The sequence below is a fragment of the Ursus arctos genome, unplaced genomic scaffold (assembly GCF_023065955.2).
Source record: "Ursus arctos isolate Adak ecotype North America unplaced genomic scaffold, UrsArc2.0 scaffold_22, whole genome shotgun sequence".
NCBI classification, from domain to species: domain Eukaryota; kingdom Metazoa; phylum Chordata; class Mammalia; order Carnivora; family Ursidae; genus Ursus; species Ursus arctos.
In genome coordinates, this window is record NW_026622897.1 from 20,333,133 (window position 1) to 20,391,129 (window position 57,997).

General features: G+C 50.1%; 2 long non-coding RNA genes across 5 annotated transcripts; one reads left to right on the top strand and one right to left on the bottom strand.

Moving 5' to 3' along the window:
• Positions 1-2,872: 2,872 nt before the first annotated feature.
• LOC130544564 (uncharacterized) lies at positions 2,873-5,658 on the top strand. 4 transcript variants are annotated; one of them, XR_008960944.1, is made up of 3 exons: positions 2,873-3,028; positions 4,534-4,647; positions 5,412-5,658. It is a non-coding gene; the product is annotated as an uncharacterized LOC130544564 (long non-coding RNA). The 4 variants fall into 4 exon arrangements; XR_008960947.1 differs by lacking the exon at positions 2,873-3,028 and adding an exon at positions 3,035-3,275; XR_008960945.1 differs by lacking the exon at positions 2,873-3,028 and adding an exon at positions 3,282-4,068.
• Positions 5,659-6,647: 989 nt separating this feature from the next.
• LOC130544565 (uncharacterized) lies at positions 6,648-15,822 on the bottom strand. The gene is made up of 3 exons (XR_008960948.1): positions 15,331-15,822; positions 13,230-13,383; positions 6,648-12,129 (listed from the first exon to the last, which is right to left on the bottom strand). It is a non-coding gene; the product is annotated as an uncharacterized LOC130544565 (long non-coding RNA).
• Between the last annotated feature and the right edge of the window lie 42,175 nt (positions 15,823-57,997).

The window sequence follows — 57,997 nt, forward strand, 5'->3', positions numbered from 1 at the left end:
TCCAGAACTGGCTCTTTCCCTCTTCCCTCTGTTAGGCTCTCCGCCTCTGGGGCTTCAAGCCAACTGTGAGGCTCCACTCATTACCGGCTAACGGCTCCGTGATTTCAACAGGGCCCTGGGGCAGAAAGGGCGCCCCTGTTTGAACTTGCTCGATGTCTTTAGGGCTATTCCCAGAGTTTTGAAATGATGGTTTTAAAACTATTTTTCACCTTTTAGGAGTGTTTCACTGGGTGGGGTGGGTGTGTAGTTCTTCCTCTGGGAAGGGATCCCTCCACCTGCTATAACCTAGCATCCCGAAGAGAAAAGATTACTTAAAAAAGAAATGGTAAGTTTAAAAAAAAAGAAAGAAAGAAAACCAAGTATGGGTTACTTGTAGCATAGCTCTTAAAGATTAGAGGAGAAATACTTTCCTCTGCCCCTTTTGGCCAAACATGACAAAACAATGCAGATGTGTTTTATTTCTAAGAAATGAGACAACCCTGCACCAAACTCTATTGTGTGCTGTTGTGTTCTGGCCTGCACTTCCCAAAAGTCTAAGCATGTGTTCATTTCTCTGTGTTTATGGACTAGGAGAGAATCTGGAATAGGGTGGTATGTTTTTTCACACCGTTCTTCAGTACTTCCCTTAATTATGGCCAACTTCTTTAGATGGGGACATATTCCCTAATTCACTTGAATCTCAAATGCCGAGACTACGTAGGTCAGGCTTTCTTATTCCATTTACAACTGGGAAATTGAGATACAAGGAGCGATGTCCTCTTATCCAACTTGGCTCCCTCGGTCAAGCCAGTAGAGTGAGCTACGCCGAGATCGCTGGGGGGAAGGCAGGGCCCTGACTCCTGAGGCACTTTGTCCCCTCTGTACCCTGGGGCAGTGAGCCTTCGCTGGGCTGCCATTGGCTGCTACTGCAGCCTGCGCTTATAAAGCCGGGATTCTCAGAGGCTCTGGACACCGGCGCCTCTGCCCTGCTTCCACCGATCCTTGGAGCTGCGAGCAAACGCGGAGATGGGTCGATGCCTCCTGCTGCTGCTGCTCGTCCTGTCCTCACAGCTGGACTTCCTACAAGGTGGGCCGCTGGGGAGCGAGGGAGGGCCGTGCGGACCGCCAGGATCCGGGTGAGTGGGGGTGCCAGCCCCGGTGAGACTTCCCCGTCGGCCTCTAGATCTCGCTGTCTGTCCTGACTTACACCCAACAGGTAGCGTTACCACGGGGCTACTATTCAACCGGGGAGGCCTTATTTGTGGGGACACATGTCAATGCCTTTCTGCTTGTCACTTAGTTTTTCATAACTTCACCTCCTTAAACACGCTTCGGGCTGATAGGTGTTGGTCCTCCCTTGGTGGCACCTCAGATTTCAACTCTTGGGTTATCTCGTGGCACCAGGATGGCTTCTCACCCCAGATCTGGCTCCGATGTCTGGACCCATGAGGTCACGTTGCACCCAGAGGGAATGAGAAGGTTTTCCACTCACCTGCTGGGACTTGCGGGAAAGCAGGACTTGTGTCTGACTGCTCTTTGAATGGCCTGAGGAGCAAGGAAGGGCGACTGGCTTGGGATTGACCAGGTGGTTGGGAGAGGGCCAGGGGGTGTTCCTGCCGCAGCAAGGGCCTGTGTGTTTTGAACCTCCCCCCCATGCCTCTGGCCGGAGCCCCAGGGCCCAGATGTGGGGCAGAAGGGAGCAGACTGGAGAGCTGTCCCCGGCGCACATGAAGAAATGGAGTCAGACACTCTATCAGTAGGAACGAAGGTGGGTCCCGTCCCATTGTGGGCACTTAGATGGGATCACGAATTATTCTTCAGCGGCTTCACCGAGTTCCCACGCGCTTGCTGACGGGCAGCCGGGCCACGGTTTGCCGAGAGCCGCGTGGGTTCCTCATCACCTTCCATGCAAACTTCTAGAATGCAGTTCCTCTACCTGCGTGTGCACGTGTGTGCATGAGTGTGTGTGCGTGTGCGTGTGTGTGCAGTTACCTAGTAAGGAACCATTTATAGTTGATCCACATGCATAGACACGCACACACTATACAAGTGTGCTCACACGGGGTACAGTTAGTCTTGTCGTGACACTGTCACCATGAACCACGTGCTTCCACGTCCGTGTGAACTCTAACACTGAACTGATAACAGCATTCGGAAGGGTCACATGCTCGACCCTCTACAGAATGTGCGTCAACAGCTTTGATTGCATCCCCGGCTTGAGTGCAAAGTGGGCAGATCGCTGGCGTCACCGGCACCCCTGCTTCCACGGCCTCCCTCCGCCCGCGCCCTCAGCCTAGTGACAGTCGAGGTGTGACAGCCGAGGTGTGTTGGTGGTGTGCGTGCACTGGAAGACTCACAAGACGAACGATGCCAAATGAATCGAGAAAACACTCGTTTGATCTAAATGAGAATCCATCCTCCTGACCCGTGTTCCCCAGAAGCCGGATCTGAGGGCATTAGTCTGGACGGTGGTCCCAGGAGAGGCCGGCAGGGGCTTGAAGGAAGGGGGACGCGGCAGGGAGCGAGCTGGTAAAGGAGGCTCCTCGAGCCGATGCGCTCTGGGCACGGGGAGCCCCGTCCTGGCAGGACGTTCTGGAGGCCAGGGTAGAGCAGGCCCCACGCTGTCCCACCCCAAGGAGAGAGAGCTGGGGAATTCACCTGCCGATTCCCCCCTGCTCCAGGGAGAGGGACGCCTGCGGGGCCTTTGGCTCTGTAGGACCCCAGCTAGCCCCTCAGGCCCCAGGCAGGGTCGCAGGTGTCTGCATAAGCAGCCCGCAGCCTGTGCAGGGGACTCTGAGGCAGGGAAGCAGGGCGAGGCCACTGCAGTGACTCCACTGACTGTGGCTTCCTCCCCACTTCCTGTCTCACCATCTGTCGCTGCACCTCTTGTATGCTGTCCTTCTTCAAAGTCAAAGCAGCCAGAACCTGCTTGCAAAGCAGAAACCACTTCCTGCCAGGCCCTCTTTTTAACCCTCCGATGGTTTCCTCTCTCGAGTAAAATTCTAGTTCTTATTGTGGCTGAAACTGTCCTGCCTGGTAAAAGTATAAGGTCAGCTACAGTTTCTTTGTGCTTTTTTTGGGGGGCGGGGGGTTCTTTGCAAAAAGGTGCTTTTATTGAAGCATGGGGACAGGATCCCGGAGCAGAAAGAGCCGCCCTGGGCTTGTGAGGAGTGACCGAGTCTCTACTTCTTAGGTAGTGGGCCAAAGGGATAGCTTCCGTCTCCAGGGACTTTGAGCGTGTTGCAAGCAAGGTCTCCGGGCCCGTGGAGGGCTGCTTTCACTCTTGTCTGTCAAACGTGAGTCATGAGACCCTTCAGATGGGGATCAGCGGGCCATGCGTTTGCAAGGTGATTGCTAACCTGTAAAGGGGGGCGTTAGCGGTTGGCAGAGGGAAGTCAGGCTGAGGAGAGCAAAGCCAACGCGGTCGCACGGTAGAAGTCCTTGAGGGAGCCGCAGGAGCCTTACCCTCTGTGAGCCTCTGAACACCTTTGACGCTTCAATCTTCAAGGCTGTGGCGGGCAGAAGGGCTCATCTCCTGTGACTTCCCCCTGCTGAAGCAGGGCACCGACACGTCCCTGCCCCTGGTCCCCGCTGGCCCGCTGAGGGTTTACTAGGAGTCCCGCAAGGCCCAGACGCTGTGCGTGCAGGTGCTAAGGGCCGGGAGTGTCCTCGAGTGGGGAGGGTCATCTGTGGGCTTGACCCGGTGGCAGTGAAGGAGTTCTGGCCCCAGGGCAGAGACGTTGGCAAAACCAACAAAACAGGATGAAAACAGCAAGAAGAAAAGAAGCCCAAGGAAGAGTCCTCTGACGGGTGACCAAAGTCCTGGGGCCCACGCGTCTGGACCAGTCACGGGGCAGAGGCTCAGCAGCCCCGGGGGGCAGGGCCCCGAGCGGCCGGCGCCGGCCTGAGGAGGGACCCTCGGGTCTGACCCCAGAACCTCTTCCAGCTCCCTTCCGACTTCTGCCGGCCTTCCCGTCGCCTCGCCCTCTGCTGTCCTTTTCCTTCCTGGAACTGGCCACGCGGATTTTCTCTCAGAGTCTCCGCTCTGGTCCCTGTGTCTTCCTGGAACCGGTCCCCAGCTCCTCCCAGGTGTTTAAAGAGTCAGCTTTTCTTCTTCCTTTAATTTGCTCCTGTGTGAGCTTCAGTGACCCCTGAGGGCCCTTCTCTGACGGCCTGTGTGAAGGAACAGCCCCACGGGCCCCACCCTCCGGTCACCGTGCTCAGGCCGGGCTCTGCTCTGTCCCAGCACCTGCCATCCTCTTCCTCACTTGTCCTTTGCCAGCCACTCCCCCGATGTATTGGCTGCCCTAAGGAAAGAAGGGACATGCGTGTCTCCTTCCCTCCCTCTGATCTCCTCCTACCCCCTCCACCCCTGGGAGTCGAGAGTCCTCCCAGGTATGAGCCAAGCACCTAGAAATCCCGTTTTCAGCCACCTTATCGGGCCTGGGAACCGGCCACTGTCCAGGCTGCCCGTGGCCCAGAGGGTGTGCTCTCTCCTGACCTGGGGGAAGGCAGAGCCCGGACAGCCTCATCATGCCGGTCTTCACTTTCCAGCTCTACAATGTTTCCAGTGTCAACGATTCAACGCCAGCGGGGTTTGCGAGACTGGGAAAAGTGTCTGCCAGGCTAAACGCTACCAGCAGTGCTTCCTGAGGAAAGTCTATAAAGGTAGGGGGGCCTAAGAAGTCTCCTGGGCGACCTTTGCGTGAAGTTGGATGCTAGGAGGGCATTCAGGGTTGGGTTAGGACCCCCACGGGACCACATGGAGCCAGGGCCCCCAGGACAAGGCAAGGTGACTCTATGACCCAGGGCACTGGGATCTTAGGAACCCTGGGAGTATCATCAGTATTCACAGGGGTTGATTTTCTATTTTCAACTAAATTTGTGAATCTGTGTCATCTGGTTCTGCTACTCGACTGCCATAGACCCCTAACTGGGCCGGTATCTGTAAGAGAAGAGACAGGATCTTCTGATAGCTCCTGGGGTGACAGGAAGGGCAGCTAACATCCCACTGAGTGAGACCTCAGTGTGGTAGAGTTTTGGGGAGCAGGGTGGGTAGAGGTAGGGGAAGAGCCGTGGGGAGGGTGATTAGGGCAATTTCTATTCACCCCTTCCTGCCCTTTCCTGTGTGCAGCGGACTGAATCCTAGGACACAGAGCCCCCAGGGCTATCCTACGAGAGCCCACTATGGGTTCCTATCTCAAGTATCTCAATCCTGGGAGGCGCATACTCCTCCCTACCGGAGAGCAGGAGTCCTTGATGGAAAGTTCCATTTTCTCCTCGTTCCTTGATAAATTTGTTGATGCCATGACCCACTGATCCTTTCAGCAATATTAATTGAGCACTGCAAGCCAGGACGTGCTGGACCCCACAGCTGTGGGTCTGCAACCCAGGCTCTGGGGTCTCACTTGCCCCCTCCCTGCCTCTCCTAGATGACATCCTTTCGTATGGATACCAAGGTTGCACCAGTGTGTGTTTCCCTATGACGATCTTTAATAAGGATGTTGCTTTGGAGGAGAAATGTTGCAGTGACTCAACTTTCTGCAACAAGTTCTAAAGATGGAGCCCAGCTTTGCCCTGACCTGATGGAGGACGCGGATTCAACACATGTTTCAAGTCTCACGATCCTTACCACTATTGTGCACGGAGTACAGCTCCCTATAAAGAAGTCATAAACTAGTTCTGTGCCAAGCCTCGTTGTTCTTTTCTTTCCTTCATTGTGAGATGCTAGCGGGAGAGTCTCTAAAGTCCAATTGGGGTGAAGAGTGGTGGGCATGGGTAGGTCCAAGCATGCCTTCTTCCTTTCAAGGCCCTAATCACGAGTCATGCTTATTTCCCTTTTAAAAAGACAGGGTCAGTGGGAGACTATGGGGTCTGTGATTCTGCGTGTTCTGGAAGCAGCCAGCTGAAGGAAGAAGGAGAGTCCTCAGAAGCTGAAAAGCATAGGGAATGAGTTGGCCGTAAACGATAAACGATGTACGAGTTGGAGGAGGCAAACTGTAACAAAAAACTCTGAAATGTTGGGGTCTTAAAGCAATTTTTAAAAAGTGATTGCTAATCCACTTCACAGCTCATCAAGGTGGTAGTGATTATTTAGAGATCCCAGCTCCTTTCAACTTTTTATGCCGCTCTCTTCAACAGAGTCTCCAGGCTCTCTACAGAAGGGGAAGTAAGCCTGGAGAGGCACACGGGGGCTTTTATAGCCGGAAATCAAAGTGTTGTACATAGTTTCTGCCCGCATTCCACTATTACTTGGCCCCAAACAATTTGTAAAAAATGTAATTTTGCAATCTGCCATGCAATCTGGTGTGCCCAAGAGAAAATTCAGATGTTCTGATGAACACAGTGGATGGAGCCTTGTTCCTTCCCCCCAGCCCCACCCTGCCCCCACTGTTCAGGCTCCTTGACCTGCACCCACACTTGACCTGTTCCAAAGGAAAGAATGACCCAGCTAATGAGGACTACCGAGCACCACACACTGATTAAAAGTGAAACATGGGACCTGACTAGAGATCCCACTCCCACCCTTTCGGCCTCTCCCACACGGAGGTTGGAGCCCAGCGTGTCTCAAGGGCCTGTCCCCGGGGTCTCAGAGGTCTCTTGCTGTGCCCCCCCCCCCCCGAACCACCATATGCCTGTCAATGGTGTCATGTCCTCATTCTCCCCAAGCAGCCAACTGTCAGGAGAGCACTGGTCCCCCTGAGTGTCCGTCACATGCTGTCCTGAGGGCGACCAGCTGCACTGGTAATAGTCCGTCCGCACCCATGAGCCCTGCCCTGTCCAGCATCCCTTTGTGGCAACAGCGTCCCCCCACTTCTGCCTGCGGCTCCTCTCCTCACAGGACTCTGTAGGGAGGAAGAGCGTTGGATCCCCCGAGCTTCTAGACTGGGAAAAGGCAGATGAGGAGGAAGACATGCAGACAGCGTGTTCACACACACATCGCTCACACCCACACGCGGGGTTCACCCGTGCTGAGCAACCACAACGGGCTCATCTACAACATTTAGACAAGGAGGAAACATTTTGTGCAGAAGTGACAACAGGAAAGGGGTTTATACGTTCAGAGGTGGCAAAATATGGGAAGGTAACTCTATGGAGACAGGAATGGCAAGGCTACTTAGTACAGAAGGTTATGAAGATTCCTCCGGGCTGGCGTCTAGAGCTGCGCCCGGTGACCCAGCGTCCACCTGCCCTCCCTGGCGGAGAGAGGCCGCCCACGAGCTTTTCTTGTATCTGCATCTTAGAAATGACTTTCACCTCAAAATGGTCCTGTGTCAAATGACATATTTTGGGGTGGCGGACTCTGAACCTTTTCAACTCAAAACCATCCATGAGGGCTGGACAGCATCAGAAATGTCACTGCTATCTCCCTGGCTCCCTTCCTCATAGACACCCCGGTGTGTCCCCCAAACCACCTTCTCCCAGGGCTCCCCTGTGCACCTGCAAATTATTCATGAGTTTTGATGCAGGCGATGCAGCTAAAAACGTTAGCGGTGCACCCCAGGTTCAGTCGGGCTCAGCGGGGAACACCGGACAACAGATGTGGGTTCGGTTCCCTGGGCGCCCTTGAACGGACACCGCCCACGCTCTGACGCTAAGCGCACACGTGCTCACGTGTCCTGGTCCTTCCCCGGGAGGCAGTTTTCTCAGCCACTGGAAGATTCATTTACTCCTGAAGTTGTCCTCCTCAGAAAAACATGCGTTATAACTTTGGTTATCCCCTGGTCATGGTCTCAGGATGGCCGGAGCTGCCTCTGTATTCACGGGTCACACGTAGGCTCACAACTCGCCGTGGGCTGGGTGGGAGAGTCGGGGTAGACACCCCTTCTCGAGGGCCAAACCATGTGACGCTTACAAGACTCTCTCCTCTGGTCTGAGCTGATGGTAAAAGTGGTGGACACCTGACTGGGCCGATGAACGCTCTTTCCTGGAAATTTCTTCTTTCATGTGAGAGACTGATTTTCTCATACGGGGAATGACTTTACCAAAGCAAAGGCCCATTGATTCCAAACTTAGCCATTAGCAGCCCTCCGCAAATGAACAGATAGAAGGAGAAACAGTTTAGAGTGGGAACTGTGCCTGTATGTACAAGGTTTCTACTTCCTAAAAACAAAACAAAACAAAACAAAACAAGAAAGACAAGGGAGGAAAACCCAGAAAATGGCATGTGCCACCTGTCATGTGTGCAGCTGCCTGACTCACACCTGGGACAGTGGAGAGCTTGTCCACAGGCCTGTGCTGGGGCCTCACTTAGAGCCTTCAGGACGTATCCACGTCTACGTGTCCGTCGCGGGTCAGCAACCCAGGTGTCTAGCTTCAGCTGTGGCCATTCTGCTCTGCTCCATCCTGAGGGCAGCAGGGGACCTGATCCCTGGTCCCTGTCCGTCCTCACACATGAACTCAGTGGCCTGAGGATTCTGGGGGGGCAGGCTGAGGAATCTTAGCTCTTACACAAGTCACAGCATCAGGAGCAAGGGGGCAGCCTTGCTGGGGGAGGCACAGTTCAGCCTGGCCCTGTGTCCCCCTGTGCTAGGATCAAGGCAGGCATCTGGCCCCATAGGGATTCAGAGGCTTCTTCTCCTTCCCAGGGCTGGCAGGGGGACAGCGGTGCAGAGTGCAGCTTGTGACCCAGAAGGCACAACTCAGACTAGCAAGGAATTTCTGAGTGCTTGGCTCATACCTGGGAGGACTCTCGACTCCCAGGGGTGGAGGGGGTAGGAGGAGATCAGAGGGAGGGAAGGAGACACGCATGTCCCTTCTTTCCTTAGGGCAGCCAATACATCGGGGGAGTGGCTGGCAAAGGACAAGTGAGGAAGAGGATGGCAGGTCCTGGGACAGAGGCAGAGCCCGGCCTGAGCACGGTGACCGGCGGGTGGGGCCCGTGGGGCTGTTCCTTCACACAAGCCGTCAGAGAAGGGCCCTCAGGGGTCACTGAAGCTCACACAGGAGCAAATTAAAGGAAGAAGAAAAGCTGACTCTTTAAACACCTGGGAGGAGCTGGGGACCGGTTCCAGGAAGACACAGGGACCAGAGCGGAGACTCTGAGAGAAAATCCGCGTGGCCAGTTCCAGGAAGGAAAAGGACAGCAGAGGGCGAGGCGACGGGAAGGCCGGCAGAAGTCGGAAGGGAGCTGGAAGAGGTTCTGGGGTCAGACCCGAGGGTCCCTCCTCAGGCCGGCGCCGGCCGCTCGGGGCCCTGCCCCCCGGGGCTGCTGAGCCTCTGCCCCGTGACTGGTCCAGACGCGTGGGCCCCAGGACTTTGGTCACCCATCAGAGGACTCTTCCTTGGGCTTCTTTTCTTCTTGCTGTTTTCATCCTGTTTTGTTGGTTTTGCCAACGTCTCTGCCCTGGGGCCAGAACTCCTTCACTGCCACCGGGTCAAGCCCACAGATGACCCTCCCCACTCGAGGACACTCCCGGCCCTTAGCACCTGCACGCACAGCGTCTGGGCCTTGCGGGACTCCTAGTAAACCCTCAGCGGGCCAGCGGGGACCAGGGGCAGGGACGTGTCGGCGCCCTGCTTCAGCAGGGGGAAGTCACAGGAGATGAGCCCTTCTGCCCGCCACAGCCTTGAAGATTGAAGCGTCAAAGGTGTTCAGAGGCTCACAGAGGGTAAGGCTCCTGCGGCTCCCTCAAGGACTTCTTCTACCCTGCGACCGCGATGGCTTTGCTCTCCTCAGCCTGACTTCCCTCTGCCAACCGCTAACGCCCCCCTTTACAGGTTAGCAATCACCTTGCAAACGCATGGCCTGCTGATCCCCATCTGAAGGGTCTCATGACTCACGTTTGACAGACAAGAGTGAAAGCAGCCCTCCACGGGCCCGGAGACCTTGCTTGCAACACGCTCAAAGTCCCTGGAGACGGAAGCTATCCCTTTGGCCCACTACCTAAGAAGTAGAGACTCGGTCACTCCTCACAAGCCCAGGGCGGCTCTTTCTGCTCCGGGATCCTGTCCCCATGCTTCAATAAAAGCACCTTTTTGCAAAGAACCCCCCGCCCCCCAAAAAAAGCACAAAGAAACTGTAGCTGACCTTATACTTTTACCAGGCAGGACAGTTTCAGCCACAATAAGAACTAGAATTTTACTCGAGAGAGGAAACCATCGGAGGGTTAAAAAGAGGGCCTGGCAGGAAGTGGTTTCTGCTTTGCAAGCAGGTTCTGGCTGCTTTGACTTTGAAGAAGGACAGCATACAAGAAGTGCAGCGACAGATGGTGAGACAGGAAGTGTGGAGGAAGCCACAGTCAGTGGAGTCACTGCAGTGGCCTCGCCCTGCTTCCCTGCCTCAGAGTCCCCTGCACAGGCTGCGGGCTGCTTATGCAGACACCTGCGACCCTGCCTGGGGCCTGAGGGGCTAGCTGGGGTCCTACAGAGCCAAAGGCCCCGCAGGCGTCCCTCTCCTCAGAGCAGGGGGGGAATCGGCAGGTGAATTCCCCAGCTCTCTCTCCTTGGGGTGGGACAGCGTGGGGCCTGCTCTACCCTGGCCTCCAGAACGTCCTGCCAGGACAGGGCTCCCTGTGCCCAGAGCGCATTGGCTCGAGGCGCCTCCTTTACCAGCTCGCTCCCTGCCGCGTCCCCCTTCCTCACGCCCCTGCCGGCCTCTCCTGGGACCACCGTCCAGACTAATGCCCTCAGATCCGGCTTCTGGGGAACACGGGTCGGGAGGATGGATTCTCATTTAGATCAAACGAGTGTTTTCTCGATTCATTTGGCATCGTTCGTCTTGTGAGTCTTCCAGTGCACGCACACCACCAACACACCTCGGCTGTCACACCTCGACTGTCACTAGGCTGAGGGCGCGGGCGGAGGGAGGCCGTGGAAACAGGGGTGCCGGTGACGCCAGCGATCTGCCCACTTTGCACTCAAGCCGGGGATACAATCAAAGCTGTGGACGCACATTCTGTAGAGGGTCGAGCATGTGACCCTTCCGAATGCTGTTATCGGTTCAGTGTTAGAGTTCACACGGACGTGCAAGCACGTGGTTCGTGGTGACAGTGTCACGACAAGACTAACTGTACCCCGTGTGAGCACACTTGTATAGTGTGTGCGTGTCTATGCGTGTGGATCAACTATAAACGGTTCCTTACTAGGTAACTACACACGCACGCACACGCACACACACGCATGCACACACGTGCACACGCAGGTAGAGGAACTGCATTCTAGAAGTTTGCATGGAAGGTGATGAGGAACCCACGCGGCTCTCGGCAAACCGTGGCCCGGCTGCCCGTCAGCAAGCGCGTGGGAACTCGGTGAAGCCGCTGAAGAATAATTCGTGATCCCATCTAAGTGCCCACAATGGGACGGGACCCACCTTCGTTCCTACTGATAGAGTGTCTGACTCCATTTCTTCATGTGCGCCGGGACAGCTCTCCAGTCTGCTCCCTTCTGCCCCACATCTGGGCCCTGGGGCTCTGGCCAGAGGCATGCGGGGGAGGTTCAAAACACACAGGCCCTTGCTGCGGCAGGAACACCCCCTGGCCCTCTCCCAACCACCTGGTCAATCCCAAGCCAGTCGCCCTTCCTTGCTCCTCAGGCCATTCAAAGAGCAGTCAGACACAAGTCCTGCTTTCCCGCAAGTCCCAGCAGGTGAGTGGAAAACCTTCTCATTCCCTCTGGGTACAACGTGACTTCATGGGTCCAGACATCGGAGCCAGATCTGGGGTGAGAAGCCATCCTGATGCCATGGGATAACCCAAGAGTTGAAATCTGAGGTGCCACCAAGGGAGGACCAACACCTATCAGCCCGAAGCGTGTTTAAGGAGGAGGTGAAGTTATGAAAAACCAAGTGACAAGCAGAAAGGCATTGACATGTGTCCCCACAAATAAGGCCTCCCCGGTTGAATAGTAGCCCCGTGGTAACGCTACCTGTTGGGTGTAAGTCAGGACAGACAGCGAGATCTAGAGTCCGACGGGGAAGTCTCACCGGGGCTGGCACCCCCACTCACCCGGATCCTGGCGGTCCGCACGGCCCTCCCCTCGCTCCCCAGCGGCCCACCTTGTAGGAAGTCCAGCTGTGAGGACAGGACGAGCAGCAGCAGCAGGAGGCATCGACCCATCTCCGCGTTTGCTCGCAGCTCCAAGGATCGGCGGAAGCAGGGCAGAGGCGCCGGTGTCCAGAGCCTCTGAGAATCCCGGCTTTATAAGTGCAGGCTGCAAGAGAGGCGGCCAATATCTCCTGTAATTTAGTGACGAATGTCATGAAGGTGTTACAGCGTGATTGCAGGAACAGAATGGTTGTCAGGCTCTGTTCAGCCCTCCTGTCAGGGGGACTGACTGGGAGCGTGGCCCTGCCACCTCCACCCCTATGGTGAGCTCGCCCCAGTGTCTCTCCCCACCCAGGGAAAGATTCAAATTTGAAATGGAAGTACAGTTTTGGCGGACCTGGGAGGCTCTATCGGATAAGCATTCAGATCTTGATTTCAGCTCAGATCATGATCTCAGGGTCGTGAGAGCCACCCCAGCTTCTGGGGTGTGGAACCTGCTTCAAATTCTCTCTCTCCCTCTGCACGCCCCCCCCGGGTCCTGTGCACTCTCTGGCTCTCCTTTCTGACTCTCAAATAAACAAATGAATGAATGGATTCACTCATTCATTCATTCATTCATTTATTCATTAAATTCTTGAAAAAATCCAAGTACAGTTTCTACCGAAAGTATATGGCTTTCACACCACGGGAAGTTGAACAATCCTAAGTGGAGACAAGGAATGTAGGGACGGTCGGTCCCAACTCTTCGGCTGGAGGCTGAATGCAGGGCCAGACTGGACCCCGAGACTTCAGGGCAAGTTCACACACACGCTATTTCTCCTGTGCTTCCTCACCAGCAATGTGTACAAAGCCCCCGAGAGCAGAGCGGTCATTCCACGACACTATTCTTACTTTCCATCTGCCCGAAGGCTCCAAAGATTCCAAAGGATAATGACTTTCATCTGAGCGTCCCCCAGAACCAGACCCCGGGCAAGAGCATGAAGAGCACCCCCATCTGTGCCCCTGATTCCTGTGTGCTGGGCACTGTTCACTCCACTTTGTGCCCTTGAACACTGAGGCCAGCACCCTGGCCAGGTTCGCACAGCTGCGACCTGGCACCCAGGCCTGGGCTCCGGCTCTCTGCCCCAGGGCACCCGGGGCCCTGCTCGGCACAGATCGCCAATACTCTGTCCTGCTCCAGGAGGGGCCGGTCCCGGGGGGGTGGGGAGCCCCCTCTGCAGAAACAGTTTCTCTCTAATCCCTGTGCACCGTGTCTCCCCAGCTCACCTTAGAGAAGTGAACTTGTCCATGTCTCAATTTCTGAGAGGCCGTCTTGTTTTGTTCTAAGAGGGGGAATCCTGTGCACCGTGTCTCCCCAGCTCACCTTAGAGAAGTGAACTTGTCCATGTCTCAATTTCTGAGAGGCCGTCTTCGGACCCATCTGGCGGGGTGGGGGGGAGGAAGCATATGTTAACATATATCCTTGTTTGTGCTTTTGCCTGTCCCCTATGAGATTCTTTGGGATTTCCATAAAAATTTTAAAGAAAAAAAAAAAAAAAGAAGGGGGTCTCTAACCCCCCTGATCGTGATTTCTGAAGAGCTCCGACAAGAAGACGGACAGCACCAGCTGCTGGGCTCAGCCCAAAGCCAGGCACCCCTTGCAGCTTCTCCCTGACTCTCCCTGCAAGATCCCCAGGCCAGCGGACCCTCGTGACTCCCAGGACATGTGGGTCCTCCCCTGGATTGAGAGGGTGGTGTGCACGTCCTGCCCACCCCATCGATGAGGGAGGGATTCCCACGCCTTCTTTACGAAGATGGCCAAAAGCAGCCTGTGTGACAGTGGACAGATGAGACTGACAACCCTGAGCAGTCCCACGCTCTCACGGCAGGGGCAGGAGGACACCTCACGCCACACAGGGCCTTACGGGGTGGCACGTGGGGACAGCATCATCACACAGGGACTGTGCAGGGTGGGCTCTGTAGAAGGAAGAGACTAGGTGACCCCGGGTTTTCAGAGCAGATGGGACTGGGTCGTAGGGATAATACCACAGCGGTCAGGGAACGGCAATCTGCTCTTCAGGGATGAACAGGAACCACGTCTGGTGCCTTGAGGAAGGGACTGGTCCCTGGGAACCTTATCTACAGGATCAGAATGAGGTGGGAAATTCGCTGGATCATTCCGGGCCCTCCCGGTTACACTGATGTCATGGCGGCACATGACAGTGAACTTGAACATTAGGACTTAGCCCAGAGGGGATGGAGGGCTGAAGGTCCTCTCCCAGGTCTGCTTCTGGGACAGGGACCCCAACATGTACAAGTAGGGGGGTTGGGGGCGGGAGACAATATTTATATCCTGGAGAATAGAATCAGTCAAATTGCTCTCCTAGAACACAGCACAGGACATACAACACAACCACCCTTGGCTGTGGAATGTAGGCACAGATGAGGTCAATGTCAGTGGGGATCTGGGCCTGGGGACAGGGTGGAAGCTGTCCCTGAGGCAGGCTGTGATCCTGGGGAAAGCTGGGGCAAGGGTTTCATAATGGGAAATATTTATGATTAAGAGAATGGGGGGAAGTTCTTAAAAGCAGGAGAAGACCAGGGGGGACCTGGCTGGCTCGAGGAAGAGCACGAAACTCTTGATTCCCGGGGGTGAGTTTGAGCCCCGTGTGGGGCGTAGAGATTCCCTACAAATAAAATTGAAAAAAAAAATAAAAGGAATGAGAAGAGCAGTTACATGTCCTGTGTGTCGCTGGCAGGAAGTGCAGGGGGCTGAGGTGGGGACGGCTGTACCGGGACAGCCACTCTCCCCGGGCTCACAGGGTTGGGGGTGACCTTGAGATTCCAAGTGACGCTGGTAGACGGTAAGCTTTCCCTCCCGTTCCCACACAGACTTCCCCTATCTCTGAGGGGCCACCCAGCACTGGTCCCAAGAGCTGCCACCAGGCCAGGGGTCTCTGCCCACCCAGGGGCTCTGCCCAGCCTTGCGCTCTCACTTGAGGTTGGGAGACAAGCAGGGGATTCTGCCAGCTCGCTGCTGGTGCTTTAGAAAGCTCCCCTAACACCTCTTTTCCTTGTGTACAAGATTCAACTTCAGGACAAAAACCATTTTGTGGCAGGATTCCTGCTGACCTCCTCAACTCTTTTTGTGTTCCCTTTCTCCCCTTCGCAAAATAGCTCCCACTTTCTCCCAGGAAGTTTCCAGCCCATTTTATGGCTGGCCTCAGGGAGGATTTCTTGGCCAGCGCAAACAGAAGTTGTTTGCGAACAACCTTCCCCACTGGCTGGTTTATCTGGAAGCCCGAAGCCCTTGGCAGGATTACCTCGCTCGTGGGGAGAGGAGGGAATGCCTTGGGGGCTGTGGGACACTGGGATGACTTCTCCTCACCTTGATTCTGGCAGCGCCTGAAGGAGCAGGTGACCTCACAGGGACACGGTCCACTCAGAGAGGTGGCCCCTCGTCTCCATGGATCTCAGACTTGGCGGGACCCAGCGAGGCCCAAGCGTGAGACCAGAACAGGGGCCAGCAGCTCAGCGCAGGCAGATGGCTCTGCTCGGAGTTCAGGCAAACGTTCGTGACCTTCCACGGCTGTGTGTCTTCTTCAGACGCTGCCCTGAAGCAAATGAGAGGAGGGAGAAGCCCCCCAAATCACAGAGACGGAGCGTTTCAGCGTCTGGGTCGGCGGTGCTGGGGTGTCAGACTATGGATGGCTTCAGAGAAGGAGACATGAGGGTTTGCTCGGACCCCAGATTACAGAACCAACAAGTCCGTTCCGACTCCAGCTCCACTTCCTGCCCCAGGCAGCTCGCAGAGAGCCCTCGGGTCGGGTGGAAGCCCAGTGAGAGGCGGCGTCCGGGAAGGAGCAGCACGGCTTCCGCGCTCTGGGGGACCGCTCTCCGGGAGCCCCCTCTCCACAGGCCTCCTGCAGCCAGAGGGGGGAGAGTCCCGGGGACAAAGAGCGGGAAGAGGACACGCATTTCCCCTCAGCCGAGTCCACCACTGGTGTGTCAGTGAGGACCGGAGCAGACACGGGGGAGGCCTCTGGGTGGTGGCTTAGGCTGGGGTGACTGTGCCTGGGGGTGGCGGGGAGGCCAAATCCCACGTGGACCCGAGCGACGTGCCTTTGGGGGGCTTCCGATTTTTATGTTAACAGCGAACACCACCAGCCTCAAAGCGTTTTCTCCGGACCTGACCTTTAGCCGGTCAGACCCCATCAGGCCCGGCCGGGGTCCCGAGGCTGCCCTGCCCTGAGCTTCAGGGGCCCACGGAGGGCAGGAGGTTTGGGACACCGGGCCTCAACATCGTCAGCCCTTCTCTCCCTAACTCCCCGGAAGCATGTGTGAGCGGCTCCTTCCTTCTTCTCGAAAACCCCGTCTGGGCCCTTGGTCTGTCCCCTCTCCCCTCCCGCCCGTCTTGCCTTCCGGGGCCCGGAGCAGACAAAAATGACAAAGACAGCCATGTATGCGGAATTCCTACGACCTGGACGGTCGACCCACAGGGCAACACTGAGCTACGGCATTCCAGAAAAGCAATGGGAAGAATTTATCATCAAAAAACGTTTCTCCCATTTTCCTCAAGTGAGACACAAATCTTTAGTAGAAAGCGTCTGGCAAGCGTCAAGGAGGAAACGCAGAGTAAGACCCCACCGCCCCCGTCACTGTGAGATCGCAGCACCTGGGGCAAGAAGAAGGAGGGTAGGACCCTTTCCTCAGAGGAGAGCAGGGGGACTGCCGAGTAACCCAAGTGCCATCCTTCGTATCAGGAGTGGCACCGGCTGCTGGAGACAACGGAGCTGTAATGCCTACAAGCTCAGGGGTCCGCCTGGATTTCAGATGACACAGGACAGAGATTTCTGCCTTCGTTCAAATAAACACTTAATTCGTTAGAAAGATAAATGAGGAGAAATGCAGAGGAGGCTTTCAAACTGTTCTTGAACTCACCAATGATCATAGAATTTTCTTATTTCATAGAAATTTGGAAGATTGTGTTTTAAAAAAGCCCATCAGATCCACAAAGGAGAAAAAGAAGAAAGAAAGAGAGAGAGAAAGAAAGAAGAAAGGAAGGAAGGTAGGAAAGATGGAAGGAAGGGAGGAAAGCAGGCAGACCCCAGCAGCCTCCTGGCTGGTCTCCCTGCCTCCACCCCAGCCCTCCTCCTCACCCACACACCTTGTGCTGCACACCTGCAGGCAGAGTGCTCCTGCGACTCCACAGGCACATCAGGTCCCCCGTCTGCTCAACACCTTCCCTGCCTCCCCGGAAACTCGCTCTCAGGAAAGCTGGATCCTTCCAGGGACTGCAAGGCCCTGCACGATCCGGGGTCCAGTGGTTCTCTCCCCTCACCTGCTATGACCCCGCCACTCCAGACTCTCCACGCTCCTTAGGGATTCAAGCAAAGCCCAAGCAAGTCCTGCCTCAGGACCTTTGCACTTGCTGCTCTCAAAGGTCTTTCTCTGGGAGTCTCAGGCCTCACTCACCTGCTTCCTCAGGTCCCTGCTCACAGGTCACCTTTTTGGTGACGTCCGCAGCTGTGTCTGCGTAGCCAGAGAAAACCCCCCTGTGCCCACCTGGTCACCTCGAAGAGAGGATCCCTTGAGTGTCACTGTCACAAACCTGGCCTCCACTCTCTGGCACAATGGTCAATACTACACTGAGCAGAGGAAATGTTCACAAATAGTTTTCATTCACAAACAACAAAGTCGCTCATTCAACACACATGAAGAGGCAATGACTCTCCCCCACGCATCACAGCGATACCTTGTAACATCAGGACGCAGAGTTTAAATCCCACTAAGGTTCCCTCCTGGGTTCGTCGGCGCTCTAGGCATTAAAGGCACGTGTGTACTGAATCGGTAAATAGGGAGACGTAAGCTAGGAAGCTCTGTGGGTGTCCGAGGATCTCGGAGTGACGGGTTCCCCAGAAGCAAACCCTGACGAAGGTCCTGCCGGATCAGACAGCAGGTGGATGAGAACTTTTCTGTTGAAGGAACGAAAGACTGAAATGTTATGGTAGAAACATTTTCCTGCGTCATAATGTATGAAGGAAAACCCAAAATCTTTGCTTTCTTGGCAGATTACTGAAAAGAGTAAAGAAAATTCTTCTACAATCCCTTATGAAGAACACATCAATAGCTCAAGGGAACTGTCCTTCTAACAGAGAGAAAACCAATGCCCAGTTTGCACAGGCTCCTTTTTGATATTAAAATTCATTTAACTATGTGTGGGGCAGCTGGTTAACCGAGTGACTCTTGATTTCGCTCAGGTCATGAGCTCGGGGTCATGAGATCGAGCCCTGGGTGGAGCCCAGCACTGCACAAAGTCTGCTTCTCTCTCTCTCTCCCTGTCCCGCTGCCCCTCCCCCGCTCTGGCTCTCTTTCTCTAAAACCGAATAACTACATCTCTAAAAAAAATTAAAAGTCTTTCTCCCCCTCTCTCTCTACTCTTCTGCTCTCTCTCTCTCTCCAATAAATAAATCTAAAATTCATTTAACTTAATTAAATGCTTTCTAATTTGACCACACATCAAAATTCCTTTGCAAAGTTTCCTTTCTCATAAACCTTCTACAGCTTTCTCTTTTACATTCAGATTTTGTCCTGGGTTTTTTCTCTTCCCCACTTTAAAATAATTGGTCTCTCTTAGGACAAAATTCCTTTCTTTTCCCTCAACAAAGAATGCCTTTCCATTCTTTCTACCCTTTATTATTGAAAGCACAGCTCCCACTTTCCTGCGTCAGGGGGAGTCTCCCTTAGTTCTTCTGCTTGTTTTAGTTACATACATTACAGTTCTTCGCCCTTAGAAACCTGATTTTTTGTGAAAATAGAGAAGTCTACAAGCATGAACAGCCTATTGTTCAACATTCTGGGGCTTGGCAAATGTATGAATATGTTTTATAATTTCTGGAAACATATTTTCTTCTGGTAAATTTGTTTCAGGGTTTGTAACATGTTTACTAACCGACCCAGGTCTCTTTGGTGGGGCCTGTGAGAAAGGAAGTCGGGGCCTGTGAGAAAGGAAGTCGGTGTTTGGCAATTACCGTCTTAGTCCTTGATCTTATCTGTCTTGGCCTAGACGGTTACTGGCTACCTATCATCTCATTCAGCTTAGGATCACTTAAGGCGTCAGACGACCAGAAGATCCCAGAAACTTACAAAGTCCACCTAAAAATGTTTTTATGCTATTTCTATTTATTTTCTTTGCTCCTAATAATTATCTTTATACCGTTCACAACAACTCGATGAGATGTTAGACACAGTGGCCATCATTCCAAGCTATTTTGCTTGCTGACAATTTTGTGAGAGAGAGCATGAGCTGCTTTGACCAGGTAGAATACAGGTGGTATTTCTGCACGATCATTAGTCCTGCTACGTCTGAAGACAGGCCCGATTTCATGAAACCAAAGTCAAACTAGCTTTTCCTTGCCAACGATTACGCCAGAGCCCATGAGCCTGAAAAGTAGTGGGGTTGGTTCCTGTGATTATTCTGAGAATCTCTATGAAGACTTTAATTTAGGAAAGTGCTTGATTTTCTTTATGTCAGTTACCTAGAGTCCTTTTCGAATGAATTTCGGGGATCCCATCTGGAGGTAGAAAATAGCACCCATCTCCAACACATGCAAATGGACCTTGCAGATGGCTGGGACAGAGACCTTCAGACTCCCCACGCTCAGGATTCCCCAGGGGCCCAAGTTCCAAATGCAGTTCCAGCTCCTGATATGATCACCTCCCTGAAGTCTGTCCTGTGATATTTACATCTCAGAGGCCCAGAGTGCAAGCTACAAGCCCTTTGGGATAAACAGGGGAGGGCTGGGGACTGGGGACAAGGCCTCAGCAGTGTGGCTGGTCTCCAGGGCTGCATTCTAGTGTCCCAGAGATCTGTAAGGTAGGGCAGGGACTCCGAGGCCTCAGGAACTGGGCTGCCCCTGAAACGCTATCATAGGTGGGGCCACCCTCCAGCCACGTGTTCTTCTGCAGTAAATACCTTCGGGAAGGTTGCAGAGGCTTTTCTGCCCCTCTGGGGAACTAGTCCATTTTACTTGAGGGGAGAACGCACACTTTTTTTTTTTTTTAACTTGTATCAGGCTCCGCAATCTGGCCAATTTCAAGGACAGAGCTAGTCTGTAGTTTCTGGGAGAAAAAGAGTAACAATTGCTGGCCATATTGAACAGCCCAAGTCTGTCGTTTCTTACTGGTGTTTTGCAAGGACTCTCTCAATGAAGCTATTTTGGAATTTTGAGGCCTTTTGGAAGCTTTTGCATGCCAGTTAGAATAGGTATCCCGTCCTGCTTGTTGAATTCTGGAACCCTTGTATGTGCACTTCTCACATTTTCTCACATCTTCGTAACGGCTGTTGTCGTAATCCTGAAGGGTTTCAGTGGTTTGGCAGGATGTTTAGCCACAAACGCAGTTCCCCCACATTTCTGTCTGGGCGGGTCCAAACGGGTGCTAAGCACCAGATTTTGGGGCCCTCAACCTGATCGTTACCATAACAAGCTTTCAGGACACAGTAACATTTTTTCATTTTGGTAGATATTTCTAGCTTCCAGGACCATAGGTTTCAGACATAAATTAAGCACGTGTGCCCAGAGAAAGCACCTTTGAGTGTCTAGAGTTTAAGCATTCCTTTGGTGAATCCTCTGGGTTCTTGGACCCGAACTCATCCCCTGAAAGGAACGTGCCCTGGGGTGAGTTGTGCGGTGGTTCCCGGTGCAGCTCCTCTCCCGGAAGTCTTCTTAGGCGGGCGGGGACCCTAGGGCCCATCTGACCGGTTCCATGACCAGCTCCCTGAACTCAGACATCCCTGGGTTTGGTGGCAAGTGCTCTGATACTCTCAGTGCTCACCTAGGCCCACCAATTTAGGTGGCATTTTGGCCTCTAAGCGCCCCATCAGCGGGAGCCTTCATCTGCACACAAGGGGGCAAACAGGTGAAGCTCGATCTATGGGCAGGAACCGAGAATGTGACTGTGTCCTGCCTTTGAGAGACCCGAGGGCACCACCCCCAATTCCCATGGACCTGGGACTTGGACTGGGGAAAGGACCTAGCAGCAGACGGGCCCCAACCCAGTCTGGGAACTGCACACTGGCCCTGACTCTTCCTTCTTGGAACTGGGACAGGATTAAGGGCTGGGGTTTTCCTCTCAAAAACCTAGCAATGGTGGTCTAAAAGGCTCAGGGCTCAGCTCTGGGCAGAACCTTCTGCCAGCTCAGGTGCGTTCCAGGCACCACGGATGCTGAAAATGCATGTGAAAATAACATGAAAATTAGCTTCGTGGTATAAGCAGGTTTGCATTCCTAGATAAGGAAAAATCTCCAATTCCTGGGGCACTTGGGGGTCTCAGTCAGTGGAATGTGTGACTCCTGATCTCGGGGTTGTGAGCTCGAACCCACATTGGTGCAGAAACGACTTAAAATCTTTACCAAAAATTTGAAATCCTAAAGACATCTCGCTCGGCCACAATCTATCATATGCTCCTTTCAGCACTGCGACCCCGCTGGTCCTGCACAGTTCTCAGGACGGCTGCTCTGGACTGCCCTGGATGGGGCCCGGGAGCCTCCAGCGGAAGCCCGAGTTCTCCCTGCCCCGCAGTTACTGCTTCTCTGTGTGAGATCGAGCACTAAGTCATGCAAACTACGCTTCTCATTTCTGCTACACCATCGTCACTTCTCTGTTTTCCACTAATTTGGCAACCAAGAGAAGCAAAACGAGCAAATCTCAAATAATTCATCTGAGACCACCCCTGAGACCAAGCCTCCCAAAGCAGGGCAGGGCAGCGGGTCGGTGGCGCCCCCTTGTGACGTCGGGGAGCATTCCCGGGTCAGGAGGTGCAGGGATGTCAGGCCCCAGGTGTGCAGGCCGCTCAGGGGTCCACTAGGGATGCTCAGAGCTCCAGACTGATTCCGAGCTACAGACAGGCGCGGGGCTGCCTGTGTGCGAGGTGAGAGCCTGAGCAGCGGCAGCGGGCAGCCTGACAAGCTTCAGCCGACGTGGGTCGGACCTGGGCTCCCGTGCTTGTCCTGCGGTGGGGCCAGAGGGACCCTGCCCTGAGCTGCCTCACACAGGGCTGCCTTGGATTTGCAGAAAGCCTCTAAGGACTGACTTCTGATCCCCCGATCCAGGGCTTTGGGGGAGTCCTAGACAGTGGCTGCATGTGTGTTACAGATGATTAAAGGAAAATAATCACATAACAGAGGGACAAACAGAATCAGAGAAAACTGACTTGGAAGTGACTTGGCATTGTCTTGAGGCTGACTGATGGCTCTGCTGAGGAGGGAGAAGACAAGGAACTTTCAATCGTTTCCATTTCTAAAGCCAAGGGGCTCCCGGGTGCCTCGGGGCATTAAGCCTCTGCTCCTGGCTCAGGTCATGAACTCGGGGTCCTGGGATCCGATCCTGGGATCCAAACCTGGAACAGGATCCCAGCTGAGAGGGGCGTCTGCTTCTCCCTCTCTCTCGCTCCCTCTGCCCCTCCCCGTTGCTCCTGCTCTCTCTCTCCTCAAATAAATACATGAAATCATTAATAAACAAAAGCTGAGACCTTTGCTTTTGTGGAGAGATGGTTGAGCCAGTACATCTGGGAAGCAGAACCAGGGGCCAACGTCGGGAGCGGAGACGAAAAGCGTTCCTCCTAGTGATGTGAGCAAGTCTCTGGGCCGCGCTGTGCTTGCTGCTGGGCTCCAGGGCAAAGAGAGGGGAGGGGCTGGGAGAGGAGTGTGGAGGGCAGTCTCGCACCCTGTGCAGCACGCCCCTCTGTGAAGCCTCGACCCTCAAAATCCCCACGTGCCCAAATACCCTTTGTTCCTTCGAAGGTGAAGGGGTGACACTCGGCGAAGGGGCTACTCTCCTTGCGGAGGTGGTGTCAGCCCAGGTAAAGGAAGCGGTGGCAGGTGAAATGCGCTGAGATCCTGAGTCCAGGGAGAGGAAGACCTTGGAAACCACAGTGGCCATGAGAGAGTCAAGTGTGTCATACTCACACGCACGGATGCAGAATTTCCAAGTAAACTGGGGCTTTCCTGGTGAGGGGAGAGCAGGCCTCGGACAGAGGTGCTTGGAAGCCCCCTGTGTCCCGGTGGGCTGCGGGGGCAGAGCCAGAATGCCGTGGACGCGGTGCTTCCACCCAGCGGCGCCTGCTGGAGGACGGTGCTCAGGAAACAGGTGTTCCTTGGAAGGAGAGAGCCAGGGGCTAGAGAGGAAGATTGTGAGGTGACTGCACGTCCTAGAGAGACCGGGCCGACCTCGCAGGGCTCTGAGGGAGAGAGGGGAAGGAGGCTGGCTGAGTCCCCCAGGCCATCTGAGTGAGTCGTGCCTTCTGGGTCACCAGCTGCACTCTGCGCCCCCCCCCCCCCTCAGGAAGGAGGAGCCTCTGAATCCCCATGGGGCCCGATGCCTGCCTGGCACCCAGCACAGGGGGACACAGGGCCCGGCTGGACTGTGCCTTCCCCGCAGAGGCTGCATGCAGGGGCAGCCTTGCTCCCAATGTCGTGACTGCGTGAGAGCCAAGACTGCTCCGCCTGCCCCCCCGGAATCCTCAGGCCACTGAGTGCATGTGTGAGGACGGACAGGGGCCAGGGATCAGGTCCCCTGCTGCCCTCAGGACGGAGCAGAGCAGAATGGCCACAGCTGAGGCTAGACGCCTGGGATGCTGAACGGCGACGGACACGCAGACGTGGACATGTCCTGAAGGCTCTAAGTGAGGCCCCAGGACAGGCCTGTGGACAAGCGCTCCAGTGTGCCAGGTGTGAGTCAGGCAGCCGCACACAGGACAGGGTAGCCACACGCCATTTCTGTGTGGTCCCCACCCTGTCTGTTTTTGTTTTGTTTCTTTGTTTGACTGAAGAGGCAGAAATCATTTGAAAGATGTTCTCTCCATTGCTGTTACTTATTTACGTGCTGGTTGGTTTCGTGTTGCTGAGCTCAAGCCTTGGGGTCGATGCCCTTTGCTCTGGTAGAGCCGTTCCCCTAACATCACCACATGGGAGCCCGGACTGTGAGGGGCAGCTGTCCCCGAGTCCCCCGGAACCCAGGCAGTGTTGGGGAACCCATGTTGACACTTCCAAGGATATTACGAGGGTCGGCTCAGCTTGTTCCCATCCTGCTGCTAAAATGAGTAAATAATAAAGTAGAATTGATGAGGTCACAGGGGCTTCCCTCTTCAGCCGCTTGCCTCCTGAAACTTCCAAACTTACCACCATGTGATTTCTTGTAATTTTCGGTGATCTGTGAAACAAACCGCAGTTTTATTTTCTCAGTAACGGTGTAAAATCACAAGTTTATGTCCCCACTGCTGGGAACCGAAACACAGCATTAGAGAACAGAGTTCTGGAGACCGGGGCAGCTTTCTGTAGGTGTTGCCTGTGCTCAGAGGCAGGAAGGGGGTCTGGCTGGGCTGAAGGTGGTCAGGGAAGCTGTTTGCAGAGCCTTGTATTCTCAGCGCACAGGCTGAGGCAGGAGGCTGACAGGCGTCACTACTACTAACACATCGCACGTGCTGGGCACTGTGGTGGGCTCTTTACAGGCTTGATCGGGGCCAGCCCCCCCCCCACTCCCCACTAAGGCTGGTAAGGAAGTGATGGCTGGACAAGGTTAAGTACCCTTCCTGGTATCCTAGATATGGCAAGTGTGGTAGTGAGCCCAAGTCTGAGAGCTTTCTATGATGTCCCTGTGTCCTTAACATCTCTAGAGTCTGAAAAAGATGCAGAAATCCCTCACAGTGGGGTGGGGGTGGTGCAGAAATGAGTCTTCTCTCTTTTGGTTCCCCTTACGTGGAGTTATTCCTTCTGTCACCACACTTCGGCTGTTTGTCCACACTGGAAAGTGAAAGGTCAGGCGGTGGCAAGTAGGTCTGAGGCAAATCCTTCCAGCAGTTTTTCTCCTTTCTGCCAAAAGCATGGCTTCCTTGCTTCTGATGTCTCCTTTCTCTTGCTCATCCTCTCTTTGTCAACTTACTCCGAGTGAGTCAGTGGGAGGGAAGGTAGAGGGAACAGGAGAAGCAGGGTCGGGTCCGACACTTTGTCCACCATGTGGAACCCACACAGCCGACTAGAGACGGCCCAGGACTCTCGGAGGCTTAATCCATACCGTCTACCACACCTTCTCCTGCATCGTGTGGGTCACACTCACTTCCCTGTCTCGGGGCCCTGCTGGCCCCCAACCCCATCAGCCCTTTGATCAGGGGCTGGATACCCATTCCAGATTCTTCTTTTCCTAAACACCACATTGAAAGCCTGTTATTTGGGACAGAGAGGAAACAGCAGGTAAAAATGCGCTTAGCACGGGGAGGGAGAGGGGGCAGGGGGTTTAGAAGCAGACCTGAGAATCAATGACAGGAACTGGTTTCTACTATTTGGTGACTCAAGTCAAACACACAGATCTCTGTGGCTGTCAGGAGGATCCTGGTCTGTTCACTGGCCCAGGTCTGGCCTCTCCCGTCACTGAGGTCTAGTGAGAACGTGTGGAGGGAGCAGCTTTCCGAGTGGTGGGAGACGAGGGGGCGGGTCCCTGGGGTTACCCAGCAGAGCACTGCACTCGAGTAGATCCAGATATTAGGGTTAGGCTGGATCTTCTTACTTGGTATTTGAACAATTTGGAGGGAGGCTGATTGCAAACTCATGGACGGATGAAGGTAGGTGTTTTAGGGTGCTAAATGCCCCAGCTGTTGAAAATCACTGTGATCAGCAGAAATGAGTAAATAAATGGTCATGTGTGGATGCGACAAAGTGCTATACTGAGGGAGATGACCCACTGGCTCTGTATTCAAGACGGTTCAAGACGGTCATCTGGTAGTGACCTCAGACCCGTTCTCTGCAGCTGCTGGCCTGGTATGAAGCTGTACCCGGAGTCACAGGAGGAGGAAGACAGGGACAAAAGGTGTGTTCAGGGCGTCAGCCTCTCTCTGCCCACATTTTACTAGTAGCACTGAGGAGAATCAGGCCACTCCCATAACACTCGGCTTAGAGATCTCCTCAGCTAAAATCCAAGGTCATCACTTGTCAGTTCGCCCTTCGAAACACTAAAAACAAGACCCTAAACCACAAGTCAGTCACATTCTTTGCCTCCTATAGTGAGGATTGCCTTTCCTGCAGTTTCCGATAACATGTGGCTCATTTCCATCTGAGATCTCATGGGAATCACCTTCAGCCTCCGTATTTCTCCCAACGGTCTTTTCAAGGCCATCTGCACTTCTTCTGAAAGTCCCTGCACACTCCTCCGGCCACCTCCCATTGCTCAGGTCCAAAGCTGCTTCCGCACTTCCGGAGATTCGTTCCAGTGGCCTTGGATTCTCGGGACCAAAATCTGTATTGGTCTGTTTGGGCCGCTAGAACCACACATCACAGACCAGGTGGCTCAACCACGGGAATTTTTTCTCACAGATCTGAAACCTTGAAGCCCATGATCAAGGTATCAGCAAGTCTGGTTTCTTCTGAGGCCTCTCTCCTTGGCTTGCAGACCGCTGTCGCCTTGCTCTGCTCCCACCTGGTCTTTACTCTGTGTGTGCTCCTGGAGTCTGCTTGTGTTCAAATTCCCTCTTCTTATAAGGACACCAGGCAGTGGGGATCAGGCCTTGTTTTTAACTTAATCACCTCTTTCAAGGCTCTGCCCTCAAATGCAGTCACGTGCTGAAGTACTAAGCATTAGGACTTCGACATATGAACTTTGAGGGGACACAATTCAGTCTCTAGCCATACCATTTGTGTAAAAAAGTGGAAATACATAATCCTATCTGTTAGTAAATACACAGGATACTTTTTGTAGGATACACAGAACTCTTGAAATATTGGCTGCTCCTAAAGAGGGGTTTGGGGGCTTGAGAAGAATGGTCTCTACACTGTTTTGTAGTTTGATCAAAAATCTTTTAGACTTAGTTTTAATTTTTGAAACATCGGAATATAATTGACATATAACATTGTGAACGTTCAAGGCGTACAACATGGTGATTCGATACGTATATAAATTTCTAAGCTGTGCTCTGATTACCCCTGTAGCATTAGCCACCCTCGCTATCATGTTACATAGCATGTTTCCTCTTTTTACGGTGGGAGCACTTAAGGTCTAGGCTGTTAGCAACTTTGAATTTTATACTACAGTGTAGTTGACTATAATCGCTCCGCTGTGCATCAGCTCCCCAGGACTTACTTATCTACTAGTTCCCAGTTTGTATCGTTTAACAACATCTCCCCAATTCCCCCACCCCTTAGACCCTGGGAAGACCGTTCTACTCTCTGTTTTTACGAGTCTGGCTTTGTTAGAATCCACATAGAGGTGCCATCTATATAGATGCCTTTGGATCGTATCAACATTTTAACAGTTTCTGATCCAGGAATATAAGATATCTTTCCACTTCTTTGTGTCTTCTTCAGTTTCTTTCATCAAGGTCTTATGGTTTTCCTTATACAAATCTTTAACTTCCTTGGTTAAATTTGTTCTTGAGTCTTTTATTGTTTTTGATGCTATTGTGAGTGGATATTGTTTAAAAGTTCTTTTTCATATGTTTCATTATTCTTGTATGGACATGCTACTGATTCCTGTATGTTGATTTTATATCCTGCACCTTTACTAAATTTGTTAATTAGTTACAACAAACTGAAGAGTCTTTAGTCTTTAGGATTTTCTACATATAAGATCATGTCATCTGCAAATAATGCCAATTTCACTTCTTCCTTTCTGATTTGGATGCTTTTTATTTCCTCGTCTTGCCTAATTGCTTTAGCCGGGACTTCCAGAACTGTGTTAAATAAGAATAAGAATAATGTGTCTTGGAAAAAGTCTTTTTGCATTGAGACAATTGAGTGATCCGTTAGCTTCCTCTATTTGGATGTTCAATTCCCTCTCCAGCCTTGGGAAGTTCTCAGTTATTATTGCTTTAAGTAAAATTTCTGCTCCCCTTTCCCAATTTTCTCTTTTGGAAATTCAATTATTCTAGTATTTGTCCTTTAGATAGAGTCCTATAGATCATATTGGCTTTCTTTGCTCTTTTTCATTCTTTTTTTTTTCTTCTGTTTGCCTCTAATAGGGTTGTTTCAAAATTCCTATCCTCTAACTCACTTCTTCTGCCTTCTGTTTGCTCTAATCACTGCAGGTGTTCTCTATGACATTTCTTATTTCATTCATTGAATTCTTCAGCTCTAGAATCTGATTTTTAAAAAGATTTCTTTGTTTTTTTTTTAGAGATTTTATTTATTTATTTGACAGAGATAGAGACAGCCAGCGAGAGAGGGAACACAAGCAGGGGGAGTGGGAGAGGAAGAAGCAGGCTCATAGCAGAGGAGCCTGATGTGGGGCTCGATCCCATAACGCCGGGATCACGCCCTGAGCCGAAGGCAGACGCTTAACCGCTGTGCCACCCAGGCGCCCCTAAAAAGATTTCTATATCTTTGTAAAAATCGCATTTTGATTGTGTATTTTTTGACACTTCATTGAATTGTCTTTCTGAAGTTTTAATTTGTTGGGTTCTTCAAAACAGCAATTTTGAATTATTTTATCAGATCACAAAATTTTATGTCTTTGAGCTCGATTATTGGGGAATTATTATTATTATTTTAAGATTTTATTTATTTATTTGACAGAGATAGAGACAGCCAGCGAGAGAGGGAACACAAGCAGGGGGAGTGGGAGAGGAAGAAGCAGGCTCATAGCGGAAGAGCCTGATGTGGGGCTCGATCCCATAACGCCAGGATCACGCCCTGAGCTGAAGGCAGACGCTTTAACCGCTGTGCCACCCAGGCGCCCCTGGGGAATTATTATTTTATTTTGTGATGACATGCTTCCTTGATTTTGTCATGTGCCTTGTAGTTCTGCACTGCTGCTTTCATATTTGAAGTTGCAAACGTCCCCTTAAATCATTGTTAGTGACCTTTGGATGGTGTATTCTGTTCAATGCTGTTATTATATAGGCTTTTCTGTCTTTGTAGTGGTATATCTTTTCCACCTTTCTTGCTCTCTCTAGTGCAGAATTCTTAAGTTTCTGTGTCTTCTCTGGTTCTTACAACTGCTCAGATTGGCAGCTGGGAACCTCTCTTTTGGTTTCTGGAAGGTGGTGCTAGAGCTCACGTTTGTGGTGTCTTCTTCACCCTTAGACCAAAGCCTCTATTTCTTTCTTTCTTTCTTTCTTTCTTTCTTTCTTTCTTTCTTTCTTTCTTTCTTTCTTTCTTTTTAAAAAAGATTTTATTTATTTTTTTGTCAGAGAGAGAGAGAAAGAGCGAACACAAGCAGGGGGAGTGGCAGGCAGAGGGAGAGGGAGTGGCAGGCAGAGGGAAAGGGAGAAGCAGGTTCCCTGCTGAGCAAGGACCCACCCAGATGCAGGACTCCATCCCAGGACCCTGGGATGGTGACCTGAGCTGAAGGCAGATGCTTAACTGACTGAGACACCCAGGCGTCCCCAAAGCCTCTTTTCTAAGCCATTCTCCCCATCTGCTGGAGTGCCGGGTACAAGGAGCTGGCAGAAGAGTGGTGGGAGGTGTGGGTTTAGCACCTGGGCCATTAGGGGTGCCCATAGACTCCATAAAGAGATCTCCGGGTGCAGCACTCACGGAGGCTCATGGGTGGACTTCCTACTGAGTGCAATCCTTTATTATCTTTTGAAATTCCTCTCTGACTCCTTCCCAATATCCTCTTACCCACCCCCTCCCCCAAGTCATGAAGGTCCCACCTCCCTGTTCTGGGTGCTGATAAAGAGAAACGGGTTTCTTCAGCTGTGTCCTGCACAACTGGGATAGCTAGGCACTCACTCACTGGTCCCCTTTGCCCCCCATGGAAGGTTGCCACTGTCTGATAGAGTAGCCCCAAGCACTGTTTCCTTGGGAGGGGAAGGGTGATGCTGGGAAAAGTTTCTTACTGTTGTCTCTGCTGCAACCAAATCATACTTTAATCTTTTTGGATCCAGGGAGGTGCAGAATCTCCCCTATGGAGGGCTGAACTTCTGCAAATTCTTTCATGCCGATCTTCCCAGGTCAGCACTTTCTAGATTTTTCTCCCTGATCGTGGCAAATGGGTCTGGGCAGGTTTACTGGCTCCATGGGCTCTGCAGCTTGTATTGAAGTCGGTCTGCCTATTAAGACATGCACAGACCTCCTCCCAGGTCTCTTGACATATTCTACTAGACCCCCACAACACCCACGAAGGTGCTTTTGCTTGTGGATGAATCTCTAATCGCTGTTTAAAAAGTGGGATAGAAAGGAGGACGGTCCGGGCACCTGGGTAGCGCAGTCGTTAAAGCATCTGCGATCGGCTCAGGGTGTGATCCTGGCATTCCAGGATCGAGCCCCACATCGGGCTCCTCCTCTGGGAGCCTGCTTCTTCCTCTCCCACTCCCCCTGCTGTGTTCCTTCTCTCGCTGGCTGTCTCTCTGTCACATAAATAAATAAAATCTTAAAAAAAAAAAAAAGAAAGGAGGACAGTCTTTTTGATGGCTGAGTAATATTCCATTGTATATATGGACCACATCTTCTTAATCCAGTCATCTGTTGAAGGGTATCTTGGCTCCTTCCACAATTTGGCTATTGTGGACAATGCTGCTATGAACATTGGGGTGCATAAGGCCCTTCTCTTCACTACGTCTGTATCTTTGGAATCATGGAACTTTACATCAAAAACTTGGGATGTACTATATGGTGACTAACATAACGTAATAAAAAATTTTTATTAAAACAAAAAGAAAGGAGGACGGTCTTATACCTCCACGAGGTTGACATCACTCTCTCATTGTGACTTTTTAAAATCACGTGCACATATGATCTATGTCATCTGTTTAAAATAGATACATTGGTAAAAAGAAAAAAGAAAAACCGGATGCAAAAGAAGTCTATTATAACATTTGTTTTATCAGCAAAAACTTGGAAACAATCTAGATGTCCAACAAAAGGGGAGAAGTTAACTCTATGTTGGGATGGCTATTAAATCAAACATCAGGTATATTAAGACAAAGGTTAAAAAGCCCTATAAAAATGACATAGAAACCTGTCTTTTGGGGGTGCCTGAGTGGCTCGGTCGGCTAAGCATCTGCCTTTGGCTCAGGTCATCCGGGGTCCTGGGATGGAGCCCTGCATCAGGGAGCCTGCTTCTCCCTCTGCCTGCTGCTCCCCCTGCTTGTGCTCTCTCTCTTTCTGCCAAATAAATTTTAAAAATCTTTAAAAAAGAAAAGAAACCTGTCCTTTGTACTTGTGTTTAGTGGGGACTAATTCATCAGCATGAATTGCTCTTGAACTAGCTTACAGAATCACATTGTGGAACATCCTCGAAAAGAGAGGTAGAGGGGGAAATGGTTCAAACAGAGGAAGTCAGGAGAAGTAGAATTCCGAGGGGTAAAGAACTGAAAGGGGAGGAGAAACACGGAAGTAGAAAGGTAAAGCAAAGAAATGGCGTTGTGGAAAGAAGCAGGGAAAAGACACAGATGAGGTGGTAGAGAGACAATAGAGCTGAGGGGGTGTTTGTAGTGGACAGAAGCTCGGGCTGTGGTGACTGACACGGATCCAGCTTGGGCTCCAACACCTGCTTACTTACTATCTATGACCTCAGTTATCTCGTCCGTGAACTTCACGTGACTCTTCATTTGTTCACAAACACTGACTATTTACTACATCCCAGGGATTATTTTATTTTATTTTATTATTTTTATTTTTTTATTATGTTCGTGCCAGGGAGTCAGAAGTGGAAAAGAAACGACCTCTCAAAAAACTCAAGCAAAAACAAGCATCAAAACAAAGACCTTGCCTTCATGGAGGTTGTATCATAACGAGAAGAGACAGACGATAAACGAATTAATAACCAAATGCATTTTTGGAAGAAAAGATCCAGGATAAGGAATTCTGAGGAAAGGAACGGGAGTTGCAATGTTTAAGGTAAACATCTCCAAGAAGGTAGCATTTGAGTAAAGACTGAAAGGAGCAGGGGAGGTTCAAGTCACAAAGAGCTCTGGGCAATGACTCGTAATGCATGTGAAGTGCTTACCACACTGCCTGACCTGTAAAAATACTCAATAAACGGGAGCATAAAAAGGTGGTGAGTGGACTGAAGTAAAAGAAAATTGCTCAAGAGTACATCTCAGCTATTAAATAGACCCTGGGTTTTACGGTTTGAACAGCTTCATTAGAGGATGGGCAGAGAGATCACACGGTATTAAAAGTGCGATCTTTTTCTAGGTATCTGAAAAAGCAAATTAGAGAGTGTTAAATAGAGTTGTTCGCCAAAATGAATTGATTTTTAGTACTTATCCAGCACATTTTTATCTGAGGGAGTTGTGAACAAGGGATCTTGTAACTAAGAGGTATGAGCTCTTCGCATAGCTGGGTTGGTGGGAAGAGCAGAAAGAGAGACGCAAAATAAAGCATGCCGACTCACCCTAACGGTGGGAAAGCATGCCTGTCTCCTTGATGATGTAATGACACTTCGTGCTGGGGCACCACGCGGAGGGTTTGTGAAGGCCCAGGGTCATTGACCTGGGATCTCTTTGGGGATTCCAGATTCCAGGGGAGGTAGGAAGTAACCAACAAATCAATTCAATTGCTGACTTTAACTGTCTCCCTTCCCTTCAAAAGTTAAAAGTAAGAAAAGGCATAAAAAAGTCTACTATAGTTATTGGTATTCATGTTGACTGTTTTCTTTATCTTTTTTTTTTTTTTTTAAAGATTTTTTTTTTTTATTTATTTGACAGAGATAGAGACAGACAGTGAGAGAGGGAACACAAGCAGGGGGAGTGGGAGAGGAAGAAGCAGGCTCATAGCAGAGGAGCCCGACGTGGGGCTCGATCCCACAATGCCGGGATCACGCCCTGAGCCGAAGGCAAACGCCCAACCGCTGTGCCACCCAGGCGCCCCTGTTTTCTTTATCTTTAAGAGAAGAATGAAGATCTCCAAATGTGATTCCAAATTCATCCCTTAGCTTTGCCGGGACGTTATGTCTGAATCTTACTCTAGTTCTTCATTTTCTTTTATCTTATTTTATTTCATTTTACTTTTTGAAATATTTTATCTATTTATTTATTTGAGAGAGAGAATGAGTGGTGGGAAGGGGCAGAGGGGGAAAGAGAGAGAGAGAGAGAGGAGAGAGAGAGAGAGAGAGAGAAGCGGACTCCCCGTTGAGCAGGAAGCCTGATGCAGGACTTGATCCAAGGACCTGGAGATCATGACCTGAGCTGAAGGCAGACACTTAACCAACTGAGCCCCCCAGGTGCCCCTAGTTCTTCATTTTAGATGAACTCTTGCAGAGGAGTTTTGATGAGCTGTAAAGAGTAGTTTTTCATTCAATAGACATTTCCAAAGGGTAAGATCCTTTCCAAAAGGGTAATCTGTAAGAGGTGTCCACACTGTGTCCGGTGCTGAATGAAGCCCTCACAATTTCCCCTGTACCTTTCTGGATATTTACTGCCAGGTATCCTGTGAGTGCTGGACCTTCTCTGAGCAGTAAGATGCATTCCTTGCTTTCAGTTGGAAGTCTGACACAAACAATTCATTACAATGCAGTACTTGTCGGGAGACAGGTAAACATGGGATGCTATGGGAGCACAGATCAGGGGCACCTAAGCTAGTCTAGGGGTTCCAGGTTTGTAAGAGATGATTTTTGGGTGAATTGTATGAGGATTATTGAGAGCCAGCTGAAGGAAAGAGTGGGAGGCAAACATTCTAGAAAAAAGGTACCGTAAGACCAAAGAACTGGAGCTGGGCAAGGTGTACGTGGGCAGCCAGCCACAGGCTGTTCAGAATTATTCAAGGATAAAGTAAAGAGCAAGGGAGAGTGGGAGAGGAGTCTGGAGAAGTAGGCAGAAGGCCATCGATTACTTTGTGTGCCAAGATGTTTTAGTAGATATGGGAAGAAGATAGCAGATTTACAAAATGTTTGACAGGTGAAGCCTTACCGATAGATTGGATGGGGGTTGGGGGGCTGGACAGACCAAACTCCTAGATTTCTCGTTTGGATGTAACTAGAGGCATTTAGACTGGGAATTTAGCGGGGAGAGCAGTTTGCAGGGGAGGATGAGTTCTCTACGGGACGTGATGAATATGATGAACCCGAGGAAAAGCCCGGTGGGCTGAGGTCTGAGGATCTAGAAAGATGTCAGGACCATGGATAAAAGTCTCGAGACCATCAACCTGTCCAGTAGATGGCTAAATGCATCCCAACACCATTTGATGATATTATTATGAGAGTAAATGAGATTTTCTCCATGAATTCTGTAAAAAGTGCCGTGTGAGCAATACATTGAGGAAGAAACACCAGGAAATGTCTGTGTTAATGGGGCGGTGAAGAAGGCTAAGACAGAGTGAGAGATAATGGTCAGGAAGGCAGGAGGAGCACCAGGAAGGGGTAGAGTTGCAGATTCCAGTGGACAAGAACTCCAGGGAACAGAGAAGGTGAACAGAGAACAGAACCCTTGGAATGGGTGTGAGTGAGAGCAGGACCAACAAGAAGTTTTCCAAGTAGACAACCTGCAGGCTCTCGGGGATCTCCTCTTCTAAGGGTGCTAATCCCATCCCGAGGCTCTGGTCTCCTGACTTCATCTAAACCTAATATCTCCCAAAGGCCCATCTCCAAATCCTTCCACAAGCAGGGTTAGGGCTTCAACATATGAATAGGCAGGGGCAGCAGGACTGGTCCGTAACTGACAGTGACTCCAGGGGAGGGAGATTTGAGCAAAGGTCCCCGGAAATCTGGCGAGGAAGGGTTCTCTTGGAACACTTCTCTTTTCCAAGACAGGACAAGAGACGCTGTGCGCTCACGTCAACTGGGAGACCAAATCAGAGAGTCAAAGCCTGATTCTTCAGGCTCTTGGTTGCTTGTCCCCTAGGAAGCCTTTCTGACCCATCTACTTCTAGTTATTCATCCCCTCGCCTTCCCCAACCACCCACACATCCAACCATACCTGGCACACAACATGGGGAGTCTTGGCTACAGCAGAGCCAGGGTAGAGAACAGACAAATCCTCCCCATGTTGCCAGGCTGAGGATGTCACGATGGTGGTGGGGAGGGGGGCTGCAGGGGGGGTGCCTGTGCGGGGAGGGAGCTGAGAAAGAGAATTTTGGGAGCTCTGACAGGGATGGCAGATGAAGCTGCCCCTCCCCTGCCTGAGCTCCTTCACTAGAGCACCTCTTGTGGGCTGATGGGGACCTGCTGTGAGCGGTGCTGCAGGGGGCGCCATTTCCATTGGTGTAATCTAGGAACCGACAGGAGCCCCTGGCCTGGGCCCCCTGCTAATCCCTCTGTTTGGTAGTCTCCATTTCCACCTTGCCCTTCGGCCTGGGCTGGGACACTGGCTTCTCTGAGCGGGAAGTCTGGGACAGGGAGGAGTGTGAGGTGGGGCGTGCCAGCCCTGGGACGACGCTGGCACTGAGGCTGAGGCCTTGCAGGGTTTCACATTCTGCGGTGTGTGTGTGGGGGGTGGGGGGGAAGTGTGGCTGTGGGGGAGGATTTGCTTATGTTCAAAGTGTAGGGCTATCAAGAGAATAAAAGGACACAGGAAGCGAGCTTGGGGGAGGGTCATGTTCAGTCTTCACCTCTTTCCCAGGCCCAGTTTTATCTGGGCCTTGTGTGGCCAGAACACAAAGTTAACAATGATAAGACAATAAGGCTATAGGTAACGCATATCAAATACTTAAAAGGCATCATTTTATTTAATCCTGGCAAAACGCTTGCAGGAAGATTCTATTATTGTCCTCCTTTGCCACAGGGAGCAGCTGATGCTCTCAGAAGGTTAAGTAATTTGGCCAGGGTTTTAGGCCAGTAAGAGCTGGAGTCAGGATTTGGGCCCTGAGCTTGTGGCTTTAACCACGCTGCTCCACTCTGGTCCAGCCTCAACTCACCGCTGGAGGTCTGATAGGGATTGGGTGAGCCTGGGAGCCTGAGAAATTCTCTACAAGGATACGCTAAAAGTCCCCAGTCAGGCAACCTGGAGGGGCAGCAGGAGAGGTTGGGCCTGGTGGCCTCTAAGGTTCCTGCCAGGTCTCAGAGGCTTGGGCCCACGATCACCTTCTCTGCACATTGCAACCATCAAGGCTTGCTCTAGTCTAGTGCATGAACTCCCCAGCCTTCTCGTTTCTTGAATAGTCTGGAAAGCTCACAGCTTGGCATTGAAGACCCAGCCTCATCTGGTCCTATTAGACCATCTAAATGTCTTTCCCATCACGGACTGAGGCAGAGACGTGGGGAGCTGGGGCTCAGGAGGCTTTCGAGCGTGGGCAAGGGTAGAGGAAATGAGACCACACAGGAGTGGAGGTGGCATCTGGGGAGGGTGGCTGTGGCTCAGGGGTGAAAGAATATGAGCTGAGGGAGACTTGAGGAAAACACATTGAAGACTGTGACAGATGAGATGTAGGGGAGGCAAAATGGAGGACCCACCATTTTGTGCCTAGTACCGATTTTTAAATTAAATTTTTCTTAACTGGATTCTCTAGTGAATAATTGAACAGAAAGTTAACACGAAGAATTGAACCAGTAACCTAATGACGTAAGTGCTATTATAATTCCTATTTCCTCGATGAGGAAACTGAGGGATTATAGATTAAAACTAGCCAGGGTTTCACAACCAATAGATGTTAGAATGAGGCTTCAAACCCGGATGGGTCTGATTTCTGAGTCTGTGCTCGGGCCAGGGCTCTCCCTTGTTGGGTCTCGGCCTAGACGCATTACGGGAAGATCTGAGGGGACTGGCGTGGGCCTGGAAGTGCGGTGGTTCTGGATGCCCCCTGTCTGGGTGCTGCGGAGGGAGAGTTTCCTGCGCTGGGAGAGAGGCTGTGCCTGGCAACCTCTGTGTAGGCTGGTCGCATGATTTATCCTCCGGACTGGAGCATGTTGGGAGTAAACGGAATAATTTAGTAAATAAGCTTGGACTGAAGTCATGAATTAGGACTATTAGCTCTTTCCCAACTTTAGGAGTATGGAGCAAGGCCCTCATGGGCTCAGATAAATTTAATATGTGACATCTGTCAAGCTCTCAATCTCTGATGGACCTCTGAAACCTCCTCTCCTAAAAGGCCAGGAAACATCCATAAGTATCATTCAGGGACATGCATGTGCAATCCAGCACAGTTCTACCATGTCAAAGGACCTTCCTGGGGGCGCCTGGGTGGCGCAGTCGTTAAGCGTCTGCCTTCGGCTCAGGGAGTGACCCCGGCGTTATGGGATCGAGCCCCACATCAGGCTCCTCTGCTATGAGCCTGCTTCTTCCTCTCCCACTCCCCCTGCTTGTGTTCCCTCTCTTGCTGGCTGTCTCTATCTCTGTCGAATAAATAAATAAAATCTTTAAAAAAAAAAAACAAAAAACAAAAACAAAGGACCTTCCTGGGCACCTGATGGAGACACGTGACGGGGTAACGTTGAGGCAGCTCGACCGGAAGAGCGGATGCAGGAAGGACGGCCAGGAACCTTGGGCGGTAGATTCTTCTGTGAGGTGATCGTGCCCTTTGCTGGGACAGACTGAGCCCGTGAGTCTCTTCCTGATTCCTGGCTGGTCCCAGATGCCCAAGTGGGGCTTTGCAGTCCCTTGCCACCTCCATTGTATTTTACTGTCATTCCATAGCTGCCGTGGGCAATTCCTAGTGGGGCTGCATCCCATAAATCTTCAAAAGAAGGCTTGTTTATTGACAGCAAGCTACACAGAACAGGTCATCATTCGACAAGAATTGCTCCGTCCTCTCCTTAGGAAGCCCCAGCAGGGGGATCACAAGTGTAAGTTTGCACAAGGAGATCTGACCAGATCATTATTTTGTGTTCTCACTTTCTTTGCCTCAGTTCCCAGGTGATACCGTGTCCCCTTCCAGTATCACATTAGGGCATCGTCCTCGTGACGTTCTTCAAGTTTGCACAGAACAGCGTGTCTTCAGTAAAACAAAGTTGCTCTTTGGCAGCTCTGATGATTTGTTTATAATCTGCTTTCGCTGTTTTCTTTTTAAATTTTTTTAAATTGAGGTATAATATTTTTAAAATGATTTTATTTATATGAGAGAGAGCGAAAGCAAGAGAGATCACAGAGGGAGAAAGGAGCAGACTCGCTGCTGAGTGGAGAGCCCCATGCGGGGCTCAATCCCAGGACCCCAGGATCACGACCTGAGCCAAAGGCAGACGCTTAACCAACTGAGCCACCCAGGTGCCCCTAAAATTGAGGTATAATTGACATATCACATTATATTTGTTTTTCTGGGTTTTTTGGTTTCTATTTTTTTATTAAAAAAAATTTTTTTTTATAGCACAAGTGCCTGACTTAAGCTTGGGTGGCCAAGGCATCCATTTCAAGGGGGCATTTCGTCTGGAAGAAACACGTGGCCCACCACACTGCCTCCACTGAGACTCCTTTGGGCCAGAGGTCTTGGCTGATGTTGATAACTGACCCTTGTGCCATTTGTTTTTTTTCCTCTCCCCGTCCTTCAATCTCTTGTTCTTATGTTTTAAACTTACCGATAAAGACTGAGCCCACGAAACTCTAAGCCCCACGGTCCACCTCGGTAAAAGCAGACACACGCATGTCCTCGCGTCCCCCACCCCCACCCTCACTGTGTGGCCCCAGGTACGTTGTGTCATGTCCAGGTCTTGTAAGTTATCAACCTTTATTTTTTTCCAAGTTCCCTGATGGTTGTTGCTGAAGGGTACTTTGCAGTTATAAGTCCGGGCCAACTACAACATTGATTATTGATTGATAGGCTGACCGGCACAGAACAGGCATACACCGTCATGATTTGATATTTATACACATTGTGAAACGAGCATGGTAAATCTAGTCAACATCTGTCGCCTTACCTGGTTACACAGTTTTTTCTTTTTGTGATGAGAACTTTCAAGATTTACTTTCTTGGCAATTTTCAAATAGGCAATAGTGTTATTAACTGTCATCACCACGCTGTACTTGACATCCCGATGACTTACTTATTTTATAACTGGAAGTTTGTACCCGTTTTCCTGTTTTCTACTCCCTCCTCATCGCCTTTTCAACTGAGTAAATGTTTGCTCTTGTGACTATCCCCACCACTGTCAACACTGATTCAGTTTCGAGAGGGTCCTAACTATGAGCACATGCATAGGCAGGGAGAAGGGGCAGCAGAAGGTACGGAGCACACGTGTGATGAACACATCCTGAGCCCTGAAGCAGAGTGTCCGCCAGGCTGAGGACCGGCTTGGGCCATGGGACTGGTGGGAAGATGGTCACAGGGGACATTGGACCCGGAGGAAGTGGGTATTTTCGCAAAGCCCTGCCCACATGAGAAGCCCCTGTCTTGGCCTTGGCACAGTGGGAGGTCCAGACAGTGAAGGGGCAGGAACTGTTGAGGCATCCAGCAGGGCTGGCCAAGCAGCAGGACTCCCGCTCAGCCAGAGGTGGTCTCAAGAGAATGGAGGGGCACATGGGACATCCTTTGCCCTTGGAAGTATCCAGGGGGGCTAGGTCTGTGGGAGCGTTTCCTGGGCCTGGGCGGTGGTGAAACCTGCCTTGGCAGGTATGGAAAAGGAAGCTTCCGCCCACAGCTTGGGAGAGCTGCCCAGTGCCGGTTCTAGAGCCATCTGTCCTAGCCCTTCCCGGGCACTCTCTCCCCTGCTCCAGGCAGCCTGTGCGTCTTGCTGCCGTCCCAGCCTGAGATGGACAAGTTCCTGCTTCTGCTCCTGTTGCTGGCAGTTTTCCCTTTTGTGTTCTTCCGAGGAGTGGGTGAGGCCCTGGGCCGGCTGGGCAGGGGTGAGGGAGCTGCCCCAGGATGGAGGTCTGACCTGGCTGGGAGGCAACGAGGTTAAGGATGAGGTGCTGGGATGATCGGCCCGCCAAGGGTTTCAGGTCTCTGTCTGTGGTCCCCACCCCGACTACTCCCAGGGCAAGAGTTCAGGTCCCTTCCTAAGATCTCAGAGTGGAGTCAGTCACTCCCTGGGGGCAGACTGGGGCCCAGGGCTCATCTCACTTTAGGGCTTTGGGGCTGGCTGGGATGGCCCTAAGCAGCAGAGTCAAGGGTAGCTCCAGACTTTCTATAAAGAAGCAGCCTAGGGGCCGTGATGTAGCCAGAGGAGGTGATTAGATGGCTCATTTTGAACCAATATTTTCACAGCACTCTTTTCGCTGAGACATGTATGCACTTTGGATGACTTTTGGTGCTCGGCTAGGAAATCTTTGGAGACTAAAATCTGCCTCCCCACCTTCAAGCCAATGTAATCCTTATGCCCACCCATTTCCCCCAGAGTCCCTGGCCCAGGGTGGCTGTAGGCAGGTGCTCTGGGTGTCTTCTGCACAATGATTCCACAGCTAAAAGGAGACTCTTTACATAGTAACTTCTTCTAGATTTTTTTTTTTTTTACAAAGATTCTATTTATTTATTTGACAGAAAGAGAGAGGGAGAGAGCACAAGCAGGCAGAGCGGCAGGCAGAGGGAGAAGCAGGCTCCCTGCTGAGCAGGGAGTCCGACGTGAGGCTCAATCCCAGGACGCTGGGATCATGACCTGAGCCAAAGGCAGACACTAAACCAACTGAGCCATCCGGGTGCCCCCTCTTTTAGATTTTTATGAGCATGTGAGCAAAGAGCTGATACCAGGGGGCGCTCAGTCAGGTTCCTAGGGAACAGAAATTAAAGAAAGATAATCACTTAGTGTTTAGTGCCAGGTTGGAAATTTCAATGGCCTGGTAGAACTCATGCCTTTTGGCCTTATTTCTCGCTTGCTAGTACCTCTCACATTGCCTGGCAGGTAACATCTTACATTTTCGTTCAAGGTTATTCTTGGTAAGCTGCTTTAATGTGATATAATTCACATACCATGCAATTCACTCACGAAGAATACACCCCGTTATTTATCCCTAATAGATTTTGAGACCACTGTGTAGAAGACCTCATTTCCCTAAATATTTAATGGAAGCAACCTGGTGGGAATATTTCCTGCCCCAAATTGTGTGTGGGAGAAGTATTTAGAGGCATGCTGTGTCCCTAAACTCCTGGGTCCTAAGGTGCCCTAGCACACCTCGGTCTGAGTTCATTCCATGCCGGGCTCATGTCTGTTTCTCCCCAGCTCCAGCCACAACGTGTATGGTCTGCAGTCTTTTTAGAAAGGGCAAATGCATGGCAGGCAAAGGCAACTGCACCGTGGAGGAAGGCCCAGGATGCAGAACCAGGGATATATTCTATTTCAATATAAGAGGTAATGATATTGACTCGGGCTCTGCTGGCTTGAGCGGGTGCCTGCCTTTTGACTCCGCGTCAGGAAGGTGAGGCTGATGTGCCCCCCGGTTGGAGGCCAAGCTTGGTGTGGTTGGGGAAAGTCCTTTTTCTTTGAGCTCCAACCCTTGCTCTCTGACCCTGAGTATGAGCGTCCTTCTCTTCCAGATGGATTTCGCTACAACCACACTCAACTGGATTGCTCCAATGAGTGTAAGTCCTGGAAGCTGATTCGTGGGGACCTGAAAGTTTCCAGCTTTTGCTGTAAAGATGAAGATTTCTGCAATAAATATAGAGGGAAGTCGCTGTACTGGAAGCCTCGCTAACTCTTCTTCCCTTGTTGGTGGAAGTGTCCCCTCCCCCATCCCCGTCCTTGGCCATCCTTGACCCTCTCTGGTCCTCTCTCCCTCCACACGTGCTCCTGAGAAGCAGGCAGCATCCTCCCGTCTCCTCCCAGTTCCCCTCTTCACTTCCCTCCTGCCCACTGGCTCCTGCCCCCCAACTCCAGACACTGTCGGGTCACCCGTCGTGTCATCTCGCCTGCAAATCACCAGCCCTTCTCACCCTGCATCTCCTCCTTCCTCACAATCACTTGGCTTCTCTGGCTGACAGGCTGCCTGGTGTCTAGTCCCGCAACTGAGAAGTGACTGTGGTGTATGCAGACAGGGGAGGGGTTCTATTTCACACATCAGGAGTTGGAGGGGTCAGTGGAAAACTCTGGAAAACGTGTCCCACTGGCAGACGGCCAGAGAAGACTCAAAGTCCATGAAGGTGCCCAGGCCTGGGGCAGAAGAGATGGGCTCACCAGGTTTAGAGGCTATGCATGTTCTCTGAGCCTCCTGATGGCTTCCGTTGTCTGGGGAGGGGAGTGGGAGCGGGGCTGGCGAATCACGGACATGGGCGGCCACGGGCATAGAAAGTGGGTGAAGTCCACAGAAGCAGGTGGAGACCCAGGACGGAGGAGCAGCGCTGTTTTCTGTGACAACTGGCAGGTGATTGGCAGAGCAGGTGGAAAGGAGAAGTGTCACAGCAGTCACCTAGCAGAGCATTGAGGAATGAAGGGACCGTGACAGGAGGACATGGGGAGCACGGGCCGCTCTTCCAAGGAGCTTGGGAGGAACTGAGAAAGTGGAACAGTATCTTTTATAAGAACAGTGAATTTCCTACGTTTTCAGGCAAAGAAAGATTTGTATCTTCTCTTTAGTGTAAAATGTTTCTGCTATTATTATTATAGGAATATTCGTCACCATCTTATTATCTTTTCAGCGTATATTTTAAAACCCCTATCACCACTTCTTTATGTATTTTTCCCACTCTTTTGACCTCTCTTTCTTTTTCCCTTTATATTACATTTCCTCTGTCCTTATCTCTTCCCTTCATTCTCTTTCTCTAACCAGCCATGATGCAAAAATGGAGACCATTATCTTGTTAAATTCCGTATTTAACATAAGCTTATAATTTTCATTCATAAATTAAAGCAAAGAGGAATGTGTTGTTTCTCTTATAGACTAACAAACACATTTTGTGTGATTTTTATTTACCTAAGATTTTTTGGAACTCCTAAGAATCTCTTTTCAATACCGACTTTTATTTTCAGAATGTCAAATGTAAATATTTTTGATGGATTTGTTTTCCCTCCTAAAATTGAGGAGATAAAAGGTACAGCCAGTTGTATTAGCCATTGTGGGACATAGCCTTGTCCTTGAATTGAAAACATCAGGAACAACCCCATAAGCATCCACAGTCATAAAACCCATCTCAAGCATTCCAGTCTACATTAAGTTTATCTAGTAGGGTCCCGCTGTACTAGAGAGAGCTATGGATGGGTCAGGGTGAGAGAGGCTGGACCAGCAAGAGGCCTTTTTTTCTCTTAAAAGTTGCCTTAATAGCCATACTCTCATGAACAAGGTAAATCCTAACTATTGTAAAACATCTGAAAAATACAAAGAAGTTAACAGAAAAGTTGAAAACAGATGTAATGGGCTACACTTAGCGACTTGCTTTCAAAGGGTACCCTATGGAAAGGGGAAAAATGCAACCCTAAGGTGGCATGGCCTGGCACACAGGACCCAGCCAGGGGTCAAGGTTAACACCCACAGTGATACAGCGGGGTGATAGCATACTCCTCTGATAGGATGCGACGAGAACAGCACTTCACCTCTGTGGTTCTCCTGCCACCGTATCCTAACCCTAGTCTAACCGTGAGAAGAACATCAGACGTACCCAAGCTGGGGGGCACCTGCAAAATAGCTGTGTGCTCATTTTCAAAGTCAGCAACGTTACAAAAAACAGGGAAATTCTGAAATACTGTCCCAGCCCAGAGGAGATGAAAAGGCATGAGGCGTGAAAGAGATGAGGTATTTTGGAAGAGAAACAAGACATTAGGCAGGAAGCTAAGGAAATCTGAACACAATATGGGGTTTAGTTCATAATAAGGAGTCAATATTTTTTCATGAGTTGTGACAAAAGTACCAAGAGAATGTAAACTGTTAACAGCAGGGGAAACGGGGTGAGAAACTGCATATTGTCTTTGCAACTTTTCTCCAAGTCTAAACCTGTTCTAACATTTTAAAAAATTATTGAAAAGACCCCGCCCAAGCCAGTACTTAGAAATTAACACTGTACACCCTGGCTAGGTCATACAGGACTTCCCACGACGCGGGTGCGTACGTACCCGGCAAGCTACACAAGCACACATATGTAAGTTTTTAAGCTCACGTTTTATAAGAGTAGGATCGCGCATAGAGTGTGGATGTTGAACCTCAGAGGAGGCCTCAGACTCCCGATTTGTCTTAGAGCAGCTGAGATCTTGCTCCAGCCTATCCTCTCAGACACCCTCCCAGCTCACCTCCTTCAGATGAGGGATGGGGGAGCCAGGAACCCTACTGTCAGTCCCGCTCTGCCTCGCCTCTGTTTGTCCCAGGCCCTCAGGCGCTGAGGTCCCGCATGCAGGGACAGCCTCCAGGGCCTGGTGCTTTGGCCTCACACTGGCCTGAGGTCAGGCAGTGGTCTGCTGGCTGCAGAGCGGTTTCTGCCTTTGTGTCCTTGAGTGTGAGCGGAGAACACTCCAGTTTCCTTCCCCTGGGGTTGCTGTCTGGTGATCCTAGGGTGTGATTGGGCTGCTTTGTGAATTCCTATTCCTGGAAGCCTTCAGGAGTGACAGTCCTCCAAACCCGTGTGGTCCCTTTCTGAATCTGGGAGTGCCAGGGGAAACTTGGGGAAGTGGAGTGGGAAGAGCCAATGGGGAAGGGGATGCTCTCAGTCTCCTCCTGCTTGGCCAGAGTAAGCTGGAAAGGGTTTGTGACTCATTGACAGCTGGGAGTTGAATGAATAGTCAGTTCTGGGACCGCTGGGACCTTATTTGTCTCTCCCTGGGACTTGGGCTGTTCTTAGAAGACACAGGGTAGACCAATCCCTGTGGGTAGGAGTGCTAACTCTCACCATGGGTGGATTTTTATGTGAGTTTGTGGGAAGTTGTTTGATAAGAAAGAGCAGACGGGGGCAGGGCACCGGGTTCGTTAAGCGTCTGCCTTTGGCTCAGGTCATGATCTCGGGATCCTGGGATCGAACCCCATGCTGGGTTCCCTGCTCAGTGGACAGTCTGCTTCACCCTCTCCCTCTGCCCCTCCCCCCCGCTCAGGCTCTCTCTCAAATAAATAAATAAATAAATAAATAAATAAATAAAATCTTAAAAAAAAACAAAAACGAAAGCAGAGGACACTGGATGCTAGGTATGGGCTCTCTAAAACAGGTGTCAACACCTGGCTTCTGTGTATAACTATGACTATTCCATGTGACACGTGATTTGTCTCTTTCACTGTCCGCACCTCCCCTCTTACCACCTAGTACATTTTTAGGTGGACATATAGCTTCTCAGCTTAAGTCTATAGTTCATTGTTTTAGTTCATTGACTTAAAGCCATCTGAACAAAATTTTAAGAAGTTCTCGAATCAGCTAAAGAAGAGGGTTCTTCAACAGAGCAGTCGTGTTAAAAGTTTTGCAATAGTAGTGAAAGACCCTCCTTAAAATACACAAACAGAACAAACTAAACCCAAAATAGGTTCTTACGGCTTCAGATGTGTGTGAATCCACCAAACTTTCAAGAATTATTCATCTCCATCTTTTGAAAAGTTTCTGGGAAATAGAAGCCAAGTTAAAGCTAATAGGCTGATTTGACTCCAAATTCAAAAGATTATAATAAAAGAGAAAAAATTATAGGCCATTGCTTTATGATTATAAATGCACGATGCCAAATAAAATATTAGCTGCAGAATTAAAAAACAAATGGCAAAATAATGCATGTAGAAGAATTTCAGGATCATGCCTGAAATGCCAAAATACTAAGTGTTGGAAGATCTATCAATCAATTTATACCACATCGATATCCTAAAGGAGATACACCGTGTGCTGATTTCAGTTGATGAGAATATCATTTTATGAGGTTCAAGACCTGTTTTTGAGCAACAACAAAAACACTTCTTGGCAAACTAGAAATAAAAGGAAATTCCTTTAATTGGTTAGTAGTAGGAAGATCGGTAGGAGAAGAAAGAGAAGAAGGAAGGGGGGATAAACAGAAGGGGGAATGAACCATGAGAGACTGTGGACTCTGGGCAACAAACTGAAGGCTTCAGAGGGGAGGGGGGTGGGGGATTGGGATAGGCCGGTGACGGGTATTAAGGAGGGCACGTATTGCATGGAGCCCTGGGTGTTATACGCAAGTAACGAATCATGGAACTTTATATCAAAAACGTGGGATGTACAGTATGGTGACTAACATAACATATAAAAAATTATTATAAAAAATAATTGGTTAAGATGGAAATGATACTCAGCATCACCATCATTAGGGAAAAGCGAATCAAAACTGCAATGAGATACCACTTTACAGCCATTACTAAAAAAATAAATAAATAAACTTCAAAATGGGTAGAGCTAAAAGGAATACTAAGGAACACCAAAGATAAATATTTGGGTGAGGGAGACTCCCATCAACAAGGGGTGCTGGTCAGACAGATGGGAAGAGAAACATGGGAGCAGTGTCTAGACTCATGACAGTCAAGAGTTCTAAGGAACACTGTCAGATCCACGATGCCCAAGGACACAGGCCCAGCGCTGTAAGGACGAATGAGAGCCCTAGTGACCACGGATGACCTTGGCCAGAGTAGGTCCATTGACAATGTGGGAGCATGAGTCAGATTATCACTGAGGAGTGAATAGACAGTGTGCAAGTGGAGAAAGTGAGTGTAGCCAGTGCTTGCAAGAAATTTGAAACAAGAATTAGAGAGTTGACTGGTGTCTGGAGAGAATGAAGAATCAGGGGGCTTCCCTAAAAAATGGGAGTATGGGGACGCCTGGATGGCTCAGTCGGTTAAGCATCTACCTTCGGCTCAGGTCGTGATCCCAGGGTCCTGGGGTCCAGCCCCACATTGGGCTCCCTGCTCAGCGGGGAGTCTGCTTCTCCCTCTCCCTCTGCTCCCGACTCTTACTCTCTCGCAAATAAAATAAATGAAATCTGTTGTAGATACTATATATAGGTAAGATGTACAGCATTTCTGCTTCTGCATCTGGCTTATTTCACATGGCTTGATGTTTCCATGTTACTGCACATGGCTAAATAACATTCCATTGTAGGCAAATATCACATTTTATTTATCCATCTGTTGATGAACATTTGAGTTGTTTCTGTAACTTGGCTATTGTGAATAACGCTGAACATAGGATACAGGTATTTCTTTGAGATACTGATTACATTTCCTTCAGATAAATACCCAGAAGCTGGATTGCTGGATCATATGGTCATTCTCCATGCTGTTTTCCATAGTGACTGTACCAGTTTGCATTCCCACCAACAGTGTATCAGGGTTCCCTTTCCTCCACGTTTTCACCAAGACTTCTCTTTTTCTTAAAATAATAACCATTGTAACAGGTGTGAGGTGACATCTCATTGTGATTTTGATTTGCATTTCCTTGATGATCACCACCTTTCCGTACACCTTTTTTGCCATTTGTAGGTCTGCTTCGGGGAAATGGCTATTCAAGTCCTTTGCCCACTTCTAAATTGTGTTTTTAGTGTTTTGGCTATTGAGTTTCATGAGTTCCTTTGTGGCTTGTAAATATTTTCTCCCATTCCATAACGTGTTTTTTCTTTTTACGATTTTATTTATTTATTCATCAGAGAGAGAGAGAGAGAGGGAAAGCACAAGCAGGGGGAGCAGCAGGCAGAGGCAGAGGAAGAAGTAGGCTCCTTGCTGAGCAAGGAGCCTGATCCGGGACTCCACCCCAGAACCCTGAGATCATGACCTGAGCCGAAGTCAGACACTTAACTGACACTTAACTGACTGAGCCACCCAGGCATCCTGATATAACCAATTCTACAATCACTTCTACATCTAGTAAAACCTTGCCTCCAAATCTATCTTTACATTAGAGAATATTGGAGATAATTGTATGATGTTAAATTGTTAGGTCTTTAGAAAAACATTTTCCTTAACACTTCAGCTAAACAATGTTAATTTCATTTTCAGTTTGATAGGGATTGCATTGAATCTGTAGATTGCCTTGGGAGTATGACCATCCTAACAGCATTAATTCTTCTAAACCACGAACATGGGACATCCTCCCATATATTTGTGTCTTATTCTATTTCTTTCATTGATGTCTTATAGTTTTCAGTGTACAGTTCTTTTACTTGGTTAAATTTATTTGCAAATATTTTCTTGTTTGTGGTGGTATTGTAATGGGATTGTTTTCTTAATTTTTTTTTTGATAGTTCATTGGTAGTGTATAGAAACACAACTGATTTCTAGATCTATATCTTGGTTTTGTATCCTCCAACCTTACATAATTCATTTCTTAGTTCTAATAGTATTTTTGGTGATACCTTTAGGGTTTTTCACATTTAAAATCATGTCATCTGCAAACAGAGACCGTTTCACTTCTCCCTTTCCAATTGGGTGCCTTTTTATTGATTTTTCTTGCCTAATTACTCTGGCTAGGGCTTCCAGTACCATGTTGAATAGAAGTGGTGAGAATGGGAACACTTGTCTTGTTGTTCTTCCTCATCTTAAGGAAAATCTTTCAGGTTTCCACCATTGTGTATGATGCTAGCTCTGAGTGTCTCCTTTCTATGGTCCTTATTATACTGAGGTACATTTTCTGTATACCAAATTTGTTGAAAGTTTTTTTATCATGAAAGGGTATTAAAAATTGTCAAATGCTTTTCCTGCATCTATTGAGAGGATCATATGATTTTTTTTTAAAAGATTTTATTTATTTATTTGACAGAGAGAGACAGCCAGCGAGAGAGGGAACACAAACAGGGGGAATGGGAGAGGAAGAAGCAGGCTCCTAGTGGAGGAGCCTGATGTGGGGCTCGATCCCAGAACGCTAGGATCATGCCCTGAGCCGAAGGCAGACGCTTAACGACTGAGCCACCCAGCCGCCCCTGGATCATATGATTTTTATTTTTCATTCAGTTAACGTGGTGTATCACATTTATTGATTTACACATGTTGAACCACCACTGCATTCCGGAGATAAATCCCACTTGATCATAGTGTATGATCCTTTTCATGCACTGGTGAATTAAGTTTGCTAGTATTTTGTTGAAGATTTTTGCGTCTATGTTCATCAGAGATGTTGACCTATAATTTTCTTTTCTTTTAGTGTCTTTATCTGTATCAGGGTAATGCCGGTCTTGCAAAATGAGTTTGGAAGTACGCTCTTTTCTTAAATGTCTTGGAAGAGTTTGAGAAATATTGGCATTGATTCTTCTTTAAATGTTTGGTAGAATTGGCCTGTGAAGCCATCTCCTTCTGGGCTTTTCTTTGTCGGATGGCTTTTGATTACTGTTTCGATCTCTTTATTCATTATTGGTCTGTTCAGATATTCTATTTCTTCATGATTCTGTCTTGGTAGGTTATATGCTTGTGGGAATTTATGCATTTCTTTTCGTTTATCTAGTTTGTCAGCAAAATTGTTCATAGTAGTCTCCAGCGCACCACTGAGGGCATGCGCAGGGTGCTGGGGACACGTCAGCTAACTGATGGGTCCTGCAGATAAGATGTCCCATGGTTTCCATGTGTGGGCCTGCCATACCCACCATGTTGGTGGAGCCTGCCAGCCCATTAGTAGAATCTGTGGCCAGTTTTCAGGATCTGGCCCCTCCCCTTTGCCCTTCGTCTAGGTTCCCCTAGACTATTCAGCCCTGCTGCTCCCTTACATGATTGGGGGGGGGCAAGAGAGAAGTGAGTCAGTCACTTTGACAACATCCTACAAGGCTGGGAGAAGCTGGGCACTCATTCCTCTCTCACTTTTCCCTGTGGGAGCAACCATGGGCTAAGGGAGTCTCTCTTGGCACCAAGATCTTCCTTCCTGGGAGAGGGGTGATGTGGGAAAAGTTAAACTGCTCTCCCTGCCCTGTCCCATGTGTCAATTCTCAGATATTTAGCTCAAGTGGGGTGCTGGAATCTTTCTATGGGACATCTAAGTTTCCACAGAGACATTTCTGTTTGAGGATGTTTGTCAAAATTGATGTTTCTGTGGGCTACAAGGACTGGCATCTCCTCTCCTGACATCTTGCTGATGTCAGTCTTTTTTTAAAAAAAGATCATCTATCTATCTATTATCTATCTATCTATCTATCTATCTATCTATCTATCTATCTATCTATCATTATCTATCAGAAAGAGAAAGAGAGAGAGCACAAGTGAGGGGAGGGAGAGGGACAAGCAGACTCTGCACTGAGCACAGAGCCCAATACAGGGCTTGATCTCATGACCCTGAGATCGTGACCTGAGCTGAAACCAAGAATTAGATGCTTAACCGTCTGAGCCACCCAGGTACCCCCAATGTCAATCTTTATTATTTTCTATTGCTGTGTAATAAATTACCAAAAATTTAGCAGCTTAAAAACTATATCCATTTATTACCATATAGGTCTATAGGTTGGATATTGTCATACGTTCACCTGGCTTCCATGCAGGAGTCTCACAAGATTGAACTCAATTTTTTTGCCAGGTGAACATTACCTGGAGGCTCTGAGAAGAATCTGTTCCCAGCTCATTGAAGTTTTTATAAGACTCTGGTTACTTGGGGTCATAAGACTGAGGTCCCTTTTTTATGCTGTTTGCTGTGGGTTACCGTCAACCCCCTTTGGGTTACCGTCAACAGCATCATGGGAGTTATAACAGGTAGTAAACATGGGGCTGTGATAGAATTCTGCCTATCACAGACAGTGAGCCATGACCTAACCCGTCCTATCACTCATCACCCAGAGCAGACCCACATTCCGAACTAGCGACCTGCCCATCATCCTCAGGAAGTGAGATCTTCCCAGCACACCAGCTCCACGCCCATCCTCCCTGCAGCTCTAACGTCATCCCGCCCAAGTGGGCAAAGGGACCATCAGCGTCTGGGATAAGATAAGGAACTCTGACAAGGGCTTCCAGCTGTGAGGAGAGTGGCACCGTGGGGAATAGGGCTGAGTGGCCCCTCCCTTTATCAAGCTGGCCCTTGAAAGCGTTCCCAGTGAATGTCCTTCCCTTCTGTGTAGGGGGTAGTGAAGGAGTTCAGTGAATGATGCTGAAACAGAGAGTGGAGGGAGGGCATTCCCTGCAGCATTCTCCCTGCTTGGCCGGGATGCGTCAGAAAGAAAGTTTACACGGATATCACCTGAGAAACTGACACAAAGACTCAGAGTTTGATTTCCCCAGTGCTTTCTGCCCCGGATGCCTACCCCTCCCCACCACATATGCGTTCTTCCCTGCCCCAGCCCACATCGCCCTGGAGATGTCCTGGCTCCTAGCGGTGATGAGTGCAGAATGGCTGGAGTGCATTCGTGGTCGGTGTCGGTGGTGGAGAGGAAAGTGGTGGCAGTGGGGGATGGCGTTGGGGGCGCGGGGGCGGGGCAAGCCAGAGAGGAGAGATTTAGGGGCTGGGTCCAGGTGGTTTATCCATAGGGGTTTTATAATCAATGTTCCAGGATAAGCAGCTCTTTTATCAGATTACACTGCGGATCATGGATGAAACTACACTGAATCCACAGGAGACACGATGGAAGAAGACGCGTGTTCATGGTGGTAATTTGGGAATCGATGAAGGGCTGGTGGCGGGGGTGTGGGGGGCAGTCTGTTCACCGCCTCATAAAGTAACCTTCCCGCTCTTGTCGCTACACTTTGTCATTGGTCTGGACGGTGGTAGCAGGTTCCCGGGGAAGAACGTGAACGAGAGGGAGGGACGTGGTGGGAGATGTGGGTCGGGGACTCGGCCTGCCTTTGGGAGAGGCAAGGTGGCGGCGGCCTCTGTGCGCTGCTGGGGGAAGGGAAGCGCGTGTCCGTGTGGCGGGATGTGTGTCAGTGCGTGTGTGCTGGGCCTGAAGTGAGGCCGGCCGACCGCACAGGCAGAGGCTAGGCGTCACTAACTCTGAGCTTGTGATATTTCCTAGTACCGATTTTAAATCCAGTTTTTAAGAGAGTCGTAATTGTTAGCATTGAGACAGAACGATGATATGGATAATTGAGGCAAGTTAATACATCCTTACTCCGCATTAGATATTGTGCTAAAACCAGACACAGTGTGTATGTGTAATTTTTTCCCCAGAGCCATTCTGTGACTTAAGTACGTTATCATTTTCCTTGGTAGAGGAATTGAGATGTAACATGATATAACTTGTCATGGCCTTAACATTTTTTAAAATTAATTAATTAATTTTTTTTAAGTGAACTCTCCACCCAACATGGGGCTTGAACTTACGACGCCATGATCGAGAGTCTCATGCTTTATTGACCGAGCCAGCCAGGCACCCCTGGCCTTAACATTTTTAAATGCTGGAATGAGGCTTCAAACCCGGATGGGTCTGATTTCTGAGTCTGTGCTTGGGCCAGGGCTCTCCCTTGTTGGGTCTCGGCCTAGACGCATTACGGGAAGATCTGAGGGGACTGGCGTGGGCCTGGAAGTGCGGTGGCTCTGGATGCCCCCTGTCTGGGTGCTGCGGAGGGAGAGTTTCCTGTGCTGGGAGAGAGGCTGTGCCTGGCGACCTCTGTGTAGGCTGGTCGCATAATTTATCCTCCGGGCTGGGGCATGTTGGGAGTAAATGGGTCTTTATTAATAATTAAGCTTAGAATAGAGGCACAGATTAGTCTCACTATTGGATTTTCGCCAAGTTCATGAGTCTGGGAGGCACTTGTGGGCTTAAGATGAATTTAATATGTGGCATCCGTCCTATTTCCAATTCCTCATGGACCCCGAGCCTCCCCTGCTTCGAAACAGTCATGAAACCTCTACAACTTGTCACTTGGCACAATTCCACCATGTCAAAGGACCTTCCTGGGCACCTGATGGAGACACGTGACGGGGTTGCATTGAGGCAGCTCGACCGGAAGAGCGGATGCAGGAAGGACGGCCAGGAACCTCGGGCGGTAGATTCTTCTGTGAGGTGATCATGCCCTTTGCTGGGACAGACTGAGCCCGTGAGTCTCTTCCTGATTCCTGGCTGGTCCCAGATACCCAAGTGGGGTTTTGCAGGCACTTACCACCTCCATTGTATTTTACTGTCATTCCATAGCCGCCATGGGCAATTCCCAGTGGAGCTGCATCCCATAAATCTTCAAAAGAAGGCTTGTTTATTGCCAGCAAGCTACACAGAACAGGTCATCATTTGAAAAGAATTGCTCCGTCCTCTCCTTAGGAAACACCAGCAGGGTGATCACAAGTGTAAGTTTGCACAAGGAGATCTGACCAGATCATTATTTTCTGTTCTCACTTTCTTTGCCTCAGTTTCCAGGTGAAAACACTCAGTTTCCAGTGTCCCCTTCCAATATCACATTAGGGCATCATTCTCATGACATTCTTCAAGTTTGCACAGAACAGCATGTCTTCAGTACAACAAAGTTGCTCTGATGATCTCCCTCATTTTCTACTCCTCCCTCACTATTTCCTGCATGATTATGATGGGGGTGATGTCAGATTTGGGGAACTGCGGGCACCCCTGGAGTTCCACTGCACCTGTTAGACAGGCACGCTGGCATACAGGTCACCTTGAATTACTCAGCAAAGTTACTCAGTTTGGGGAGTGCTGTAACAGGGAGTTCTCATGCATTAGAGCTCTGCTCTCAAAGTGTGGGATGCAGCCGGCTCTGTCTGGGCTGGGGAGTGGGGTGAACTGGGTTCTCGGCCCTTTCTCTCCTGCAGCTGTTTTCTGGGCAGGCAGATACTCACGCATTCAGCCATTTGCTCTATCACTCTCATTCACTCAGAAATATTTCCTTGCTGCCTGCTCTGTCCCGAGCATTGTGCTGGCTGCTTCCGATTTGCTGGGTACCGTGATTGTCAAGGTCTCTGCTGGGAATGGGTTTCCAGATGGAAGAGGACAGAGGGCAAAGGGAAGGTGCCACTGCTACCAGGGACGTTTTCTCCAGCGCCCACTCTGCATGTTGGGCTCTTGCTCCGGGGTCCCTCTCCTTCCCTTGGCTGGCTCTCCTGGCGGAGGGCTGGCTATTTCTATCAGGCACAATGAGTGAGCTGAGGATGCTTGAACGGATGTAAGTAGAAATTTAAATGAAAAAGTCAGAAAAATATTTTGCACCGAGTTGCTTCATGTCCCCCCCACCGCCTGGCTCCCATGAACCACACGGATGAAGAATGTTTGTAAAATTCTGAGCCTTCCGGCCAGGACCTGGAGCAGTAACTGAGAGTCTGTCTCTGAAGTCAACTCATCGTGATGAACGTGGGTCCGTGTTTTTAGGGACCAACAAAATAAGACAGTTAAAGACAGTAGGGATTGTTTCATTCTTTGTAAAAGAACCTAGCCACTACCTACCTATAAGGCTGCCGCATTGTCATTTGGGGAGTATTGGCTGTATATTTCATGTAGTTACGGTGGCCGCAGAGTTCATAGAAAATACTAAATAAACACTTGTTTTCATAACTATTCTCACATCGCCAACACCGATTTAGTACTGAGAGGTCACAACAACTCCCTACTTTTACCAAACCTGAGTAAATCTCCCCTGAGGCCCCTTTCTGACTAGTTCCTGACTGTGGGCCCCGTCCTTGGCGTGCGATGTCCAGGTTTAGCAAGAAGCCTGCTGGGCCAGTTTAGCAAAACACCTTCACCTTGATATCTGATCGAATATCTCATCCCTAGCCCTGCCTATCCTATCACCCTGTGCAGGCTTCAGCAAGACTCCTGTTCAGTCCACCCAGCAAGAATTCTCAGGCCTTGCGTGTCTTCTCAGCGGTTTTGCACTACAGACCCCACTCTGCTTCTTGGCTGTAAATCTCCATTTGATTTTCTTGGATTCAGAGCTGAGTCCTATCTCTTTCCCCTACTACAAAACCCTCTTACAATTGCTCCCTTGGATAAAGTCTACCTTACTATCTTTAACAAATGTCATGAATAATTTTTATTTAGCAGAGAATCCTGTCCTAACTATGAGCACACGCATAGGCAGGGGGAGGGGGCAGCAGAAGGTACGGACCACACGTGTGATGAGCACATCCTGAGCCCTGAAGCAGGGTGTCCGCCAGGCTGAGGACCGGCTTGGGCCATGGGACTGGTGAGGAGGTGCTCACAGGGGACATTGGATCCAGAGGAAGTGGGTATTTTCGCAAAGCCCTGCCCACATGAGAAGCCCCTGTCTTGGCCCTGGCACAGTGGGAGGTCCAGACAGTGAAGGGGCAGGAACTGTTGAGGGGTCCAGCAGGGCTGGCCAAGCAGCAGGACTCCCGCTCAGCCAGAGGTGGTCTCAAGGGAATGGAGGGGCACATGGGACATCCTTTGCCCTTGGAAGTATCCAGGGGGGCTAGGTCTGTGGGAGCGTTTCCTGGGCCTGGGCGGTGGTGAAACCTGCCTTGGCAGGTATGGAAAAGGAAGCTTCCGCCCACAGCTTGGGAGAGCTGCCCAGTGCCGGTTCTAGAGCCATCTGTCCTAGCCCTTCCCGGGCACTCTCTCCCCTGCTCCAGGCAGCCTGTGCGTCTTGCTGCCGTCCCAGCCTGAGATGGACAAGTTCCTGCTTCTGCTCCTGTTGCTGGCAGTTTTCCCTTTTGTGTTCTTCCGAGGAGTGGGTGAGGCCCTGGGCCGGCTGGGCAGGGGTGAGGGAGCTGCCCCAGGATGGAGGCCTGACCTGGCTGGGAGGCAACGAGGTTAAGGATGAGGTGCTAGGATGATCGGCCCGCCAAGGGTTTCAGGTCTCTGTCTGTGGTCCCCACCCCGACTACTCCCAGGGCAAGAGTTCAGGTCCCTTCCTAAGATCTCAGAGTGGAGTCAGTCACTCCCTGGGGGCAGACTGGGGCCCAGGGCTCGTCTCACTTTAGGGCTTTGGGGCTGGCTGGGATGGCCCTAAGCAGCAGAGTCAAGGGTAGCTCCAGACTTTCTGTAAAGAAGCAGCCTGGAGTAGTGTTCTAGTAGGAGCAGGTCATTGAAGGGCTTATGCTGAACCAGTATTTCTATAGCAAGCGCACGGTTGCCACATAGACGTGTTTGGGCATCAGATGACTTTTAGGGGGAGGCATGGTAGAAAATTTTGTAAGACTGCAACGCCCGCCCCCCCACCTTGGAGCCTCTACAGTCCTTCTGTCCTATCATTTTCTAATAGATTCCTGGCCTCAGGCAGCTCTATGTAGATGCTATCGTCGTGTTCTGTATAAGGACACCATAACTAAGGGGATACCTTTTGCTTTATTCTCAATGGAATCAAGATCCCTGTGTCAAAGGCCCATATCCTTAAAGAATTAAAGAATACTCCCACTGGAATGTTCCCAAGCCTTAAGAGTATATCGGAGGAGGTGTTTAGGGTCATGGTTTCCCCTTGAACTCTTTGGCCCTACCAATAGCCTAGCACACCTTAATCTCAATCCGTTCAACCCTGGGATTAGCCCTCATGTCTCTTTTCCATAGGTCCAGCCACATTATGTATGGTCTGCAATAATTTCAAGAAAGGTCATTGTTTGAGGGGCAAGGGCAATTGTACCATGGAACAAGGTCCTGGGTGCAGAACCAGAGATTTCTTCATTTTCACGGAGAGAGGTAATGCTGTCGAGCCAGGCTCTACTAGCTTGAGCTGGTGCCTGTCTCCTGATACTGTGGAGGGGCCCTCCGGAGATTTGCTGGGAGGTGGGTGTGTCCCCATCTGGAGGCCAGGCTTGGGGTGGTTGGGGAAGTCCTCTTACTTTGACCTCCAACTAATCCTCTCTGACCGTGAGTATGAACATCCTTCTCTTCCAGATGGGTGGCGTTACAACCACACTCAACTGGACTGCTCTGACCACTGCCTATCTGCAAATTTCCGTGCAGGAGCTCTGAGGATTTTAAGCTTTTGCTGTAAAGGTCAAGATTTCTGTAATAGATATCAAGGAAATGGATGGAAATGGAAGCCTCGCTAACACTTCTTCCCTTGTTGGTGGAAGTGTCCCCTCCCCCATCCCCGTCCTTGGCCATCCTTGACCCTCTCTGGTCCTCTCTCCCTCCACACGTGCTCCTGAGAAGCAGGCAGCATCCTCCCGTCTCCTCCCAGTTCCCCTCTTCACTTCCCTCCTGCCCACTGGCTCCTGCCCCCCAACTCCAGACACTGTCGGGTCACCCGTCGTGTCATCTCACCTGCAAATCACCAGCCCTTCTCACCCTGCATCTCCTCCTTCCTCACAATCACTTGGCTTCTCTGGCTGACAGGCTGCCTGGTGTCTAGTCCCGCAACTGAGAAGTGACTGTGGTGTATGCAGACAGGGGAGGGGTTCTATTTCACACATCAGGAGTTGGAGGGGTCAGTGGAAAACTCTGGAAAACGTGTCCCACTGGCAGACGGCCAGAGAAGACTCAAAGTCCATGAAGGTGCCCAGGCCTGGGGCAGAAGAGATGGGCTCACCAGGTTTAGAAGCTATGCATGTTCTCTGAGTCTCCTGATGGCTTCCGTTGTCCGGGAAGGGGAGTGGGAGCAGGGCTGGCGAAATCACAGACATGGGCGGCCACGGGCATAGAAAGTGGGTAAAGTCCACAGAAGCAGGTGGGGACCCAGGACGGAGGAGCAGCGCTGTTTTCTGTGACAACTGGCAGGTGATCGGCAGAGCAGGTGGAAAGGAGAAGTGTCACAGCAGTCACCTAGCAGAGCATTGAGGAGTGAAGGGACCGTGACAGGAGGACATGGGGAGCACGGGCCGCTCTTCCAAGGAGCTTGGGAGGAACTGAGAAAGTGGAACAGTATCTTTTATAAGAACAGTGAATTTCCTATGTTTTTAGGCAATGAAAGATTTTATTTCTGCAGCAATAGTACAGTTTCCTAATGATGCAAAATTTGAGGGACAAGTTTGGGACACTTTAATCTATGTAGAAATTCGTATTTTTGTCCTAAGACCAAAATAACCCAAACTTGTAATTCACCATAGCTTTAAGTCCCCTGGAAGGAATGCAGGTAACATCTGCATTCTGTTGTAATTAAGGTAACTGGTTGCCTTGTATAAATTGATCTTTTAGCTTCTTGGAGATTGCCTCCACATTTTATTGATTTGACGTTCTTTTCCTTTTTTTATATGGACTGACTTTATCTTTTTGTGTATATGCTCCATTTGAAATCTAGAAAATATTGAAATATTATATATACCTATGAGATTATTTTATCATTCTGAGTATTTTCTAATAATTTTAAATATGAACTTTAATACTGCTCTTACATAATTCTGGACATAGTATTCTGTCTTTAATTGATTCTGAGGGGGCTTGGACTAGTGTAATACTGAGATTCTAAATGTCTGTTATTATGTAAGGTCATTGAGAAAGTAAAGTACAACCACCAGGCTGTCTATATGAAAAAAATAAACAGATTGTTTTAAATCTCCAGTGATTTGCTTTAATCATTCTTTTTTTTTTTTTAAAGATTATTTTATTTATTCGACAGAGATAGAGACAGCCAGCGAGAGAGGGAACACAAGCAGGGGGAGTGGGAGAGGAAGAAGCAGGCTCATAGCGGAAGAGCCT